Source organism: Phacochoerus africanus, chromosome 10 (assembly GCF_016906955.1).
Source record: "Phacochoerus africanus isolate WHEZ1 chromosome 10, ROS_Pafr_v1, whole genome shotgun sequence".
NCBI lineage: Eukaryota > Metazoa > Chordata > Mammalia > Artiodactyla > Suidae > Phacochoerus > Phacochoerus africanus.
The window spans coordinates 25,750,087-25,822,175 of record NC_062553.1 but is presented as its reverse complement, the minus strand read 5'-3'; positions in this window follow the sequence as shown (position 1 = coordinate 25,822,175).

Below are 72,089 nucleotides of genomic sequence, written 5' to 3'. Positions count from 1 at the left end.
GGCTGGGATTTGAATCCAAATTTGTGTAACTATGATATTTACTCTATCACACATATAGAAGATGTTCATATATTTGTTGATAAAGGAGTTAAGGAGAAAATTAACGAATGAATCATTTAAATGTTGTTTTACTAGGAACACAAAGAATATATGGCCCATACAGCTGAATAACTCATAATATATAGAGAAAGATAGAAAATAAATTTGTACTTGTAGTAAAATTATAGGAGATAGAACTGTAGATAGAACTATAAACAGAGTTTTAAGGGAAATCTGACCCAGATAGCTGAATGAGTTCATATATTATCTCATTTCCTTATTCTTCCCAATAATCTCAAAGACTAAAGCATACATCACTGTTCCTTAAGAATTGAAGCTGGTAAAAGTCTTTTATATATATATATAATTTTTTTAAAAGTTCAACCATAAATATAGCAAAATCACAATTCAAATTACTAAAAACGTCATTGTTTAGTTTTTCCCTATAATAGCCTGAATGAGTTATTTGATGAATAAATTCTGAGGCTTGGGTGATTGAAAATATTCTGTGTACTTAGTTCATTTTTCCTTGGTAACTTTCAACATAATCTGAGGAAAACTGGGTAAACTGCTTGCTCTCTGCCCTGGCAACTTGCATTCAGAGTCAATTAATGATGGAGTCCAGGCAGAAAAAATGAGAGCCTATTCCAAATAGATATGAAAGTACTTTGTAAACTCTCCAGTATGATTCTACAGTCATTCTGTATTTTTATTAGCCTAAAAATGAGAGACCAGAAACATGAACAACTCATGATATTGCAAAAGAAGGCAGAGTAGACTAAAATAGATTTGCTTCTCTTGTACAGTCTGACCAGCCCCAGTTACAATGATTCTTAAATCTCAGTTACCTATCACAATTTTAAGGACAAAACATGACAAAGATAGAGGATCTCTTTAGTCTTTTTAAGAGCTTTAATACAATGGACTATATAAATATTAAATAGTATTTACAGTAAAAATGGTATAAAACTATGTTCTTATTTACATAAACAATGAAATATTGATAATGCAGCCAATAAAATGATTTATCATGTCCTTAATTTACTTCAGCGAGTGAATGACAACCTTTTGCCCTTAGGATAACTCAAGTAGCAAATTGATGGTGTGCAATGCATTTCATGGATCAAGAGATAGTATGAGTCACATAAGCACTACTGTCAGAAAATCTTCCCTGGAGAGTTAATTTATATTCACTGGACGAATGTTCATATTCCTTTGAGTTGGCAAGTAAGCTCTCACATTTTTTTCCTCCAATATATTCCGCCACCATGAATTCTAGGTTAAAACTGATTTCTAACTATGTGCAGATGTTTATTAATGAAAAGGTATATTTAGAAAAAAAATGACAAGTTGTAGGCAATATGAAATTTAATAAAATTAAAATATTAACTTATAATTAGATGATATACCATTTTAAGTCAGCAATACAAGATTATTATATTAAAAAAGACTCTCAAAATGGATCTTTCTCTTAAAATGATTAATAATACAAATTCAGGTTGCTTTTGCAAGTTTGTAAATTACCTCTAAGAAATAAAACACATGTTTCTGAGGGGAAGAAACTAACTTTTAAAACTGCCTTTATGCTACAAGGGATATTTACTAAGTGGAATACTAATTTCAATGCTTGTACAAAAGCCTCGTGACATTAGCAATCACCTCTCATATTTACACAGAACTTTATAGTTGAGAAAGATCTTATATTACTTCCGTTAGTCTTAATTGAACTTTTAGGTACAGGTATATATTTAACATATATTTCAACATTAAAGTCTTCTTTTTTAAAGAAGAGAAAACCACTGGTCTGTTTGGGTTCATGTCACCTGAAAATTACCTCACTATTGGTTCCTGGTCTATTTTCAGAAGTCTCAGATGATACATTTATTTGATTTTCCAACACAAGAAAACTATAGGAAATAATAATAGTAATAATAATAAAAATCACTTTATTCCAGGTATAATGCTAAGAACTATACAGGAATTAGCATATTTCAAGCACATTAAAAATGCATGAGATAGAGCTAACAGCTATTATTTATCTGTTTAATGAATGAGGATTCTGAAACTAGAACACAAATAATTTGTTCAAAAAACTCATAGCTAATTAAAAAAAGCACCTGGAAACCCATTCTTTCTATCAGTAAATGATTAAATTATAATATTCTTATATATAAATAAAAATGAAAAAATGCAAAAGTAAAATAATAATCAAGATATCCTGAAACTATGCACTTAACTCCTTAAAGATATTTTCTTTCAAAATGTCTAATGAGCACATAGGATTTTCCTTATAGCAGCACTTTCATAATGCTCATAATACCAGATCATTCTTCTTAGTGGCCAGTTCTTTCGACTTCTGCATAGTCTAGGGTTTATTCCTTACCAAAGTTAAATGGTGTTAATGGATCTTTTGTGACAGTATTCTAATTTTAATGGTGCTAGTTTAAACCAAAGCTTTCTAAGCAAGTTAAACTGGGCTAAATTATTCATAAAGCTTTTCAAGAAAAAAAAAAACTGAATTTAAATGACTTCAAAGAAATAAATATTTTATGGAAGTTGGTGTCTCTTTGTTTTTATAGCATTTTATCAAAACATTGTTTAAAAGAGACTCTTAATCAATTAATGGTTTAGTTCACCAATAAGTAGACTGATTTTCTTCACTGTAAAGTAGGGCTGAGGAAGTAAAAGCATGAGGGACTGATGGGACATCTTGGTTATGTGAATGGCTATATATTATAAGGCCCAGGAATATATTTTTCAATAAATTATTGTTATGACAAAAATAACATCTATTATAAAGAGTTTAGAAACTTTAGAAAGTCAGAGTAAATTATCTAAATGTTACTCTTGATATACACATGGTAATCAATGCATAGTTGGTTCCCTCTAGTTTTTTTCCCTTATAATTTAAACAGCTAATAAAAAAATAAATGAGAATATGTCTTGTACATTTTTTCTTTTTAGGGCCGCCCCTGTGACATATGGAAGTTCCTAGGCTAGGGGTCAAATTGGAGCTGCAGCTGCCAGCCTATGCCACAGCCACAGCCTTGTCCGATAGCAGCCACATCTGCAACCAATACCACAGCTTGTGGTGATGCTGGATCCTTTAACCTGCAGAGCAAAGCCAGGGATTGAACTTGTATCCTCAGGGATACATGTCTGATTCGTAACCTGAGCCACAATGGGAACTCCTGTCTTGTCCTTTTTAATTGTGCACTGTTATACCAGTTTTTCCTACTTTACCAAATGTTTTTTTAAAAATGCATTAAGAGATTTCATGCTAGTGTGCTCTATAGGTAAATCATAATTTAGGTTTTTTTCTTTTTTTTCTCCTCACTGTTGGATATTGGATATTTGAGTTTTTTCAAACAACTTTAAAAACAAACTTTTTATTTTCTTATGATATAGTCCATTACCTACATTAAAAACTATGTATTTTTTAAATTTATTTTTTCCCCACTGTACAGCAAGGGGATCAAGTTATCCTTACATGTATACATTTTTTTCCCCCAGCCTTTGTATTTTTAAAGCCTCTCAATATATAGTGGATAATAGCGTTTCAAAAAGTACCTGTTTACAAAAAACACTTCAATCTATTAAGTAATATTACACAAAATACATAAAATATTTTAACCTCCAGCAACCTTCTGTGAGACAGGTACTTGTCCCCTTCAACCAAGTGAACTCCCACTTACAAAATCTAGAATCTCCATTAAATTGGTATTTTCTATCTAGATCTATATTTTACCCTGCTCCAAGCTGTACAAACTTGCACATATATGTTCTTCACAATTAAAACAAAGGAACACACTCTAATTAGCCTATTATGAAAGAAAAAAAAAACTGAGACTCCGAATTTAATTAACTTTTCCTTAGTCGCACAGTTAATGGTATAGGCAGATAGAACTGGATCTATGATTTGTCCTGATAGTTTGGCTGTTACAAACTGCATCTTCTGCCAACTAGGAATCTGAACATAAATGCAGGCACACATATAGGCACACGAATATTGAAAACATGGCCTGTATTGGTCTCATTTATTCTCGTTTTGAAAGTATATTTTCCCATTTTGTCACCATTCTGAGGTATCTCATCCAGTCTCAACTTATCAAGAATATCTAGATGGCTTCTCCTACCTAACATTTCTTGTAAACTTCAGACTGTTATATCTTTTTTTGTTTGTTTTTTTGTTTTTCTTTTTTTGCCTTTTCTAGGACCACCTCTGTGGCACATGGAGGTTCCCAGGCTAGGGGTCGAATCGGAATTGTAGCCACTGGCCTACGTCAGAGCCACGGCAACACGGGATCCGAGCCACATCTGCAACCTACACCACAGCTCACGGCAACGCCAGATCCTTAACCCACTGATCAAGGGCAGGGATCGAACCCGCAACTTCATGGTTCCTAGTCGGATTCGTTAACCACTGAGCCACGACGGAACCTGTTATATCTTCTTAATCAACCTATCTGCATGGATAGCTTATCACTGTAAACTTTTGTGTCCAAAACTGAGTCCCTGATCTTCTGTTCAGAAACTTCTACTCCATCTTCTTCATCTTAAGTAATAACTACTTAACATTCTAGTTGTTCAGGCCAAGAACTTTAGCCATCCTTCATACCTCCTTTCCCTTTCACATTGAATATCCAATTTATAACTTAGTTCTATTGGGCTTTATCTTCAAAATGTCAATAATCCAACCACTTCTTACTACATTCCCTCCTATCACCCCGGTCCAAGTCACTACTGGTTCTGACCCAGAAAATTCAAATAGCCCATGAGTGGTATTTCTGTAGTGACCTATCTTCAAGTATTCTCTGAAGCCCAAGTGATTCCTGTGAAATGGAATAAAAATTGTGTTGCACGAAATTTTACAGCTGATAAGGCTATGAATGGCAACAAATTCTGATTCTCTTAACCTGACTTCTCACTCATCCCCTTCGTCATGTGTTAAAGTGGACCTCTTTTCCATGTGAAGAGCATGAGACTTTAGCTAAAAGAGATCTTAGTGAAGACCTAAAATACCCTCTCCTTTATTCTCTAATTACCCTGGCTATATGTTCTTCATTGAACATATAAATCTGTAATTACCATGTTTATTTATCATTTGTTTATAATTTTTTCTTCATCTTGGACAGCCAATATTTTAACACCTACTCCACGTGTGTCTCAACCTTCCCTACCAATATAAGGAAAAGAGAGGGCAGTTTAGTCAGTAGGTTTTCATAACATCTGTACTCCTCGTCCACCTCTCCAATGCAGAAAATTCTTTCCCCATCCTGGAATCTAGGAACACATGAGTGCTAATTGAAGAAGTTGAGGAAATATGAATCTACAGATATGTACTTATCTTCAATGGCCATAAGTGCTAAAATACTATATTTAGGTATATTTAGTTTCAGCTGTATTTATTTATACAAAATATGAAATGATTTCCACCAACCATTTTACTGTGTTACCTCCTTTCTCAAGGGACTGTAGTAAGTCACCTTTATCATGCTATTTTATTATTAGGTAAAAAATATATATGCATATATGTTTCTAATGATGATTTGCTTAAGCTCAGTAAGTTAAATAAGACCTAACATGTTGTAGGTACTCATTAATTTCACTTATTAAAAAAATATTGAGGCATTCCCATCGTGGCGCAGTGGTTAATGAATCTGACAAGGAACCATGAGGTTGCAGGTTCGATCCCTGGCCTTTTTCAATGGGTTAAGGGTCCAGTGTTACCGTGAGCTGTGGTGTAGTTTGCAGATGTGGCTTGGATCCCGTGTTGCTGTGGCTCTGGTGTAGGCCGGTGGCTGCAGCTCCAATTGGACCCCTAGCCTGGGAACCTCCATGGGCCACAGGAGCAGCCCAAGAAATGGCAAAAAGACAAAAAAAAAAAAAAGAAAGAAAGAAAATTGAGTGAATGCTGCCCTATGTTTGGGGGATACAACAGTCAAGAAAACAGAAAAAAAAAAAGTCTGGCATCATGGACCATAAGTTCTGGTGGAAGGAGAAATAAATAATAAATAAATATATGACATATTAAATAATGAGAAATACTAAGGAGAAAATATATAGCAGGAATGAGCATAAGAGTGCAGGGGAGGGGCTCATTTGACAACTGAGTCATAAGCAAAGGCCTCCCTGAGAAAGTGATGTTTGAGTAAAGACCTGAAAAAGGAGAGTGAGCAAAGCTGAGAAAACAATTGTGGTGGGGAAGAGGGGAGGATTCCAGACACACCAAGTAGAGAAAGTGTGTGCAATCAATAGCCTTGGCTGTGGATAGGACTGTGTATCCTAGGATTAGCAGTGAGGCCCCTGAGGCTGGGGCAGACATAGCAAGAGGAAGGCAGGAGGAGATGTCATTTTCAAAACTTGGGCTTTTTCTCTAGCAATGATGGAAAAAACTTTAGAGGGATTTGAGTAGGGGGTGACATGACTTGTCAGGATCATATACATTTTAAATGACTGCATAAATAAAGCAAATCAATTAACTAGTTTTTCATAATAGATAAAGGGCCAATTAAAGATAATAAGCTAGTTCATAGTAAACCAGTATTAGAACCTAAATCTGGTTCTTATTTTTATCCTGGTATCAAATGGACTATTATTTTCTTTTTTGTCCCCTAATGCACACCATATACCCAAATTTCCAAGGGCAAACAAACTAAATTATATTTTGTTGCAGTGGAAATATAACATGCATTCAAAGCATGAACATTTACAGACATAGAGGTTTTATCTTTTGAAAAATCCCAATAACATCTTCTTCAAAATATTATTGTTCCAAATATTGCTATTTGCCCTTTAAAAATAGACTTATTTATGTAAGAAATATTTTAGAAGTATGTACAGTATAATAAAAAGAAAGTGTCATACAATTCAAAATAAGAAAAATCCCCTTGCTTAGGGCTGCCAGAAAACCCCAGTGCCATAGCAGGCTAGAAAACTAGCCTTTGGAGACCAGGAATTATTGACCTCTATTTCTGAGAAGGAGCATTTAATTGAACTCCTCTTACTAACTCCATTTCCTGGAACAAACAGAGGCCCTTGTCCTCAGCTCTAGATGAACATTATCAAAATGAAATGTTATTACTTAGGCACCTCTTGCAAGCATTTTGTTTGCCTTTATTGGCACTGTAGTTCATATTTAAATCTTTTCATCTGTCATTTTCATTTCTTGGACAGGTCAATCTAATGTGTTTGCTCTTACTCTACAAGCAACATAAAGCAAGTTTAGTAAGCAGTAAAACTATATTTGCCAAGGAAGACACTGGATAAGGTTGTTGAATTCTATTTGCATGCACTATGCCTACCAGGACATATGGCAGAGGAGATAAAAATAAATTCTTTTGTACCTTAATCATTAAATTCCACATGTTTGTCACTGAAAATGCAGGGGAAAATGTATTGGAAACACTTAGGTCACTGCAAATGGAAAGATTCCTAAAACTGTAATTCCACCTTTTTGAACAATAGCATCATGGATTTTAGCATCACTTTAAATGAATTTGTAAACTTGAGACTTTTTAGTCTTGTCTAGTTTCTTTCCTGATTATCAATTAAATGCTTGCTTTCCCAAAAAAGTCGTATATTGAAAACTCTTATCCCCATTGTGATGTTATTTGGAGATGAGGCCTTTGGGAGGTAAGTAGGTTAAGAGGGTAAAGATGTCCTGATGGAATTAGTGCTCTTAGAGACTAGGGATTTCTCCTTTCCTCCTTCTGCCATGTAAGAAGATAAAGAGAAGACAGCAGTCTATGAACCAGGAAATGGGTCCTCATCAGATATTAAATCCACTGGTGCCTTGACCTTGGACTTCCCAGCTTATAGAAAGAACTATGAGAAGTAGAAATTTGTTGTTTTTAGGTGACCAAGCCTATGGTATTTTGTTATAGTAGCAAAAACTAAATATGGCATCAAACTATCAACTTTTTGTTCATTTATTCATTCTTTCATTTAAAAATGTTTATTGAGAGTTCCCATTGTGGCTCAGTGGTAACGAACCTGACTAGTATCCATGAAGATGTGAGTTTGATCCCTGTTTAGTGGGTTAAGGATCCAGCATTGCCCAGACTGGTGGCTATGGATCCAATTTGACCTCTACCCTGGAAACTTCTTATGGCACAGGTGCTGCCCCCGCCCTCCCCCAAAAATACATATATATATATATTGAACATGATCATATAACCATTAGGATACTGAGTTGATCATATTATATATCTACTTTATTTTGTTAATGTGCATATTTTAAATCAAATTCACACATTGTCCTTTGGCTTTTTAAATCTTATTTTCATGCCTATATTCTATTTTATGAATGACCCTCCTAAATCTACAATGCCTTATTTCATTATTTTTATATAATTCTGGATTTGATTCGCTAATTTTAAAGGAATTTTGCATTTATTTTCCTAATGGTTTCAGATGGAACCTTCTATTTTATTTTTGACATCGAGTTCTTAAAAAGGTTTCATTATTTTCCTTGATCAGTTTTATGGGAATCATTTTAGTCTTTGGTTTTCTAATCTGTAAAGTGGAGAAAATAATCATTTCATAGGAATGGTATAATGCTGAAATATTATTTCACATGCTAAAACTTAGAACAGTTCTTAAACTTAGCAAGTTCTCAGTATAGGTTACCTGGTGACTTCTATTATTAATTCTTATTGTTATAATCTTGCTAGGACTTTGTTGTAAGCTAGACGCTTACAACAAAGAAGAACACACATTAAAAGAATGCAGAATATTGGTGCTAGTTGCAAATCAGCAGGAGAATGAGACCAATTCAAAAAGAAGCACCAGTGCCTCAGAAGGTTGTTCCTTAGAAACCTCTTCAGCAACTGTAGAAGTTTTCCATACTGAGCCCAATGAAGTAAGGTAGCAGAGTTTGCTGAGCCAAAGAAATAATCACTGCAGGCAGTTAGTGATGAAGAGTGTCTGTCTCGCCTCCGACTTTTTTCCTACTATCTAGTGGTAGAGAACAGAAGAGAGGAAAATGATTTGAGAACAGGTACTTCCTCCTACTCCCAATGATTCAACTTATTCAAAACTACCTTGATAGCTTGAAGTAGTGGGAGTGATAAGATTGTTTTTAAATATGATTTAGTCTTAAAAACCAAACAAAAATAGAGAATGGGATTTCTGTCCTTAATAAAATGTAAAGTTATAGAATCTGATTAAGACTTATGGTATAGGAAATTTGGGTTTTAATATATGTGCTAGCAAGTAGAGTTGACTAGGTAGCTAAACAGAGATGATAGATATAAACACACAAATAAATACACATATGTACAAACACATTTGGGGAGGCTAGGGCAATAGTGTGGGAAGGAGGGACACATGTATTAGTTAATGTTCATTGTTGTTACACATCTAAAATCGTAAGAAACATTATCTTCTTATAATTTCAAAATGAGTATTTCTACTTTCTAAGCAATGATTGATATTTCAGATCTCTTTTATATTATGGCTCCCCCATGTTCTAGGATACATTCTTGTTTTTTCTGGCCACCAAATATTGACTTTGCTCCTCCTCTGATATATATCAAAAACACACTCATATCATTGATGTCAACCCAAAGTCCAATGCAGTCATTGCCTTCATCTTAAAATCCCAAATTATCATGTGGTATGTGGTCCTTTCTTCTTCCAACTGTTTATATCCTATAATTTATTAATTCTCTCCATTCCATTTTTTTTCTCTTTGAAAATTGACCAATTCTGCCTGTTCACATGGATTTCTGATAAAATATGTCTAAAGTGAAAGGAAAAGCCAATGTGCATATCACACCAACTACTCCTCTTAGAGCTACAAGCTCGTGTACTGTTTTCCAAATTATGGCACGTAACAGTTTTAATAACTGTTCTAACACTGCATGTAATAGCTTTCCATCTCTTCAGACTCTAATATATTTCTTTGCTATCCTCTATTATGAAGCCAATGTTACACCTCTTTTAGGAGTTATTTTTAAAGCTCTTTCTTGACTATTTCTCTATTAGTTAAAGCAGTAAATCACAAACTATGTAACCTCTCACATCAGTAGGAATGTACTTTCTATCTCACATCATTACTCATAAAAAGATGAAGGATGTTTCTGGTCAGCGGTTGCTCTTTTCTGGGCAGTGATACAGGATCACTGGTTATCCTCCTTTTAAGGCTCTAACATTTTGTAGGTAAAATGGTTTCCAATGGAATGGCAAATGAGAGGAAACCATACCTGGGCAGTAACAGTGGGCAATGTTAAATGTGGAACCATTACTTCAACTCGCATGCCACTGGCCAGAACTCAGTAATGTGACCTCTCAACCACAGGGCCATGTTTAAAAACAAAGGAAGCTGAGAAATGTAGATTTGTTATTGGTGCAAGACAAAGACAAAAAGTGTTCAGTGAATCATTATCTTGTCTCTCACATACACTAAGTTAAGCTTTAAATATTTGAAATAAGTTTTGACCTAATGATGATATTATCTAGAATGTAATTTCTATAAAGGCAGAAATCATATTTCACTTATACATAGTTTTCATCCTAGAATTTTGCATATTCTATAAATTGTGATTTAAAAATAATTTATTTAATTAATGTGCATAATTGGATATACATATTTTAAAATGGTGATTAGTGAAGAACCTCAAGAAAAGTAGCTATTATTTGAAGCAACTGCTTGAGAGGAAAAGGTAGGGGAAGAAGGCTTTTTGATAAAGGGATCATCGGTTGTTGTGAATAGTGCTGCAATGAACACGTGCTAATGGAAAAAAATTTAAATTATATAAAAAAAAGGATCATAGGACTAGAGACATCATTAAGATTGTGCTCAATTATAAATCATTGACATGTAATTAGGAATTTACCTAGATGATGAGGGATGTTCATAAGTTCATGAGAAAGGGAGGAGAGGAATGAATATGAATCAATATTAAAGGAAACTGAAGTCAGTTTATTTACTTCCATGTAGAGTTCCATGTACACACCAACTATTCATATTTATGACATTTTTCAATACTTTCTTCCAATACCTTAACATCTTTGGAAGTTATGACAAGAAATTTAAAAAATGTCACCCCATCATAATGATTGTTTTGGATCTCAGTATGTAGTGTGTATTCAAAAAATACCTTTGGTTGAAAATTTTAAAAAAAAATCCTTAAAATGGAAAAAAATGGGGAGTTCCCGTTGTGGCGCAGTGGTTAACGAATCCGACTAGGAACCATGAGGTTGCGGGTTCGGTCCCTGCCCTTGCTCAGTGCGTTAACGATCCGGCGTTGCCGTGAGCTGTGGTGTAGGTTGCAGACGCGGCTCGGATCCCACGTTGCTGTGGCTCTGGCGTAGGCTGGTGGCTACAGCTCCGATTCAACCCCTAGCCTGGGAACCTCCATATGCAGCGGGAGCGGCCCAAGAAATAGCAACAACAACAACAACAACAAAGACAAAAAAAAAAAAATGGAAACAAATGTAAAGATTAAGTTCACATCAGCATAAAGGCTTAAAGAATAAGAAACCATTAGCAGTCATTAGTGCTATCATTTATTGTATTGTTAAAAAGGTATTTCTTTCTAAATATTAAAAAATTGCAAAAGCTGCACTATACAACATTAACTTCACATTTTTCTATACTCCAAAGTTAAGAAAATAAGTCTCATTGAAAAGCACAGTCACCTACATATAGTGCACCAGAAGCATCACAATGAACAAGGATACTGCAATGCACTGATTGAAAATGAATCCCCTTATTAATGGGAGAGGAAGCAGTAATTTCATCGCTATGGGAATTTTTATTACAGAGAGTCTAGTATTGCATTTTTGTCATATATGTTTTAGTGCATCTTGGCAGCAAACGCATTGTTTTATATAGCAAATTCTTTAGAAGACTTGACTTCAACTGAGGTGAAATGAAAAATGTACCTGAAGTTCACAGTGTCTGCCATGTAATTAGTTCCCTTGCTGCTAGCAGAGTAGGATATGAAATTATGGCTCTTCTACCATGCTGAATCAGCCTTTTCTAGTACAATCTTAGTATTATTACTACTAATCCTTTTCTCTTGCCTTGGCTGTTCACAGTCCCATGAGGCTTCTCAATCAAGAGTCTCTATAAAAGGCTGAGCAGCTCCATATGGCTGTGCAGTGGTGAATGTAGGAAGGGTTATTGGTCAGAATATTCAGGGAGAGAAGGACTAATAGACTCTGTGCCTTCAAAGGCTGTAATTTCAAGTGATAATTAAAAGAAACTACAAAAGCAAGTCTGTTTCCAGTGGTATAAGGTACTCTGTTTGAAATTTCCCCTAAAATAGTGGATAAATGCCATCCAGGTTTTGGGGAAAAGAAAACAAAACATCATAAATCATCTTGACTTTATTTGCATTTTAATATTAAGATCTTGCCAGCAACTAAAATCAAGTTCTTAATATAGATGCTTCAAAAATCAAAACCAAAAACATGTTCTAAGTGTTTTGGAAAAGTTTTATGGCAACATGGCCCAGTCAAAAGTTGATAGCTGTGAAATCTAACAGCCGTGGGTTTGAATTCTGAGACCTACTTGGTATGTGAACTGGAACAAAACAGGCGCTATTTATATTTTTACTTTTCTCGCCTGTAAAATAGAAGTGCAGTAAATAATTTACAGTATTTTAAACTATTAAAATAATATAATCTATATAAAACCTTCATACATACTACTAAATATGTTGTAGCTGTTCAACATATTACATCTATACTTTTAAAAATATTTTAAAATTTAAATGAGACTGGAAATTATTCAGTAAATCTTAGATTCCATCAAGAATTTTTTGAACTTTGTGGGTGTGGCTATTTCTACTCCTAAGAACATCTAATTTGGAGTCTTATTCTATAGGCACAGATCCCTGCATTGGATATCTGTATTTTGGTTCACAAATTTGAATTGAGGATCTTTTTGATATAAGCCCAATTCCTTGAACCCTAAGACAAAAATAAAAGTTTTGAGTTTGAAATCCTCTAATTCTGTTAATTGCAGGTTAGAAAGGAAGTTGTTTGAAGAGACTAAAAGATTTGCCTAAGAAAAGCAAAATGAGAAAAGTTGCGAAAATAGCTGTGACAAAAAGAGAAACAGAAGAAAGCAAAAAACTAAACAGTAAATATGTATTTGCAACATATCACAATAACCTAGAAACAGATCTGTATGCAATCTAATATTTCTGAGTTATAACTATCTTTATGATTTTTCTCTGTTTTGTTGTTGTTCTTCTGACCCAGGTCTTCCTTCTAAAAAGACAACTGTTGTTTTCACTCAGCCTATTTTTTTTTTTTGAGTGTATGATATTGTTCGCTAAACACCAAAGTATATTACTTTGCAAAAGATGGATACTGATTAAGTCCCAGATCTCATAAGTTAAAAATATCCGTTAGAGAAGTTTTACTATCAGTATGGTGATTCTACTTTATCTATTTATAGTGGTGTCTAATCATTTATTTTCTTAAATTTTATTTGATTTTAGTTGATTTATGATGTATTTCAGGTGTACAGCAAGGTGAATCATATACATGTACATATATCCAATTCTTTTCCCACATAGTTTATTACAGACCATTGAGTAGACCTCCCTATGCTTTTTTAAAAATTGGAGTATAGTTGATTTACAATATTGTATTAGTTTCAGGTATACAGCACAGTCATTCAGATGTACATACACACACACACATACACATATATATATATACTTTTTCAGATTCTTATCACTTGTAGGTTATTACAAAATATTGACTATAGTGGCTCAGTGGGTTAAGGATCTGGTGTTATCACTGCTGGGGTTCAGGTCACTACTGTGGTATAATGTCCAATCCCTGGCCCAGGAACTTTTGTATGCTGTGGGCACAGCCAATAAATAAATAAATAAAGCAAAATATCGAATCTAGTTTCCTGTGCTACACAGTAGGTCCTTGTTGTTTATCTATTTTATATATAGTAGTGTATAAATGTTAATTCCAAACACCAAACTTATCCCCCCCTTTCCCCTTTAGTAACCATAAGTTTTATATTCACCTAATGTTAGAGTTATCTGTTCAGTTTGTCTTAATTCATCACCTAGAATCTATGATACTCCATTTCTTCCAGTAATAAAATATTTGTAAAGATGCTAAACTGTTTTATAAGGCATTGCAATGGAAATTAAAAGAAATGCATGTAAATAAGCATATAAAAAAGTAGCAATAAGTGCCTTGTACATCTTGAGCCTTCAGTAGTGGTAGTTAATTGGAAATGTTACTAAACAAATGAGTCAAGTAATTTATTTATTTTTTATTTTTATTTTTTGGTCTTTTTAGGGCCACACCTGCAGCATATGGAGGTTCTCAGGCTAGAGGTCTAATCAGAGCTGTAACCACTGATCTACATCACAGCTCACAACAATGATGGATCCTTAACCAGCTGAGTGAGGCCAGGGATCAAAACTGCGTCCTTAGGGATACTAGGCAGATTTGTTTTACCTGAGCCACAACAGCAACTCTGAGTCAAGTGTTTTTAACTAGTGATTTATGCTCATCTTGAAATAAAGTTTAAAGTCAATTGTAGAGTTTAGCGCTCTTCCATCTGAAGTAGTAGTGGAAGAAGGTTTTCCTTAAGGATATTAAGGAAAGAAGAGGTAGAAGATAAGTTTACTTCAGGTTTGATAATTCATTTCCTGAAGCAGTCAGAAATAAAATAGCACAAGCTAATTTAATACACTCTCTGATCTATTTTCAGGCAAGAAGATTCAGGTCATAAGGGACTGAGGCAAAAGGAGAAAAAAAAAATTATTCAGACCAACTTGTCTTTCTGCCTGAGGGCCTGGGTTTGAGGAAACCAGCTGAGCATATGTTTTTCTATATATAACATTTTGGAAAAGGAATAGGAATGGGAAAAGTCAGGGATTATTGAATGGGAGTTTTACTGCAACTTGATAGTAGCCCAAGCATCAAATTAAACATGGTTTGGAAGTGACACACTGCCTATTCAGGAGTGGGGAAAAAAATCATCTGCTTCATGAGAAAATAAACTCTGGATTAAAATCATTTGTCATGAATACCATTCAGGCATTCAGTTACAAATAATGCTAACTTTTCAGAGGTTTCTTAAATTGGGGGGATAAACATTTCTATAATAAATTCGATAGTTCTTATTAACTTCACTTAAATAACAAATGATTTACTTTAAAAGCTCTCCTGAGTAAAATTGATAATTCTTTCTACTGAGGTAATATATCTTATACCTACTGCATGGAGTTATCAATATTTTCTTTTTATACTCCATAAAAATTGTGTTAATAGGCAGGATATTGGCATAAAACAGAAAGAAGCTTAATGATCAGATAAACTATTAGAGCAAATATAAAGGCAGAGCCTTTATGAATCTATTTCAAACCCTCAGTTAATTTTCTATGGTACCCACAATCATTCTGAAACATTATGAGTATGATAATATTTTGTTTTACTTTGAATTTTAAGGTTTTTTGTGACCGAAGAATTGCATCATATGTCCTTAAATCACTTACTTAAAAAGTGAAATAAATACAACAAATTATTTGTCAAATGGCAATTCGAGGTATATCTTTTCCATTGCATTCATTCAACATATAACTTTTGAAGGTCTACAATTTGCAAGTTTTGGTCTAGGACCACAATTCAATGTATGTTACGTCATTCTGTTTTTTACCTCTTAACCTACTTCCCAGCCTCCTTCTGTCTCTCCTTTCTTCATTTAACCTGTATTACCTTTCTCCCAGTTCTCTAATTCATGTATCAGCTATGTTTAACCTGCAGATAAATCCAATCACTAGATCCTAACTGTTTTTATTGTATTTTTTGACCCAGAATTTACATTTTATATTTTTTTTTAATTTTGTGTTTTTGAAAAAATTCCAATGTCTTGCTATTTTCCTTAATTAATTTTTCAAAGACTATAGCCTGATATTAGTATGTTGGGGCAGGAGAACAGGAGTCCAGTGCACGTTATGAAGTGCATCTCTCATGTGTAGGAACACACCATAATTTGATATTACAATAGAGCACTCTCCTCTACTTTGCATCAGTAAATGATGGTATGTGAAAAATAATGACCTCCACTTCACTGCCTGTATCACTATGCCCTCTCCTAATCATGGAGCAGACATGCGCCCAACTACATAGTCTTTGAGAGACATTTCCACACAAAAGCCAATAGGTCTCTGTGAATGATAGGGTCTCAAGAATTTCTAAATACATAGTCTTTGAGAGTAATTTCCACACAAAAGCCAATAGGTCTCTGTGAATGATAGGGTCTCAAGAATTTCTAAATACAGTTTACACAGAAAATTATTTCACCTCCTTTTCACAAGAGAAGATTTACTTGGAAAGATGACACATGAAAAGATGTTCAACATCACTCATTATTAGAGGAATGCAGATCAAAACCACTATAAGGTACCACCTTACACCAGCCAGAATGGCCGTCATCCAAAAGTCTACAAACAATAAATGCTGGAGAGGGTGTGGAGAAAAAGGAACCCTATTATACTGTGGTGGGATTGTAAATTGGTGCAACCACTGTGGAAAACACTATGGAGATTCCTCAGAAAATTAAACATAGAACTACCATTTGATCCAGCAATCCCACTCCTGGGCATCTATCCAGAGAAAACCATGACTCGAAAAGACACATATAATCCGATGTTCATTGCAGCACTATTTTCAACAGCCAAGACATGGAAACAACCTAAATGTCCACCAAAAGAGGAGTGGCTCAGGAAGATGTTGTACACATAGACAATGGACTATCACCCAGCCATTAAAATGAACGAAATACCAGCATCTTTAGCAACATGGATGGACCTAGAAATTAACATGTTAAATGATGTCAGCCATACAATGAGACACCAACATCAAATGCTTTCACTGACATGTGGAATCTGAAAAAAGGACAGACTGAACTTCTTTGCAGAACAGATGCTGACTCCCAGATGTTGAAAAACTTATGGTCTCCAGAGGAGACAGTTTGGGGGGTGGGGGGATGTGCTTGGGCTGTGGGATGGAAATCCTGTGAAATTGGATTGTGATGATCATTATACAACTAAAGATGTGATAAATTCATTTGAGTAATAAAAAAATTAAAAATTAAAAAAATACATTAAATTAACATTAACATTCTGGGCTTAATACATTTAAGCCCAGAATGTTAACCCTAGGAGAAAATATCTTTGAATCTGGGGAAGCAGTAATTGGCATGAAATAATTTGAAAAACAACTAGCTTTTGCATAGTGTCAGCTACATAGAGACTTATTCTTGTTCAGTGTACTGAGCTCATACCCTGATCCAAAATTTCATGTATGTCTTTCTCATCCTTGAGGTCCACCTCATTATTCCACCATCTCAGGAACCAGGAATTCAGATAGCAGAAGGCAGCTACTATTTTTGTTGTCATTCCCTGGATAAAGTCCTTATCTTCCTCTTGTATGACACTGAATATTTACAAGCCAGAAAAGAAAGCAATAAAGTCTGAGCTCAATTTCTTTTGGGACCAGAGTTGGATCCATTTCTTTTTATTTTTCAAGGCTCACTATCAATCATTTTAGGGGCATCTCTTGGGTTATGGCAACATGAAATTCAGAAATTTAAAAACAATAAACTTGTCTTCACTAAACACTGGTCATCACTTTTATGCTCTATGTCCAAACCTTCATGACCCTTGTAGACAGAAGTTCTGTTATACATACATTCAGTTTGGATATAGGAATTGTTGTCTTAGATAGAACATACGATACCAGTTTTCAGCCTTCAGAGATGCCACCACAGATTCCCTAATATTTCAGGGGCCTGCAGAAATCTAATCTTTTCCCTGGGCTTTCAGAAGCAACTGAAATTTATCCTCTGGTATTTTTGCCATTAATCACATTGCACGCCACCCCCACCACCACTACCTTACAAGCAACCAGCTGCATTGCTCTTGCTTTTCTCCACTGTAATTCCCTTCAAGAAATCTTAGTCCGTATAGCAACAGCGCTCTGAGGCAAGGAAACAGGAGTGTGAGAACAGGAAAAGCTACCTTTCACTCTGTATTTCTACAGAGTATCTGGATAGAAAACAGATCTGACCATTTTCTCGTTGTGTTGTGTTGCTACAAAGTTTTCTGTAGTTCACCTTAAGTCTTACCTCCACTCACCACTCTCATCACTAGTTAAGTTTTAAATGAACACCACTACCATTTATAGAATGCTTGCTATGTGCCCAACTTATAAGCATTTTTCATTATTTATTTCAACCTTGATAGCAATTTGTGATATAAATATGACCACTAATCCCATTATAAAGATATATGAATCAAAGACAAGAGGCGTTTAGTGGCTTATCTAACATGAAGTAAGTGATAGCACTGGAGACAAGCTATCCATTGCACAAGATTGTACTCTTCACCCTAAAATTTCATCAAGTCATTAATACAGATGTTAACCAAATTCTGAATCAAAGAACAAAACAAACCACATTTATTACTTTGAACCTTTGAATAAACCTACATATTCATTTTGTTTCTGAACCATGATTGAAACACCCAGTGAAATGGTTCAAGCCAGACAGAAACAAAATACTCCCTAAATTACAGAGCTAGAATAATGAGCATCAAATTAAACCAACCCTTTTAGCCTTTTTTTTTTTTCATGCCTAAGTCCTAAGAGAAAGATTATTCTCAGCTGTAGGAAAGTAGTTCTCTAGGAGCCTGTCAGTTCTAAGCTCAGAGCCCAGGAGAATCACGAAGGAAGGTTCTTTTCCCCTTGTTAGCACTGTTACCCTCTATAAGTTATAACCACAAACACAAGCTCATTAACCACCCCCCATGCCCCAGTTATTTGTGTTTCTTTAGATATAAGTACTTATTAAAAGTTTTAAGAACTTTGGACACCAACTCAGAAGGCTTTCATGTAAATAGTCTATTACTAAACTTCCTCAGCTGCATATTAAAACCTTTGCTCCAGAGGCACTATGGAACAGCAGTGGCAAATTTTGAGGTTTAATTAAAGAATACTTATCATAGCTGCATGGCATAGGGATGTTGGATGACAAAACCCTGGTGTTGTGAAATTAATTACATCACCATAGTGGACTCTGTGCATGTGGAAAACCTGAACCCAAAGAAACAACTCATTAATCTTCACAAGCTCTCCTAAGGTAAAGGAATTATTTTTTGTGTGTTCATAACAAGCCTTCAAGAGGTAAGCTCTGAGTGAATTTTCCTCATAACAATTATTTATGTTGCAGAAATAAATTAAATCTAAGAAATACTAACTCTTGACAAACGCAAACCATTTTGCTAGGCCTCCTTCTTTACATCCCTGAAAAATGCTCTCTCAAAAAAGACTTAGTTACATTTTTTAGATACTGTTTATTTGGCCTGTCAACCACCATGCACATACTAAGAGCATTATCTTTTTTAATAGGAAAATATTTCTAATTTTGATGCCACTATCCCTTATTTGTAGATGCAGAAACTGAAGCACATATTAGTTACACAACATAGAGTTATTCAGCTTAAAATCATAGAGTCAGGTTATGAATCCAAGCTCTATATTCGATAAATGCTATCAAGGAAAGTCAACAAGCAAACAAACCACCAATGTTTCCAGAAGAGAGAAGATACAGGGAAACTTGATAAAGTGATTAGTGATTAGATATTTAAAAGTTCTTGTGTTTCAGATGATTTGCTTGTGGCTGGAATCTGTTCATATTTTATTCTCTTGGAAATCTTCAATAATGTTTTAACATTAGATGGTAAACACAACAAAATCATATTGAAAAAGTTATACACTGAAAAATGTATAATTTAAATTTGATAACATTATGATTAATAACATTATCTCTGAGCAAGTAATAACTGAAGAGGTCAAAAGTGTGAGGCGGTATGTTTTGGCAACGTTATACTTTTTCATCTAAGTGGTGAGTTACAGGGGATTAAATACAATGAAATCTTCAGCATCACACAATACTGAAGACACGACTATTTGGTAGGGTTAGCATGGCCAATTTATACTCATTTTCACAGTTGATAGATATTCACCTGTCATCTTTTTTTGTGCTTAGCATTTCCTTTAGTTACAGTATATAGAGTAAAATACAGTATATAACTCACCAGTATTGGGCTCAGACCTTAGTATTTAGGAAAATGTTGATTATGTTAGCTCCTGGCTCAAAATGAGGATTGACAGGTATCAGTTTTGTCTGAAAATGTCCTCAGTAGTTGTCTGCAAGTGTATTCTAGTTGGTCAATGCTTATCCTTTACCTGGTATGAAAAGTTCATACTACTACCCTTGCCTTCAATTATAATAATTTGGAAAATTCTATGCATATGATGAAGGCTCTACATGATAGATCCTCTCTAGACCTCTAGCACCCTCTCTAGACCTCATAATATTAAAATACTTAACATATTGTTAGAAATTATGTGTCTACTTTTTTCCTCCCCATCATACTCTGAACTCTGAGGACAGATAAAATATCTTATCAGTGTTGTGTTCTAAGAGACATATACAGTGGTTTTCATAGCGTATGTGCCCCATAGGTGATATGAAGGAGTTTGATTGGAAATTAAACAACACGAAATTTAAGCCTGCCATAATGTCATCAATAGAGATAATGGTAACTCCAATTCTATATTTTTCTGAATACCAGAATGGCAGTTGGCCTCGTTTTTCTTCTGTAATGTGAGTATTATTTAAGAACATTACAAGCTTAAGGGAAGGTGCTCCTAGGGAAGGAGCAACATGATGATCAGTCTCCCACTTATATGGGACCCTTAAGATGCTCTAATAAGTCTCACACGGATACTGACTTCGACTCCATAGTACAATCACTCTCTTACCATTTGTTTCCATTTTCCTCTGGATACCAGCCTTTGATTATTTATATTTCCAATAAACATCCCATTTATGACTTTTCAAAACCCCATTCCATTTATCTATGAAATTTGCACATGAGAATATAGAATCCTTAAGGATAAAGGCCTTTGTCTGCCCATTTCATTGCTGTATAGCTGAGAGCTTGGGGGATATGTGGCATGTGTAAAATATTCAATGAATAATTTATTACAGGGTATTGGGCCCACAAGTTTTTCCTATTAAGATATTTCTGATATTTCCAAGAAAACAGTATCTTAATATCCAACAAAACAAATTTGAACTTAGTCATTCTAGCTAGGAATGCTGCCCAGACTTCCCATGGCTACCATTCACTTCCCTCCATTACCTTCTGTTATTTTGAGACTGACGCCACTTAACTTGACACTGCTCCACCTCTTTTTCCCCAATCATGAGCATAGACACCTCTCTCAAATCTCGTATCCTAGATACAGAGAACCTCAAGTTGTTAGAGGCCTTCAAAATTGCCTTTTCAACCTTTAAGTTTTAATGACATTTATTGAATTGTTTCTGCAGGTGTACCCAAGAAAGGAACTGCAGGCTTTGTAATAAGAACGATAGTCCTCTAAAATTGTTGATTCATCAAATATACTGTTCTTGTATCCATGGGCCCAATGTGTTTCACAAAAATACTAAGCCACAGAGAACGCAATAGTAATTAAATTTCGGTCAACTGGAGATTGTGTAGTAAGATGATACTTCTTAAGCTGGAGGATAACACACATTAATCACCCTGGAATTTTTTCTTTTGACCTCAAGGCACTTCAAAATGACATTTCAAAAAAGCAACAGAATTTGGGAAGCTGATGTAGCACTGCCCTCCTACACTTGGCACAGAGTGTAAAGGATGCATAGAAACTAGCACAGTTTAAAGTCCGGGCTAGAATGTAGCTAAAGAACGCAGGAAAAGAACTTATTCATTTTACTTTTCTCATGTCTAAAAGGCTGTTTATGAAGAAACATTATTTTTATGTAATAGAATTGTGGCCACAATCAGAAAAAGCTGAACATGTGAAGTTCAAAGTCAAGTTACAACTATCTATTCCCATAGGTCCCTCCAGAAATGTGTCTCTCCATAATAAGGTGGACTTCTCTAGCAAGGCCAGCATCTTTCCCACTGAGGCCATGCTGCAGTAACCAGCATCCCGAGGTTCACATTTGCTAAGCCCCTATACTTTATCAAAACCCATGTACTTTTTGAGGTCCATGTACCTGCCTCAGGTCTACACAACCCATATTAAAACAGACACTAGCCCATTAACAGAATTTTTGTAATTAATCCCAGGTTGACAAGGACAGATACCTGTGATTTTAGCTTTAGAGCCATATGCCAAAGCCTCAGAAGTTAAAAATAATCATATTGTATAACATACTAACCTGAAGAATACACAGATCAAAGAAAGACCCTCAGAAACTATGATCCCAATGGGACAACTAATATCCAGACTAAGTATCTTGGCCACACCAGAAGGAAGTCTCAACATTTCAATCTCTATTTTGTTCCCACAATTACTTATTAATATTCCCAACTAACGTGACAGATGTTAGGGCATAGTTGGCTTAATCACCGGCATGCCCTTTTCTCACCTAAGTTCCGAACCACTTGAGAGAGAGACAAAAGCTATGTTGACAAAGCTCCAAATATAACTTTTGTTTATCTACAGATCTTTATATATCCACAGACGTTTATTCCTAATACTTTTTTCTAGGAAACAGGGATAGTTACCTATCCAGTCTCAGGCTATGCTAGACAATGCTGAGAGATTGGAAAAAAAGAAAAGTGAGGCAAAAATCAATCTAGATTTAGAAATAGAAACAAAATATACAATTATCTAATTTTTCCCAAAGTAGAGCTCCGCATGTAAAGCAGGCTAGAGTAGGTTTGGTAACTGAGGGAATTCTTTGGCACAGTAGCCCTCAAAATTTTTGTCTCAGGACAAAATTTACACACTTAGGAAGTTCCCATCGTGGCTCAGTGGTAATGAAACTTAAATAGTATCTATGAAGACACAGGTTTGACCCCTGCCCTCACTCAGTGGGTTAAGGATCTGGTGGTGCCTTGAGCTGTGGTGTAGGCCACAAAGACAGCTCAGATCTGGGGTTGCTATGGTGTAGGGCACTGGCATATAGCTCTAATTCAATCCCTAGCCTGGGAACTTCCATATGTAGTGGATGCAGCCCTAAAAAAATAATAATAATAATTTACACACTTAAAACTTAAATTCTTACACATTTTATATGGACTACACATATTAATATTTACTGGTTTAAAATTAAATCTAAGGGAGTTCCCATCGTGGCACAGTGGTTAACGAATCCGACTAGGAACCATGAGGTTGCAGGTTTGATCCCTGGCCTTGCTCAGTGGGTTAAGGATCTGGCGTTGCCATGAGCTGTGGTGTAGGTTGCAGACGCGGCTCGAATCCCGTGTTGCTGTGGCTCTGGCATAGGCCGGTGGCTACAGTTCTGATTAGACCCCTAGCCTGGGAACCTCTATATGCCACAGGAGCGGCTCAAGAAAAGGCAAAAAGACAAAAAATAAATAAATTAAATTAAATCTAAGAACATTTAGAATTATGTGTTTGTTTAAAAATAACAAAAAAATATTGTGTTAATATTTTGGGGTTAATACTGTGTTAATTTGACTCCACATTCCAATCTCTCTCACCATTTGTTTCCATTTTCCTTTGGATACCAAAGGATTGTGTTAATATTTTTATACAAAACAACGATATCTTTCAAACAAAGAATTAGTGAGAGTAGTGACATTGTTTTATGTTTACGCAAATTTTTATCTGTTTCTATTGAAGACAACTGAATTCTCATAGGTGTTTCTGCATTCAATCTACATTATATTGTCTGAATTGAAGTACAGAGCAAAAATACATTTACATGTGTTTGTACTTGGGAAAGAGGATACTGTAACTGTTTTTTTAATTTTTATTTATTTATTTATTTTTTTAAGCTGTGCCTGTGGCATGAAGAAGTTTCAGGGGCCAAGGATTGAACTCAAGGCATGGGAGTGACCATGCCAAATCCTTAACTGCTAGGCTACCAGAGAACCCCCGTAACTGTTTTAAATAAAGATATTCTTCTTGATACTACAATAAATATCAATAAGTACTTTCAACACTATTCAAAATGTCAACATTCAAGCAGATTTAATTTATAATCTGGAATTCATATCAGTGAATTCTTCATATTTTTACATATTAAAATCTATTGGCCTATTATGCACTTAGAATGCATATTGTGTACATCATCATTTTGTAATATTATGTATCAGTCATCTTGAAAATATTTGTTCAATAAGTTATGCAGACCTTTCAAATGTTAGCACTCTTCATTATGTAATATCAAAATATCACTTTCATTAACACTGTCACTGACCTCCTAAGAAAAATCTTTACGTGTGGGAAGATGTCAAGTTCACATTGGTTGATACAAAGCTTTAATTTTATCATTGGCAACAAATCCTCAGTAGTTTACTGGAAGTGTAAGCTCATTTCATTAATTTTTGATATAATATCTGTCCCATATCCAAGTCTGAATAGTTTTTCAATAATTTTTTTCAAGAAAAAAATTCTATTCCATGAAAGAAGCAGCTAGTTCAGTTTACAACTCAAAAAAACTGCACAAGTAATTTTGGGGGGATAACCACCAGACTTAAGTTTGTGGCAAAAGTGCTGTTTGCATACTTCCCACTTCATTACCCAATATATATATATATATATATGTATATGTATATATATATATATATACACACACACATACTCAAGGGTTAAGAATTAATCAAAGTCACACTTCTCAATGATTCATTAACAACTTTCTTAAATGAAATTGGCATGTTATTTGTATGTGTCTGATGGTGAAGAACACAATGATGGCTAATACAGCTTGATGGTTATGCCTTGACTTAGGCTAAGATGTCAGTGCATTTACACACTTGCTTTTGTCCTGTCGGTATAAATTCAACATAGTATATTAACCAAAAAAAAAAAAAAAAAAGGCAGAGAGTTTCTTACTCTAGATATTAAAAGGGGTTTAATTTCAAGATATTCTAAAAGAGTCTCCAGGAGCTCCAGGGTGCCACAGACCACACTTTGAACCTCCTGCTACAGAATATGCATTGATGGTTGCTTTGTGAAGAGGATAGCCTGCTTCAAAGTAAAATAAAAATTTAAGACACAAGCTGTAAATGTGTTTTTAATCTCAATTTATCAAGGATCCAACAAATTTTAGAACAAAGAATGAGAATAAGTTACCTATCTTTTTTTAATTTTCATTTTTTTAATTACTTCCCTAAAACAATTCTTTTTCCTACTGTACACTATCTTGAGGTGGGTGAATGAAATTCTAGGCTAAATTTAGCAGGTAACTGGGGAGGGAAGCCTGGAGGATAAACTAGATGAATTTGAAAGTTCAAAGAAAAAAACTAATGCCCATAAAAATCTAAGCACCTCTCATATTACTGCTTGAAACAACCTACTCATTGTCTATGTGTATTACTACTTTATTTAGAATTATTTTCCTTTGTTTTATTTTATTTTCCACAATAATACAGAAAATCATTTGAGTTCAGTCATTTAAGTGGGATAGTGTTTTCCACTGATTACTCCTGGAATTTAGCACATACCACACACACTCGGGTATTTTAAGAATTTTAGAGGAACATGTTTTATAGGAGGGCTGCTGGGTTGATGGGTTTATCTCTTCCTTTCTGAATAATAGCCAAGTCCTATTTCAATACGTCATGGATAGTTTTTCATTTCACAGAATGGTCCTCCTTTATTTCTTATGTTTTTATATAAAATTTTATAGACATAATATATATATTTTTTATTTAAATTATCCATATGAATATATTTTATATACCCTCAAAAAAGGAGGAAAAACCTGAGCAGATAATTTAAAATAGAAGAAATGCAAATGTTATCACACATAAGATAATGTTCAACCTGACTAGAAATCAAGAAAAAATAATTAAATGAATGTTGTTTTCATTTATTTGACCAACACTTAAGCTATAAAATCTTTTGTTAAGGAAGAAGAGGAAAAACATGTGCTCTTATAAACAGATACAAGGAATATAAAATTTTACAACCTTTCTGGGGACAGTGTAATGAATTTTTTGATGCATATCAAAAACACTGATTAGTCCATTAAATAATTCCTCAAAAAATATGTATTGCTATGCTATGAATTTGTGTAATAAATGTACAAAACTATATTGTTACTGCACTACCAGATTTTAAAGTCCTATATAAAAATAATATGTACATGCATAACTATGTAATATAAATCATTATGAAGGATCCTCACATGTTATTTAATGTGATGAAGCCAAGGAGGGTAGGTTATCTCTTTACAGAGGGTTTCAAGGCAGGACTCAGAGATTCATTTGATGGGAAGGAACCAGCCATAGTGACAAGACTTGGGAAGCTATTCTAGACAGAAGACACTTGTGCAAAGTCTCCAGGGTACAAAAAAGCTTCTAGTTTTTGAGAAACTTAAAAAAAACATCAAAACAGTGGCTTTCAACTGCTTGTTGTAAGGGAGAAAAATGAAACATAATGAACTCGGAAATGTAGGCAAAAGCAAAAGTGTAGGCGAAGGTAAAGTGCTTGGGTTTTATCCTCAGTGCTGTGTGTAAGGGCTTTCTACTTGGCCTCTTCCTGATTCTAAGTTACAATTGTCTCCCTCTAGGAATGAAGACATTCTCTGGCTTTGCTAAGGATTCTTAAGCTGTTTTGCTATTCTCTGAAAGATGCAGTGCTTTCCAGATTCAGTCATATGACAAGAAGATCATGCGGGAATTTTCTGCTGTATTCCTGCACATATTGCAATTTCTCTGTTGATGAGACAGCAAGACTGCAGTGTACCAATAGCCATTTCCATCTATGATCCTTGCCTCACATCTCCATAGATGTATTTTCTTTCATGAATTCACGTAGAGAGAAAAACGGATGTGTACAGAGATGGCATGATTCCGAACAAATCAGAACAAGTTTGTCACATATTAGATTTGTGATTTTCTGCTCTGACAGTCATGAAGCTGCATCACTCAGAAGGACTTTAAAGAAAAACTGCCTTTCCCTTCAAAAAGTCTCCAACCACTGCACCTTTAGATCTGAGCAGTTCATGTCATGGCCACACCCAGGCAGCTTCCTGCCAATGATGGAGCACCACAGGCACTAGAGTGTGACCACTCCTGCCACATGCAGGGACTCTTCTCTCCACTTTCAGCAATCTGGGTGAGACTTTCTCAGAGCTGTGCTGCGGTCTGACACTTCTCCCCACATCATCTCCCTTGCTTCCTATTTTTCTTTCACAGGTGTCAGGCCTGACTCCAAAGGCTCTTCCTGCCTCCACCTGCTCACTCCTCTTTCACCTCATTTTCCCCAAGAAATCGTTTGGAAAGTACTTTTTGCTCAGTATCTATTTCTCAGAGGGCCTAGTCAAACCTGGCTAACTCCTTTGTATACACAATGAATACATACCCTAAGGCTAAAACCAGGAGTCAAAAAGCCTTTTTCCACTCCTTTTTTGGAGGTAGGCATCTTCACACAACTGTGTTTTCAAATTTGATCACATCACTCCTTTACTTGATATGAATATAATGTAAATGCTCTGGCTCTCATCGTATTGTCTTCCTAAAGGTATATACGAGTGTTTTAAGTGAAACTTGGGAGAGATTATATTAGCTCAACAGCTATCATTTTTATGATTAAATAATTCCATTCATTTCTGAAACAACTGGCATACCTTTCTGATTATGAAAGTACATTAAGAATATATATCATTCTTTTGCATTTCAGCAATTGTTTTTTTTTTTTTGCTGATATTGGTATGCCAAGTATTTCTTGATTTTTTGTATATTAAATAGTTTAGTCTTCAGTAAAAGCTAAATTATATAGTGTTAAAATATCAGAGTTTGTGATCTACTATAATGACCACTTTACCTTCTTCTAAATAAGCAGAATGCTAGGAAGCTTGAATAAACCATTGAACATGCTATGCAAAAAACATTATATAAACAAAATAACTTTTATTATTATTATTAGGGCTCTGTATGTACCATTCAGAGTAAGAATGTCCAAAGAGAAAGACACACAGAGTCCAATAGTAACAATTCAACAAATAATTACTGTTGCCAGCTGCATTTCTAGGAGATATAGGAGTGGTAAAGATAAGTAATCAAGCTTTAGTCAAAGCTGCTAAAAATATAACAGTGAATATGCATAAAATGAAAGATAGGATATAACAAAAGTAATCATTAAATTTAAAGAAATGCCTTTGAAGCCCAAATTCAAAGTCATTTCAGAATCCTGGGGGTTTCATGGAATACTATCAAGAATATAGTTTCAGTGGAGTAGAATAATTCACATTGTAAGAGATGAGGGAAAAAATGAATAAAGGGAAAATGAAGTGATAAAGCTCTGATTATTCTCCAATAAAGTAGTGGCAAAGTATAAAATGGAGTGCCAACTTATAAGGAGAAAGTGGTAAGTGTTTTGACCTTTAGATCCCAGGAATTTGCCCAATCTTTACCCTGACTTCATTTTATGGTATAGTTATAGTTCATAAAGATTAAGTGACTTTCCTAGGCCATATGGCCTGTTTAAGATTAGGCTGATAACAGAACTTCTGTCTCCCTTTTAATCTCAGTGTTTTTTCTATTATACCATGCCACAAGGGCCTGAACGAGCACCATGCTCACAAAGTTGTTATTTTCATCATAATTTTATGGCCTTGGAATAATAGAGAGTATTCTTGGTTCATCAGCTAAGCATCTAGAATCCAACTATAGATATTCCAAAATTAAACAATTTAGTTCCTTCTCATTCTGTGACATACAAGTTTAGCTTTTCCTTTAGCTTTTTCACAGTGAACCAGTCTAGCTTTTTATGTTTCCCTGTTGGACTTGTCACTTGTAGGTGATCCTCAGTATTTCTGCTAGAGGCTGGACATGAGAGAGGGACGCAAGTACCATGATTTCTGTAAATCTGAATAATAAAGAATATAAAGTTCCAGTGCTAAAAAAAAAAAAAAAAGTAGAGGAACCAGGATCAAGGACAATGAAATGACCAAGAGGTAATTTTTCATGTTCATCCAAGTGCTGATGCCTTTACCTTCCGTGAGCTCAGTGCAGTTACAATGAAAAGGGGATGCAATTTGGAGAGTGAATTTGACTACTAAAATCTTTGTGACAGACCCTAACTTTACCGAGGTATTTGTTTGATTCATACCACATGCGCAAGGTCATATAGCCACAAAATTTCCCAAGCTTCTGCCTTCTGTACTTATTGTCATTATTTAAGCTACTCCTGAGGCCACAAAGGTTCTTGTGTCCAGTTCCCAGAAAACATAAAACATTGGGTGAAAAATTTTTGAGTCATTTTTCTCTCTCGCCCTCTACAAACTGATGGGGAAGAGAAGAGGAAGAGAACTGGAAATATGGATATGAATATAAAATAATGTTTTACTAGTTTTTGGCCATGTATTCTAATATTGGTCAAAATGAGTCTTGTGAGTTTTATAGAAACAAATTGATAACTTGGTTAGCGGGTTATTTGTTTAAAGTACAATTTCATTTTATTTCAAGGAAAAAGACTTTTTGCTTATTTCCTTCATGTTAAGATTTGTGCCTACATTTTTGAAAGAATGCATTATATAAAGGAATATTTAACTGTACATTACTAAAAAGAATTAGATAGTTTTTGTTGGAGAAGTTCATTGTGAAATTTCCTAACTTAGAATTGTATTTCATCCTATTGGGCATGATTCTTTAAACATCAGATGCATCCTACAAACAAGGAGAGTCCTTGTAATTTCTCTTTTTCACCAAGAAGCAAGCACTTCAAAGATACGACCATTACTGGCAAAGGGCAGAGTATTCAATGATGCAATTACACATTGTTTTTTAACCTTAAAATATAATAAATACTTCTATCTACATTATTTGCAGATAGAGATCAACTCATTTAAATTTGAAGATGTGACTCCCATTCCAGTTACCACTCTGGTATTTGTCATAAGACACTAAATTCTTATATTTGTGTCATAAACATAATGAAATGGGGAAAATGGCATCTTTAGACATCTGTCAACCCATTAAGCCTCTCAAAATTTTAATATCAATATCTGAAAATAGTAATAATGATATAAACTGAAGAGGACTACTATTTTGGGTAATCTGATACTGTACAATTCCTTTATTTACCTATGAGTAATATCCAGTCATAGTGACAGAAATGGAGCTTGCTTTTGGCAACCATACTCCTACAGGAAGATACAGACTCTGATAGTGAATGGTAGTAAGCTTACTTCTGTCTGGCTCTATAAGTGACAAGACACAGTTTAACAGTTTAACATGACCTCTTGTAATGTATAATAATAATACATTTTCATGATGAGGGGGCAGAATTGGCTATTGGTAGAATCAGGTTATTTTGAATCTGTGACCTATATGATTTTCACTCAAGCATGTCAAAGGAAATAAAAATAAGTTGTGATAACAAATGGAAAGAAAATAGGAGTTCCCGTCGTGGCGCAGTGGTTAATGAATCCGACTAGGAACCATGAGGTTGCGGGTTCGGTCCCTGCCCTTGCTCAGTGGGTTAATGATCCGGCGTTGCATTGAGCTGTGGTGTAGGTTGCAGACGCGGCTCGGATCCCGAGTTGCTGTGGCTCTGGCGTAGGCCGGTGGCTACAGCTCCGATTCAACCCCTAGCCTGGGAACCTCCATATGCAGCGGGAGCGGCTCAAGAAATAGCAACAACAACAACAACAATAACAACAACAAAAGACCAAAAAAAAAAAAAAATGGAAAGAAAATAAATATTTCCCAAACCTAATTTTAATCATGAAAGACTCATGACCATAGAACAGAAGGTAGTAACTATAAGGCATAAGATGTAATTTATTAGAATATTTATATTTCTCATAAGTTAAATATTATAATTTTATAGTACGTATCACTCTAATAATGCTTCTTGTCTTAATCAGTCTTACCTAACCTGTTCTAGCTTTTTCTAATACTATTCGACTTATATTTTCATTCTTTCACTTTAACATATTTATTTTAGATATGTCACTTTTGTAAACTACATTTTACTATTATTAAGTATACAAAAATTTGGTTCTAGCTGATGAATTTCATTCAGTCAGTACACTTAATGCTATCACTGATATAGCAATGTTATCTACCATTTTTTTCTTTAAATGTTCTATTTGCCCCCCCATTCCATGTTTTTTCTTTATTTTTGATAGACTTAGAAATTTTTTGTTTTATTGAATTCATATATAAATACAGCAGACCTCACATAATTAACTTGATGTATTAATTCAAAACAAATCAAGATAAAAATATGGTCAAAAAGAGCATTATCAGCAGATCAAAGAACACTGTAATGCCTTTTGGTATTATCATCAGATCAAAGAACACTGTAATGCCTTTTGGTAATCTCTAACCTCCCTTCCTTCCTTCCTGTACAAAAATAACCTCTACCTTGACTTCTAAGACTATAAATTAGCTTTGCCTATGTTTAAAATTTATATAAATGGAATCATAGAGCAGGTATTCTTTTTTTTATCTGGTTACTTTTGCTAAATATTATGTTTGTGTGACACATTTGTATGTTTATGCATAACTGTAATTAGGTTAGTGTGTCAGGGTTTTATTGAATACAGTTATACTTAAATTTTTAATCTTTCTAAATTTATGGATTTTTGGATTGTTTATACTTTTTGACTAATATAAAAATTGAACATTAACAAGAATATTATGAACATTCTCACTCCCGGCTTTTGTTTCATTAACACCTGAACTTTCTAGGGTAGTGGTTCTTCACCAAAGGCAATTCTTATCTCCCCTGCCAGGGAACATTTGGCAATTTATGGTAACATTTATGTATATGATAACTGGAGATGGTAGTTACTACTGGCATACAGTGGGTAGAAGATAGGGATGTGGGGAAACATTCTATACTCCCAAGGCAGCCTCCCAAAACCAGTTCTACCCAGGATGTCAATCATGACATGGCTGGGAAATCTGCTTCAGAGTATACACTTAGGAAGCTTTGAGACCTAGCAGATGAAGTCCTCATATTTTATTCTTTTAGTTTATCCTGGAACAATTATACTTTGTGGTTTTATATCAAATTTGAATCAGTATTGACTTCCATTTAAAAATTACTGGATATTTAATTAGGATTGCATTAAATCCACAGATCAGTTTGTGATAAACTTACGTTAAAACTTATGTTAAAAATTGAGTTGTCCAATCTACATCTTAGATTTTTCCATTTACTTATTTTTAATAAATTCTCTTCATACATTTTAAAATTTTCTATGTAAAGGTTTTGTATATTCATGGTTAAATATATGCCTAAATATTTAATGTTTTTATGCTATTGTGAAGGTAACTACTTTAAGTTCCACCTTAATGTATTGCTTTTGCAGTCTATTCACCTTGCATGTAATACTTTTATAATTCATGTATTAATCCTAATTGTTTACTTAGCTGAAGGTCTTTTTGTACCATCTATGATATTCTTATATCACATGTGAAAATGACAGTTTTATGACTTCTTTCTCAATTTTCAGTTTTACTGGTCTCATTGTACCAGATGGGAAGTTCAATAAAATATTCAATAAATAGTTTTAAGAGTCATACTTTTTTATTCTTAAGTATGATAATGTTTTGTTGTATACTATTCAGTATTTTATCCTTTATTTCTCTATTACTCAATTTGAATATTTTCTTCTGACCTATAGATCAATTAACTAATTCTCTCAACTGTGTGTAGTCTGCAGTTACATCATCCTTTGAGCTCTTATTTCATGTTTTTATATATTATTTTTTACTATGGAATTTCTATTTTTTTCTTTTTTTGAATCCAGTCTTTCAAAGTTTTCATTCTTGCCAGTTAATATTTTTGAAGTCTCTGAGTCTAGTTGATTTAAAGTTCATGACTCACTGACGTTACCTGGATCCTCTGGGATTCTTTCTGCTGTCCATGGTTTCTCTTTGTGATCATGTGATTTTGTATCCTCTTATGCTTGGTTAGTTTTCCTACTGGGTGACTGTCACTAAACATAAAATTGTGGAGATAATTTGAGTTTCTATATGGTGTTATCTTTCTTCAAAGTTTAATTAAATTTACTTTTGCCAGCCTCTTTGCCTAAGGCAATAATCATTTTAATCAAGTAAAGAATTGAGTAATTGGAGTTGGAGGGTTAGTCCCTATGAAGACGGATCTGTTTCCAGTTCTCCCTTATTCCCAGCGTTTAGGCCTCCTGAGACCTATTTAAATTTTAAGTTGTTACCAAGGACTTCTCCCCTTAACTGGATTAGTACTTCAATTATTGTTCTCCCAGTCCTATCAGTAAGAAAATGTTCTGTTCCCATATATTCTAAACACTTATTAAATGGCAGCACTTCTTAGAGCATATGTTAACAATTACTGTCAGAGACTTCATAGGTACTTGCAGCTTACTCCTACCTAATTAGATAAATACTATGACTTTGACTGCAAGACTTTCTCTAGGCCTTAGTGAGGTGAGATCATGCTTACTTGTTCCCTGGAAAAGACTATCTCAATAATTGATAGGATTGAATCTGCCTTGACAGGCATCACAGACTTCAACTTTGAAAGGCTTAGGGAAGGCAGGATCTGACAAATGGAATGGGGTGGAAGTCAGCTTTTTAACATTTTAAATGTACATAGTTATGTAAATGCACATAGTTATGTGTTAAAAAGCAACATTTTCTCTATTGAGTTCTCAGTGTTCAGAATAGAAACCAGAGCAAATTAAAATTATGTAATGAAGCAAAGATGTTTTTCTCAGCCAGGAAATCATTTGCCTTGTTTTCTTCCCCCATGATGATTCACATCAGAAGAAAAGATGTAAAACTGCTAATATGAAATTAGCCAATTAGAAACAGAATGTTGGAACCCATCGCTTTATGTGTATTTCTTCCAGTTGCTTTCCTATTTTTTTTTTTTTTAAGATTTTGGCATAGAAAAGGCTGTCATTTTCCTCCATTTGAGTCACTCTTACAGTTCTTCTCGAAAAATAAAATATCCTATACCTTACCCTAAGAAAGAAGCTAGTGGTAAGGCCTTGTCTTTATTCAAGCGATATATATCTTTTACATATTTCCTATCTGCCCTCTTAGGCAAATTTGGTGGTTTTTTTTTTATTATTTTTACAATGATACATAGTCAAATTCTTTTATCCTTAATTATATATGGAATACATTATTTTATATATTAAAATTCCATATTTAAAAAATATCCATAGGCCTTTAAGGCCTCTACGCTTATACTGGTATCATCTTGATGGATATGCCCCTTTAGTATTATCCACGCTAGACATCAGTCACCATCCATGTGTAGAGCTGCTTCATTTTCTGTAACCTGAGATGTCCCTTTGTCCATAAATATTTATGATCTATTCCTACCAGGAGTTATCCTCATGTTTCGTGGTTGCAACAAGTTTTTTTCAGAAGATATTGCATCTAATTCAAATATGAGAAAACCCATCTTCAAACTAATGAAGGAGTGGGGTGGTACTTTTACAAAGGATATGGATATGGCAAATATTTCATATATGTCACCACCCATTATTTGAGCTATGGGTGTTGTAGTCATCTTTCTCCATTATGTCCTTCAAGAGTTTGAAGTATACTTTGCCTGGCGCAGTACACTTTACCTGACTCCAGTTGGAGTAGTCTCACATCTATATAACTGATGTCTCACATATGCCTTAAATTCAGTTCCACGTTGCTAACTGATTTCTATATTTGTCCATTTGGATGAGCAATTGCTACCTCAAGATCACATAACTTAAATCAAAGTCATCTTATTCCTCACCACTTCCAAACACAAATCCAATTTTAGCTCTTCTGTTTCCAGCAAGTCTTCCAATATTCACTTACAGGCAAAAGCCTGATTGGGCATTGCTGTGTGTAAGGACCAACTATTATCTAAAAGAGTGAATTATCTATGTCTCTCACAATGCAGCATACAATTTTACGCCATAGGGCCAATTTTTTCTCTGACAAGTCTAGGAAATAAAGGCATACAGTTCTTAAGTCTCTAGAGGATCTCTGGAATAGAGAATCTCAGATTTATCTTGTCACTGACACATGATCCTTGAAAATCCAATTATTTTTATTTTCAAAGAGTGCTTATGGTACACATGAAAATGCCCAGGGTCCTAAGGTGCAATCATAATTGACCCAGAACACTGGCAATTTTCATATGTGAGCAAGATCAGAAGCTTCCAGACAAAGATTCACCATGATCTTTATCCACCAGAGATCATAATGGTGTAGAAGAGTGATTACGTAGCTCTTCAGCTACTCTAAAACATTTAGTGGAATCCCTCTTCCTGTTGAGGTAGAATGTGGTGTTTGATAACTAGCGATCATTCACTGACTGATCAAGAGTTAACAGAATTTTTGGCGTCACATATTCAATAATTTTCTCTTTTCATTATGATCTTACTTTCTGTAGCCACATGGAAATTACTTAGTATGAGTTTGTACTCTTATGCTGATCTTTAATTTTTTTACATATATGAAATAATACTGAGTGAAAATTTACTACTCGCAAGGCTTCTGCCTCTCAGTGAATTCTCTTAACATATCTGATAGAATGTAAAACAAAAGGTAAAAGATTATTTATTGAGATGATTTGGAAGTCAATGATCAATTATTTTTTCTCTAGCAAATAGTGAAAAGATGTTATAAGGTAGGTTACAAACCTAGGTTTCTTTAAAGAATGTAAACCCAGTCATAAAAACATGAAACCAGAATCACTTTTTCTCTCCTAGCATTTAATACAGTGTGTTCTTCTGTCAAAAGAACACACTTGGAAGAAGAAATAGCTAAATTTATGTACTAAAGGGAATTTCACAGTTTATTTCTCTGCATTTCAAATATTTCAATTTCCTTTTTTCTTCTTTTTCCCCCCTCATTCCTGGTGATCACCATCAGTGAAAAGCGCCAATAATAATAGAAGCATTTGCACTGCTGCAAATTTTTAAGTGGAAACCCTTGCCAACAAACACCAGCTGTACTGTGATCTTTCACTGTCGACTCATTTCACTATTCAGCAGCTTCTTTCTCCCTTTCTATCCTAGCTTGGAAAGATGTAGTGAGAATTTCAGATCTCCATACATATTTTAGAGTGTTTTAAAAATCATTCGGTTGTCATGATAATGAAATTTTAGATAAGCAACAACAGAAAAGAGAAAAAAAAAGTCCTTATAGCATCAGTTTAATTACTTCCATATTCAAAGCACAAGCAGGGATCCTATTTGCATCAAATCTGTTAGAACAATGATCACGGCTGCCAAACAGTATTAAATGGTTGTGCACACTAACCAACTCCATAAGATGTCGCTGCAGAACAAGGACCTCAAAGCACAGATAAGTAGATCAAACAAATCTTAAAAAAAAAATTAATAAATTTTTTAAAATCAAGCTTTCTAAGAATTTTAATAAGGTATTGACTTTAAGACCCTTATTATAAGAACAACATAACTAATTTCCATCTACTGATGCTTTGTTTTTCACTTAATGTTTAGACATTTATTTGTAATGAACAAGACAAAACTTATGCTTGTTTATTATGAAAACAAAATATTTGTTAATTATTTGGAATTGTTTTTTATTGAGTCATATTTTTAAAGCAGGCTTGAAATCTTATGCCACTGTAAATCATCCAGAATCACTTTATATAAAAATTTCAAAAGAGGAGTTCCCGTCCTGGCACAGTGGAAACGAATCCGACTGGGAACCATGAGGTTGTGGGTTTGATCCCTGTCCTCGCTCAGTGGGTTAAGGATCCAGCGTTGCCATGAGCTGTGGTGTAGGTCGCAGATGTGGCTAGGATCCCACGTTGTTGTGGCTGTGGTGTAGGCCAGCAGCTACAGCTCCGATCTGACCCTTAGCCTGGGAATCTCCATATGCTGCAGTGCAGCCCTAAAAAGACAAAAGACAAAAGACAAAAAAAAAATTCAAAAGAAAGAGATGGCAAATAAACCATTAACATTTTTCAAATCCACTGTATCTGACCTACTGGACTGCAGTAGAGCAAAATAATAGTTGCATGCTGACCAAAAGGAATGTGGAAGCCACAGGGAGAACAAAACAATTTTTACTCCTGGGCTCAAAAGGTGTAAATTTCTGCCATTCTCTAAGACCTAGACCAGACGTCTGACTGAATCTTCTGAGCCTGTGAGTTGCTACTATACTTTGAGATTTGTTTTTGTCATTTCCTATTTTCTATCTTGTATCATGGTTATCTATATGCTTGGCTCTTGTACCTCAAGCTTCTTGAGAGTGGACATCCTCCCTTTGTCCTTCTTACATGATAAAGCCAAAAATGCCAAAGCAGCTAAATAAAAACTTCTGCATGCAGAAAATTTTACAGTTTAGAATGCTTATTATCTGTACTAATCCCTGTGTGGCTGGTAAGCCAGTTTTAGAATCATCCTCATTTTATCAGTTAGTCTGTTCCCCAGGTTACAGAGACATGACTCAAATTCAAATTAACTATAGACATCAGTTTTTCCATGAAGCCCTCTCACTGACACATAGAAAGCACTGAATAAATCACTAAGTCTTCTTGTGAATTCACAAACATCATGAGCAGTCCTTTCCTAAATATATGTCTCTTATTTTTTGACATTGTGCTTACTCTCTGCTGAGCTATACATTACTATTTTCACCATCCCATTTCAGGCTGCAACAAACTCACTTTAAGGAATTTCATAAAGAAGTTTTCACAGTTTCTCCTCTGTTGAACTCCACTCATTAGGATTCCTAATGTAAACCAAAGAAATACTGTCTGGTTAACTTAAGCAGAAAAGGAACTTACTGAAAGGACACCAGGAAAATCACAAGGTAGCAAAGAAGCTGGTCTAGGTGGGAACAGCTGCAGAATTGCCAGGCAGAACAATACTCTTCCCAGGACACTGAAATGACCCTGAAGCTTTTCACCACTTTTCCTTGCCTTCCCTAGGTTGTCTCTCTACCATTCCTCAGGAATCCTAAGCACTTCGGGTGTCCCAAATAATTGCTAAATAACCCCTGCCTTTTCAGTGGTCTCTAAAACTGTAATGCCTTCAGTGGGAACCTAAGTTTGGCTTTGCTTAGGTAATGTGAGGAAAATAATGTAAAAGTCAACTCTTAATTTTCCATAGACAATTAGGAGATAAGCCTGAGCTTCTGTCTCTGGGATATATGCTTCCCTAAGTTCCCTACTGAGAAGATGTACTAAGAAAAGGTCAAAAAAGGGGGGGGGGGCTTACTGGATATAAGAGAACAAGGATATGAAATAGGAATTTTTTGACAACTGTGTGGCCCTCAGGCTAAACCTACTACTGAGACATTTACCTGGTCAGAGGCTCTTGAACAACTAGGGATTCTGAATAAACTCTTAATTAAGAATCAGTTACAGATTTTAGCCTTCCATCACAGTATCTACTACGATGGAGAAATAAGTCAACATTGGAGTTAATAAAGGTTAGACAAGACCTATGTCTTACCTCTTAGGCTTTTTAGGGCCACATTAGATTTTCGCACCCTAGATTTGTGGACAAAGTTGCTACAGGTGTGATTGTGCTCTAGCTGATGGGAGGCAGTGTGAAAGGATATTATTGTCTTTAGGGAATATCTGAATAGGCATCAGATACATTGAAGAATGAGGCACAGACCCTTAACACTAAAGTAGACTGGGAATAAAAATTCAAAAAATACCTCCTTAGCTTTTCTTACATTTTATAGAACTTGAGCATTCAATATAAAAGCTTTTACATCCTTTATTTTTTTATTTTTTCACTTTTTTTATTACTCAAATGAATTTATCACATCTGTAGTTGTATAATGATCATAATAATCTGATTTCACAGGATTTCCATCCCACAACCCAAGCACATCTCCCCACCCCTCAAACTGTCTCCTCTGGAGACCCTAAGTTTTTCAACATCTGGGAGTCAGCATCTGTTCTGCAAAGAAGTTCAGTTTGTCCTTTTTTCAGATTCCACATGTCAGTGAAAGCATTTGATGTTGGTGTCTCATTGTATGGCTAACCTCACTTAGCATGATAGTTTCTAGGTCCATCCATGTTGCTAAAAATGCTGGTATTCCGTTCTTTTTGATGGCTGAGTAATATTCCATTGTGTATTATATAGTACTTAATCACATATTTCTTTGTAGATAATTCTTTACAAATGTTTAAGTGATTAGGAGACTTCTATTATGAAAATGCATTATACTCCTAAATGAAATATACAAATTAATTGCAATTTAGACCTAGTGAATTCTGAAGGTCAAAATTTTCCATAAACACATGGTGGGAACTATGGGAGAAAGCTTTACCATCACTGTCCAGAGCTCCAGATTAAGAAGTCCACTTTCTGCCTACTGGGATAAAACTGGCTGGCAGTTTTAACCAAGTTCACCTGTCCTTCCATGGAATGAACAAAGATGAGCTCAAGAAATAAAAATTACATCAAGTGATTTATTCAGTCTTCATTTTTCTCACTGGAAGAATATATGGACAAAAACACTTTGAAAATGCTTCATTTCTACAATTTATACGTATATATACATATATATATATGTATCGCTCTGGAGGGAGAAAAAAAATAATCATCTCCCCAGAAAGAACTGGTACTGCACAAATTATGAATTATACTTTTTTGTCTTTATTTAAAGGTTTTAAATTAATTATACAGATAGTCCTCCCCTGAGAGGATCATGTCCCTTCTTTTAAACAAAATGGAGGAAACAACAATGTTACACATTGTTCTTTAAATAATACTCACATTTTTTATAAACTTAAGTTTGAGTTCACCTTAAAATATTGTTCATGTTTTCAAAATCTTAGAAAGAAGAGAAATAATTGCCTCATGTTTCCTTATTCAGGATATCCACATTTACACATCTCTATTTCTATCTCATATGTCATTCTTGCCACAAAACAAGCCTTGTAAGTGTGCTTTCTTAATATTTCTTATTTCATTTGAAATGAAATGTCAGAGCAAAAACCGGTCTTCTAATTGCAAGGGAGAGGAGAAAAACTAGCAAATATACGAGTCAAAATTATTAGTGCATGAAGCACAGAGGTGATGCTGATCGGTTGACAGACCTCCAATTTCACACCGCTACAGTGCCTTCTTTGGTAAATTTAATGGAAGAAAAAAACCAACCAACCAGAAGCAATCTAACACAATCAAGCAAACGTCTGTTTAATAGATGCTGATTCCTTTGAAAATGCTAATCATAACGCCACGTGTTAAGTTTTTGCAGAGTCAGGAGTTAACATGATTGTGTTTCTGTGGGTCACCACATGTTGTCCTTGCCATCATCATTTCCTGCAGAAATAAAATGCCTGAGGGTTACCACAGGCTGATAGACATAGCATGCCAAATTACACGCTGTATCACACCATCTGCCAAACCACAAATTAGGATGCCGCAGCACTGCAGAAAAAAAAAAAAAGAAAAAGTCTTCTGATTTGAGTACTTTAGAAAGGACAGGTATTTTCTGATTCACTATCTGGAATTATTTTTATGGAACTGATGATAAAGTACACATGACAGGGTGTGGGTGCCAATAGGATCTTAATTAGGAGAAAAATCTAAAAGCCCAGCTCTGAAGAGTTTACTAAGTTTAACAGAAGAGAGTCTGGATTCAGCTTGTGGCATTTGTTCTATTCTCATTTTTAATTAGCATCAAGGAGTTTAATTAGAAGCATAGCATATGAGAATCACAGGGAATGCAACAGCTAGAAGGGACCAAAGACTGCTCTGGTACAGCTGTTTTATTTTTCCCAATGCGTCAGGGAAGATGGGGGGAAAAGATGACACTGTTAGGGCCTAGCAAATACAGAGCCCTGATGAAAGCATGCATGTTTGTAGGCCTGCTTGAAAGATGCACACACACACATAGAAAACATTTGTTACACACATAATTATTTTATTCAAGGATTGTCCTCTTCCTGAAGATTGTGTTACTATCAATACTAAGGAAGGAAATCATACAAATGACAAAGATCCTTATTAGCGGTGTCATATTTTCTATGTCTCCTTAGAAGCGCTCCATAAAATAGAATGCAACAAATCAGCCAATCCTCATCATTTAATCCATTTATCAGTAAATATATGTGAGCAACATCTATGCAACAGACACTTATAATACTGGGTAGGAAATAAAATGTGCAGGAGGAAGGAATTAGAATTTTCCCACCAGAGAAAGAATATTTAGATTTAAAGAATGTCCAGGTACCTGATCTCACATTCAACTTTAACTAATGCATCAATTAAACTCAGTTCCATATCATGAAGTCAAGCTCCTCCCAGCAACTATTGACATGACAGTAATAATAATATACTTGGATTCAGGAATCGGGAGTTCTGTATTCTAGTCCTACTTCTGCTAGAACATTAACTGAGGAAAAAGGGTCACATCTATTAATATGAGTTCGTTTGTCCAAAATTGAAATTTGTTGAATATTAAGTACCTTTATATCTCAAATGTTTGTTTTTATGAACTTGACGAGCTTATACCTAAATGAAACAAGGCAGCCAAAGTCATATAGTCTCTCTCTCTCTTTCAGGAGAGATTCCTTGACTTAACCAGCATTTTCAGGCTCAACTATCTTGCTTTAACTAGTTCCTCTACCCATATTTCCTACCCGTTACACTGTGAGTACATGCTGAATGTGTGCTCAGGAATTCTTTTTTGGGGTTTGATTTCAGATCTTAGAGTTTATTCTATTAAGTCAACTTCTGCCTAGGATGAGAAGGTACGTAATAGAATTGCTTTCATATGAATTTTTCAAATGGAAAATTAAGTGAATTTGCTAGATTATCTTTCAATCAGGTAGATAAGAAGCCAAATTTGAAAGTAAATCCTCATGTCTAATTTTTCTAACTTTTAAAGTAAGACCAAAAATGAAGCTGTCTTCTGTAATAAAATATGAGAAGTCAATTCAACAGAACTTATTGACAACCTGTCATGTACTTGGCACCTTACTCAACATTGTGGTAGAAACAATAGTTATTATGATCTATGTGATAGAGATAAGTGTTGCTATCTACATGCATTTGCTATATTCCAGGTACTGTTCTAAGTTAAATACATGTGTTAAATTATTTAATCCTTGAAATTTTAATGGGTCTATGATGATTTTAGATGTTTTTTAAGCAGCATGGAATCAGGAAGAAAAACCCAAACATATCAGATGATTTGGGAAGTTATGCTTAATTCATTTTGTTCTTACATAAGCCATTCTCTGGGAATGGGGTGGATGAGTTTTTGATGTATTCAGAGAAAAATATTGTATTAAAAATTAACATGTGGGAGTTCCCATCATGGCTCAGTGGTTAACGAATCCGACTGGGAACCATGAGGTTGTGGGTTTGATCCCTGGCCTCGCTCAGTGGGTTAAGGATACAGCGTTGCTGTGAGCTGTGGTGTGGGTCACAGACACGGCTCAGATTCCATGTGTCTGTGGCTCTGGTGTAGGCCGGCGGCTACAGCTCTGATTGGACCCCTAGTCTGGGAACCTCCATTTGCCATGAGTACAGCCCTAAAAAGCAAAAATTACTGTGTGCCATTTATGAATAAAGCCATAAGATGCATATATTTAGTGAGTTAGCTCAAATGTTCTATCACCAATAGTTTTTGAAGCTATTATGTTAATTTAATGCTATGTTTTTGGTTTATAGACAAATAATGGTATCAGAAGAAGAAAATCATCACACTGATGAAAAAAGTAAAAGTTGGAGGCATTCTTGTTTTTGAAGAAAGTATTATAAAAAGATTTTGTTAGATTTTAACAACAAAGACAGGGAATATTAAAAAAGGAACTAATTTTTGTTACTATTAGAAAAATTTTAGTTGAAAGAGTAAGAAAGATGTTCGGAAACATGAAAATAATTCTGGAAGAATAATACTGAATAAAAGATTATAGTAGAGACATAAAAAAATTGTTTTATGCTCAGGAATAATGCTTGAGTGATCTATTAAAAAAAAATACAACCTTAACAGTAACTACAAGCTAAGCTGCCTAAATTTAAAAATCTTATGGAATAAATCAGAGTTCCCATTGTGGCTCAGTGGTTAACGAACCTGACTAGCATCGATGAGGATGCAAGTTCAATACCTGGCCTCACTCAGTGGGTTAAGGATCTGGTGTTGCCTTGAGCTGTGATGTAGGTCGCAAATGTGACTTGGATCCTGCATTTCTGTGGCTAGGCTGGCAGCTACAGCTCCAATGGGACCCCTAGCCTGGGAACCTCCATGTGCTGCAAGTGTGGCCCCAAAAATACACACAAAAAAATCTTATGGAAAATAATTAGCTTTTATTAAATGCAGCATAATATTACTACAAGGGTTGCTTGAAAAATATCTGTCACATAAAGCACAAAAAAAGAAGGAAAAATATTTTTTCCATTAAAACCCAGTGTAGGGAGTTCCAGTCATGGCTCAGTGGTTAACGAATCTGACTAGGAACCATGAGGTGGCGGGTTCGATCGCTGGCCTTGCTCAGTGGGTTAAGGATCTGGCGTTGCCGAGAACTGTGGTGTAGGTCACAGATGTGGCTTGGATCCTGTGTTGCTGTGGCTCTGGCGTAGGCCAGTGGCTACAACTCCGATTAGACCCCTAGCCTGGGAATCTCTATATACCGCGGGAGCGGCCCCAGAAAAGGCGAAAAGACCAAAAAAAAAAAAAAAAAACCAATGTAATGACAATATAAACATAATATGAATAGAAAAAAAGGAAATAAAGATTAATGAGGAAACAAAATTATTTTTAAAATATTGCAGAATAAGCATAGTTTAATCTAGAAATGAAACATCTAAAATAATATTTAACAAAAAATTCAAAATAATTTAACACTGAAATTCATTCAATCCCTTCAAAATTATTATAAACACAGTAAAGATGTAAGTTATGCTAAACAAAAACATAGATAATTTAGTTTGTGAGAGCTATTGGTTGTCTATTTTTTCTGAGACTATAAAGAAATAGCTATGATGATTATTATGTTTCCCAGTAAAACACAAAATTAATTAAAACTTAATTATTGAGACCACATACATATTAGACAGCTCAGACAGCCATAACAAAATACCATAGACTGGGTAGCTTAAACAACAGAAATGTATCTCTCACAGTTCTGGAGACTGGGACGTCTAAGGTACTAGCAAATTCAATTTCTAGTGAGATCTCTCTTCCTGACTTAGAAATGGTGCCTTTTCTACCAGCTCCACGTGGTGCAGAGAAACAGCTCTGGTACCTTTTCCTCTTCTAAGGGAACCAGCCATACTGAAATAGGGCCCCCCATCCTTATGACCTCATTTAATTTTTATTACCTCCTCATGTGTCTTATCTCCAAATATAGTAACATTGGGGGGTATGGCTCAACATGAATTTGTAGGGGATAGAATTCAGTTCACAGCAATATACAAACTTGGGATTCTTTCAGATAAGTAGATATCATGTGTCTCCTGCCTCCTTCTCCATTTTCCCATTAAATTTTGTGATAAATGATAAAATAAGAAGTTAGTTAGTTTTTAATATAAAATTGAGCTATCTGAAGAAAAACTATTTAGGGAAAACCAAGTTTGCCAGTCAGTTTGATCTTTTCAATTTTAACTTATAAATCTTATAATATTTATTCTGAAATATAAAAAAATTAATTTTGCATAAAAGCTATTTTTTTCCATTTTATTCTAAGGAGAATGCTAAAACAGATGACTATGCTTCATGGTGAGTTGAAGTTATAATAAAACTTTCTGGTGGAGGGATCACATATGGAAACACTACTTTACAGTAATAAAAGATACTATAAAAGAAAATGACTTTGCCCCGTAAGTACACAACTAACCTTGTTTCATGAAGACAAAGAATGACACAATCAAACAATCTCAAATGCAACAGACAAAACTACTTCTGGAAAGGTTCCCTGGGATCATCTTAGCTAAGAGGAGTAATAGGTCCAGAACTCTGGAGGATGTACCTATTTGAATACACAGGAAATTTTAAATTGTTCACCAATTCCAACTAAATAATCAGCATTCTTCCCCTAGAATAATTCAAAGTTTCAAACATGTCCCAGTTTCTACTTTTGCCCAGTTAAAACCCATTGTCAAAATAGTAGTCAGAGTGATTGAAAATGGAAATCAGGCCACCTGCCTCTTTGCTCTGACCTTTCCAATAACCTTTCATAAAATTCAAACTATTTAACCTGACTTATAAAGCCCTCCGTGAAGTGGTGTCTGCCTACCTCCATGAGCTTTAAGTCCTGTTACACTGGTATCCATTTTGCTCTGAAGGCTACACCAGCCTTCTTAGTGTCCTTGAATTTCATCATACTCATTTGCAACAAACTTTTTCTCATTCAGGGATACTTACAATGGCCTTTTTTTTTTTTTTTATGGTCTTAGTTCTGCTTTCTGTCTTTAATTAATGACTCCCAAGCAGGTGATCTAGGCTTAAATATCATTTCCTAATCAACAAATCTAAAGTATCATTCACATACCTTTATGCCCTTTTTGCCATTTTAATTGCATAAATGTTAGTACTTGCTGAAGGATGATTATTTGTGTATTTATTATCTGTATTTGTCAGCTTTGCCATGGTAACAAACAATCCGAAGTCATGATGGCTTAACAACAAAGGTATACTTCTTTGTCATATTACACATATGCTACTGGAGACTGCAGCTATGCTCCAGGCTTAGACCCTATGCCAGTCTGTGACTAGATTTGTAGCTCTGTTTCACAAGTTATTTCCCTCTGGGCCTGAGGTTGATATCATACTACTCATGCAGATATGCAAATTATTGTAATAGGAGACACTTGTGATATCATTTAAAAGTTCTGCTTGAACATGGTGCCTGTGTTCACTTATAACCTATTTTTCAGAAGAAGTCAGATGTCACATGGACAAGACTAAAGTCAACAAAAGTGAATATTATATATTTCTTCCAATGGGAGACGTGGCCATGTGACATGGCAATAAGTGGTAACATACAATCTTCCTAAAAGGAAGAGAAGAATAAAATATGCAAACAATAATACAACCTACCACATAATGTTTTAGCCACTTAAATCAGGGCCTTTTTTTCTCTTGGTGATTGTTTTAATTCTAGAACCCAACTGTATCTGGCATACATGTTTAACCCATGTGGGGAATAAATGATGAGTGAATGCATGAATATACCTGTGTTTCCATCATCCTGCAGTCTATTAACCCATCATCTCGTTGTGAATCAGCTAAAGATCTATAATGGCTTCATGCTCTGCCTTGCTGAAAGAGACTCTTTACTCTCAAACGAAGGGTGAAAAGTATACAGAGTAAATTCTAGGCTGAGGAATTCAGCTCATCTTGCTATCACCTTATTGTGTGTTAAATGGCAAAGGTGGTAAGCAACCCATCACAAATAGATAGGCATTAAAAATTTACTATTTTTTTAATTAACTGGAAAATCAGGCCTATAGTTAGAGCCATGAATTTTCAAGCTCTTATGGGATGTCACAGACTGTGTTAAGTATTTTTTTTCCTATGTTGTCTTATATTGTCTTCATAAGAATTGTTTCAGATATATGATTCCCATTTGGGAGATAAGTAAATCAATGAGCCAGTTGTACAAAAGTGAAAATAATATGAAACGAAGCTGAGATTTGAACACAAATTAAAAGAGATTAAAAAAAAAAAAGATTAACTAAAAACTAGTCCATGTTCACTAATGTCACCTGCTTACCCATAAAGAAATAGTCTACAGAGTAAAAAGAAAATTATATATTTAACAGATGATGATTGTTTTTAATCAGAAAGAATAATGACTATATAACATCGACAAAAATTAAGACAATTTCTAACACTTCCTTGTTATAGCCAGCTGGACTTGCTTATGAATATGGGACCTGCTTATATAATTATACTTCAAAAACTCTACCCTGGGCCAACAAAAATCACCATCTACCAATCATCATCTATCTTTTGTCAGATCTAGTGGCTTTAGGAAAATCCGACTGTCTCTGAATTATATATATATATTTGACTAAATATAAAATTAAGAACAAAATAAGAAAAAAGGAACACAAAGAAAAGAAATTTTCCAATTTCATCTCAACATAATAAAAACAAGTAAGTCTGAAAGTTTTTTAATTGAGGCCTGGAAATAGGATGTTGTCTGGCTCAAAAAAAGATTTAAAATTTAAATTTTATAACAATAACTCCTTTTGATAAATTGAAAAATATGTTGTAAACAAGGTTATCAGCATTTTATTTTATACAGTTTTAAATAGAAGCACAACTTTTCTCATGATTTCTATGTGGCTTAACTCTACTAATACTAAACTCACTTCTCTGATTTGTCATTTCAACAACTTCTTTGTAATGTTAGAGTTCCTCTTTTCTCTATTGTGTTGAAATTTGTATTATTGAAGGCTAACGTTTTGCTGACTGCAAATGAGGATTTACTGAAAAGAAATCAGAGATGCGAGTTATTGCGCTTGTAATCAACAATGGGAGTGGGTCACTTTTGTTTGAACTATTAGGAATCCTAGTAAAAGAAAATAGTCTATGATTCTGTTAATGGAGAGAGAAATCTACAGTGCAGGTCAGTGTCTGGCAGAGTAACTACCTTCACATTTAACAAGTAAAAATTACATGATGATTTTCTGCTCATCTCAGTATTTGAGAATTTTATTTTTCAATTTTTTCCAACTACCGTTTGTTCACGGGTGTTTAAAATCAAATTGGCACAAAATTCCTCCCCTAAAAGGTCAGCTTTGGTCTTTTAAAAACAATTTGAGTTGTTTCTAAATTGACATATATATGAACAAATATGAAGAAAGGAAAAAGAAACAAATATTTTTATGTCCCTATTACAGGCTGGGTGTTTTTGTGTATCATTTACTCTTCAAAAATTTTTTTCATGGGTAGGTATTTTTAACTTCTTTTTTTTTTTGAAGAAGAGAAAAATAAAGCTTAGAGAAGTAATGTTATGGGAATACAACAGCACTAGCCTAATCATGTCTCAACATTTCCTGTTGATGAGCATTTTGATAACCTTATGAGAAATGAGTTGGTACTGTTTTTAGCCCTTGCTCCAAATCATCTTTGTCATGATAACAGAGCTTACTGCAAGGTGTTCATAGAAAGAAAAATTCTGTCTTTTTAATGTTTCAAGGAAAATAATTGTTCTAATATCTCCAGATTATGATGAAAATACATTAGTTCCCTTTTATCAAAGAAACACAGCTCAAAAGTATAACAAAAATACATGGATAAAGACAACAATTGTGGTCTCAGAGCATTCAAACCAATTGGAAATATTTTAGACAAATTTTTGACAAAATATAATAGCAGTAACATAAATGTCCCTTAGCTTTTCAGAGCATTTCTAATTTTAATATATGATAAAGGAAGCAAGTAAAGTAAACTAGGAATAGAAAGGTGAGTGGTACACTTTAATCATTGCAAAAGTTATGAAGTTATAGTGATGAGCTACTCTAAAGCTTGGAGTAGAAGATATTGAGCAAGATTTTGAGGTCATATCATTTCAGTACAGCATGCAAAAAACAGAATGGCAACTTCTTTTAATGACAAAATGCTGGCACTTAAAAGGTGCTGTGTATGGAAATAAGGAAGAGAACTTTCAGAATGCTTACCCCTTACATAAAGGAGAATCTTTTCACTCATGAGATCAAAGTGGAATATCCTTTTCCTCTGTCCCCAGAAGTTGAGTAGGTGGGAAAGGTACAAATCATTCTCTCAGTTTCCCTAAACCTTACAAATAACAGGTGTTATCTTGAATGTGCAATTAAACCTTGGCTTTTGGGTTTTGGGCACAAGGTTATTCCTATCATATTAACATTACACTTTGGAATTTGAGTTTAGCTGGCCTCATCAGAATAGTATATCTTAACATGATAGATTCTAACATGCCCTTCTTTAACTCTAGAACTGTTTTTAGACTTTGAAAGACAAACATTAAAAAATATGTAAACTTATTTTCCACCACTGAGTTCATTTGCCTTTCTTCAATTATATACAATTTCATTTCCACTGAAGGTCACTTAAAATGGCACTCTCATTCCTTCATTCATTCATTCAGCTCTTGTGGTCTATGATAGGAGGTGACTATATAAATAATAAGGTTGTATGTTATAAGTGCAGATGAGAGATAAGCCATGTGCTCCTTGAGAGTACTGAGAGAAGAATCTTTGACAAAGTGAGAGATTAGGAAAAGCATCAGCAAGAAAGTGGCTTGATACAAGAGAAGTATGATATAAAATGGCAATGACAAAAATAAAAGGCTAACACATACAAGTGAGAGTATTGCAAAGCACAGGCTCGTAGAAAACTGAGGAAAATGTGCATATCAACCATGTTCTGAGCTTTGACTAAAATAAGGAAATAGAAGGAGACATGTAAGAATTGCAGACTGTGGAGAGCCTAAATCCCTAACAGTATATCTTTGACCTTAGTTTTTATCATGTAGGATTTAAAGAAGGAAAACCATATTTTTTTCTGGATTTTTGTGAGATCTTTGAGTCCAGAAATTGATTGGCTAATTCTTTCATTTAGCAGCAACAACAAAAAAATCTTATGTTCTTATGTGAGCCAAGTATTGAGAGAAATACATACACACAAAAAGATACAATTCCTGACATCAAGAAACTCACAAGGGAAAAGATATAAACAACCACAATGACTACTAAATGTTTACTAGAAAGAATACATAGGAACTTAGACACATAATACAACTGTGACGGTAACATAGTCCAGTGGACTCCAATTTAAGTAATAAGAACCTATGCTCAGGCTATTGCAAAGAAAACAAAATGAGATGTTTAAGTGAAAAGTTCTATGAGAAATCAATTAGTAGATCCTAGCAAAGGATAGCATGTTAAAAGTGATTCTACAATTTTCAACCTAGGTGAATATACTAGATTTATATAAAAACACATTTTGGTTTTGAAAATTTGACAAATTCATCTTATATTATTTCATAAATGGGTATAAAATGGTTAAAATTGGAGATTTATATCTAGAAACAAAAAAGACAGCTCAGGAAAATAGTTTTTAATCTGCCTGTGTAAAACTGGTAGTTGAGAGAAGTAGAGAAGAATTAATAACCAAGAAATAAACTGAAGAAAGTTAATGAAAGATGACTGAGAATAGACCAAAGATTATATTCAGAAGGCAACAACAAAAAATAAGATGTAGCAAAGCAGAGAAAAAGGAATAGTCAAATGACAATATTAACTTTCAGTCAAACTAAAATTTCAAAAAGAAAAGGTTTTAGGTAGAACTGGGTCATTTATATTTGACTAGTATCCCCAAAAGAATCTGCAGTGCAGGTCAGTGTCTGGTAGAGTAACTACCTTTACTATGGATATATCTAAATTATATAATTATAATTTTATATATAAAATTTAGATATATATGGATGTATCTAAAAAGTTATATATGAAGTTTTTATTTCTAGAGTTTCTATATGAAATACAGCAAAGACTTAATGATTCCTTCACCATTTTCTTAACACTGGAGACTTGTTTTTTGCCTTTGTTTCACCTACCTAACATTATCATCTTTCCCCCATCTCTTCTGCTCTCTCTCCATTCCCTTCCTCCTCCTTCGCATGGGAAACAAGAACATCAACAAGAATTAAAATATATTAATACTGCTTTGCAGATGTGCTCGATTTTTAAAGACTAGCCTGAAAGTCCATACTGGTCCTCTGTAATTTTGCCTAAATATGTTCAATCTTTTATTCTAACATCTTAATGTCTCCCTATCAAGGTATTGGTTGCCATAAGCTATCCTTTGAAGTCCTCAAATTTATTTTTACTCATCCAATTTCACTTGCCCTAGTGTCTTAATCACTTAGTACCTTATTGATGTTACATTGATTAGATAGCGAAATACTAGTGATATTTAACTGCTCCTATATTTTAACTGGGTATTTTAAAAGATAATTGAGTCATATATACCTAAGATATATATCCATTTATTCATTTATTTATTCATTAATTCAAAAAAGTACTAATTTAGTGCCTACTGTGTGCCAGAATTTGTATTGTATTTAATGGAAACCAACCTCAAATTTTTCTCCTTTATTAATGGAAACTTCAAGGGTGAACACCAGTTAGAGCATAAAAGCAAATAGCTACTTTTTTCTCCTCCTAACATCAGCTTTCCCAAAATTGACTAAAATGTCATATTCCAATCACCTGAACTGTAACTTGTATGGTGCCCATTATCAACATCTGCTGTTACCTGCTGGTCCAAGTAGTATTCATAGGATTATGTTATGTGTACTGCTGGGCCAGGATATTTTCATTTATTATGTATCTCAGGTGGTTGAGACTATATATACGCGAGGTAATTTGGTAGCTCTCTGTCTGACTTTGGCAGTTCCTGCTGTCACTTATGACTCAGATTGCCAAGATCTTACTCTCTGTGGGACATAAAATGAAGTACAATTGACCCTTGAACATGTGGGTTTGAACTATATGAGTCCACTTATATGTGATTTTTTTCAAATAGATACATATTACACCATCTAAAGTGGTCAAATCCACAGACACAGAACAGCAGATATGGAAGGCTAACTGTAAAGTTATATGCAAATGTTATACTTAGTGGAGTCCCTAACCCCAGCAGTATTCAAAGGTCTAATGTATATTTAGATAAAATTATTGCTTCCATGGTACACTCTTATTATGATCTTTATTTTTCTACCTTTAGTTTTGGATTCATCTTTGACAATAGTCCAACAACAGGCCCAGACAAGAATAAAATGCTTAATGACAACTAACTATAACCTAGACCAATATTTCTGACAATATGTTCTTACACCTATAAAATTTATGTACACAGAGAGATTGAGCAAACATATTTTTATTCAACATTTTCTCCAGAAAATGCCCAGTATTTCTCTACTAAGCATAGACTGACTCTGTTCTTAAGTTGATAGGGATTTGTAGTAGCTTTGGCCAGTAACCTCTTTGTCTTATCTGTCTTAGGTTAAGTGCCAATTTGAAAGAAGTGTCGTAAGAAAACATTTTACTGGAAAATGTAGGATGACACATTATAACCTACTGAAATAAGCACAAAAATAATTCCCTAAATTTGTTAATTGTAAAGAAAATATTGTGACACATAAATTATCTCCAATGCTTATATGGTTATATGTACATGGAACAAAGAATTGGGATATTTGGAAAGTAACTTGTTAGTTTCACTTTTTATAGGAAGCTAATTCAAATGTCATTTTTATTATTTATTTTTAAGGGCCACACCTGTGGCATATGGAGGTTCCCAGGCTAGGTGTCCAACCGGAGCTGTAGCCGCCAGCCTATGCCACAGCCATAGCAATGCAGATCCAAGCCACGTCTGGGACATACACCACAGCTCACAGCAATGCCAGATCCTTAACACACTGAATGAGACCAGGATGTATAGTCATGGATGCTAGTCAGATTCGTTTCCACTGAGCCATGACCAGAACTTCCAAATGTCATTTTTAAAATAAACTTTGGAGGGAGTTCCTGTCTTGGTGCAGTGGTTAACGAATCCAACTAGGAACTATGAGGTTGCGGGTTCGATCCCTGTCCTTGGTCAGTGGGTTAAGGATCTGGCATTGCCATGAGCTGTGGTGTAGGTTGCAGATGTAACTTGGATTCCGCGTTGCTGTGGCTCTGGCATAGGCCAGTGGCTACGGCTCCGATTAGACCCCTAGCCTGGGAATCTCCTTATGCTGCAGGAACAGCCCTAGAAAAGGCAATAAATAAATAAATAAATAAATAAATAAATAAATAAAATAAAATGAACTTTGAGGGAGTTCCCTTCATGGCTCAGTGGTTAATGAACACTGCTAGGATCCACTGACAATGAGGGTTTGATCCCTGGCCTGGCTCAATGGGTTAAGGATCTGGCATTGCAGAGAGCTGTGGTGTGGGTCACAGACGTGGCTCAGATCCCTAGCCATATGCTGCAGGTGAGACCCTAGAAAGCAAAAAAATGAAATAAAATAAAAAATTTTTTAAATTAAAAAAAATAAAATGAACTTTGAAACATTATTCAGCTCATCTGCAAAAATAATGTTAACTAGCCAGTTACATCTATACCATATCTTATATTATTGCGCTTTATTTTCTCCATATGAAAGTAAAACAAACAAAAAAACTACTAAAATTTTTTAACAAGAGAACTGTTGATATTTAAAGTTCTAAGTAGAATAATTACTGGCCGAGTCCATGTGGATATTTCACTTTATTTATCTGTTTATTTTTATGTGGTTTAAGATCACTGTATTTTTCAGATCATTTTGCTTCAAATTATCACCTAAGCCACTAAATTTCTTATAAAAGTTATTTTGAGAGCAATATACCTCTTAATTACATAGTTAAAGTATAACTTAATATCTACTCATAATGGGTATTCAGATGAAAGAGATGCATAAATTATTAATTGCTTTAATTAGGAACATGTTAATACAAGACAGTACAAAAATTTAAAAAATCTGAATTCTTTAGTTAATATTTGAACCAAAATCCCCAATGAAAGTCAATGATATAAAATTTGTTTCTAATAGAACTTATTACATATATGTAATATTAAATAGATAATTATTTCATACACCCTCATCCAACTGGGTAGTAATTTGTGATATCAACCTTAACACCATGGGCATCAGAATGCTAATATAAATGGATATCCAGACAAATTGATGGTAAATTCAACATGTTTCTATAGTAGGGTTAGCAAAACAACAACAACAACAAAAACAAAAAAAAACACTAAGTTCTAAGTTCTACCCGTTTTGATTGGACATAATGAAGCTGAAATAATACAAGGTAAAATGACTCTTTACTTCACCTCACTGTGCCTCAGATAACTGTATTGTCAAGTAGGCATAATAACCATACTATCGAAAACATAAAATTTTTGAAATTTTGCCCTACTTGCACGCTAAATCATTATTCTGTCATAGTTTCATGGAGATTTCTGGGTCAGAGCTGAAGGATGATTCATTACTCACGGCAACAATAGTAAATAGATTATCAACATTATTATTCTGGTTCTCTAAGTCCCAATCCCGTATACCTGTGAAAAGATGGATTTATGACACTTGTATACAATGAGTTGTACTATAGGAGAGGATCCCTGACTTTAGGTAACCTGAATCCTTTATAATGGGCTATAAGCATGTCTGTCTCTTTTGCTCTGAAGGGAGGCATTATCTTGATTATACAGGATGGTAACCATCACTATCTCTTGCTCTGGAAGATGACACTATCACAATTTTCCAAAACTGTTATGCATAAATATCCTTGAAAGATAATTGAAGACCAAGGAGATAGGTAGAAACATGAGAGGCTCATGGAAAATTTCTGATATGCTCACCTCATAGATTTTCTATGAGGATTGAGTCTGTGTGTGCACGTGTGTGTTTCACTTTAATTTTCATATATATTAAGCATACAATAGTATTATTACAATTATTGTCCAGTTAATTTCATAAATATTATGAATTTCTCTGTAGTGCAAGATAATCAATAGGTATTAAAAACATCAAAAATTCATTTAGGAATTACAAACTCAAGTTCTATAATAATCCATAAAAAATTAATTTAGAACCAATTAGGATGACTAGTTTTGAGTACATATTTAAAGTGTAATGACATGGTTTCTGGTAGGCTGCACAGACTATATTTGATTTGAAGCTTTACCTGAGGAAAATATACGATTTGAGATCCAAAAATGAGAAGAACTAGGCAAGTGACTAAGGGAATGAGGATATCCCATGTGCAGAGATTAGAAGTTTCTAAATGTGAAAAGAACATGGGAGCCTTGAGAAATAAAAGCAGTCAGATGTAGCTTAAGTATAGGAGCCTGGAAAAGAGAGGTAGACTATGAGGCTAAAGAACTGGATTAGCCCAGTTTAGACAAGGCTTTTTTAATCAAACTAGTGTTGGTATTGATTCATGGGCACTGTGATGGTATAAGTAAGAGGAGGTACAATTTTGGTCCATGTCAATCAATCAAGACTTCAACTTGGCCACCTGTATTCACTCAGTCACTATTCTCAATTCTTCACATAAAACTGACTGTATAATAAACTCTGGCTTCTTCTCTCCTTGGTAGATTAAACTAAATGAAGTAATTCTGCTCTTTGTGAATAATTCTAACACAGTTTTCAGATAAATGCAAACCCGAGAAAATTGGAGAGAAGAAAAAATTGTCAAGTACTGATTATTTACTATGACTACGTATGAATTTTGTCATTAAAAATGGAAGCTGTAATGTTTTCTACTTGGAAATTGTGAATTATTTGCAAAAAAAAAAAAAAAGTGAAGTCTCTATTCTGGTGAAGTAAAAACATGAGGAAAATGAGTTTTAACAACTAAGCTTCCCTTTTAAAACTTCAATTGAGAAGTTAAAGAACCATATAAATTGCTAGCAGCCTAGCCAAGCAGGGTCATTATTAGAGTTAGGGCTTTGATACATTTGCTGACTAGAGTAACTGCTGAAAAGGCTGAGTTTTAAATTTGTCCCAAAATCTCTAGAGTTCAAGGGAATTTTATTATGTAAATTTAGGTGCACAGAGACTTAGACACCCCCCCCACCCCTGCCACCCATTATCCAAAATTTAATACCTTAGAGTAACAGTTGGCAGGGAGTATAGGAGAGGAATACATAATTTAAGTAAATAAGTAGATCTAGCATGACTTGAATGTAGAGAATGAGAGAATTAAATGAAATTCCTTCTCAGGAAAAATTTGGGAATTTTTATGTGTTATGTAGATTTTTAAAAACAGAGAAATTAGATTACCATAATCTTATTTCACAGAAACACAATTTTTAAAAAACTATTCATGCTATAAGTATATCATAACTAGCCAACTATTTTCAGTAGATTTCTGCCACCATAACCAAAACTGTTATGCAGATTACAAAACGAAAGAGTTAAGTAGAAAATCATGATAAAATTGTTAGAGAAAAATCGAGGACATGTTGTTGAGACCAAATTTCCCCAAGTAAAGAATTTTATAGCACCGTTACTTTTAGATAAATATCTGTGTCTACCAACAAGAGAAATTATTCAGTGTAACTTGTTCAATAACTTAAGGGGGGAAAGCAACTAGCTAGCGCTAAGATAACCAATGTGGTAATTAAAAAATCTTTCCAGATTTCACCCATGTTTAAGATCTAATACACATATCAATGTATGTTCTCAAAGGTTCTCTGTAGAATGGCAAGAAACTTTATAATGTGTAGGTACAATTCGATAAATGATATCCTGTGGTTTGTATGTTTAAAGTTTCAGGTTGTTTTTTTTTTTCTTGGTTTATTTGTTTGTCTTTTTTAGGGCCGCACTGTGGCATATGGAGGTTCCCAGCCTAGGGGTTGAATCAGAGCTATAGCCACCAGCCTACGCCACAGCCACAGCAACGCATGATCCAAGCCAGCTCTGAGACCTAAACCACAGCTCATGGCAATGCTGGAGCCTTAACCCACTAAGTTAGGCCAGGGATTGAACCTACGTCCTCATGGATACTAGTCAGATTTGTTTCTGCTGAGCCACGATGGGAACTCCAAAATTTCAGGTTTTGAATTAGTATCTCTGATACTTCTTCACCACAGTGAAGCATGAGTAATGTTTTTCATCCAGAAAATGAGAAAGTTATTTCCCTTTCAATTAGAGTGCTACAGTGCAGTTCTCAGAAGCATGAATATATGCACCATGCCCTCCGGTATATTTGTGGAGAGAAAATTACCAGAATGGACCAGAGAGAAATCCTGGTTTGTTTTGCATGCTCATTCAAGTTACATAATTTCTCATAAGCTTCTCCTAACATCTTGAACTACCAGAGAGTTCTCTAACCTAGCTGTGATGTTTAGTTTTGATGTTTTTATTTGTATTCTCCCACATTTTATGTTGATAGGACTAATAGGAGCTTAGAACTTGTAGAACATAGAAAAAGAAAATATCCTCAGAATTTATGTACACCATAGTGACCATAGTTAATAAGACTTTATTGGATATTTGAAAGTTGCTGAGAGTATATCTTAGAAATTCTCACCTCAAAACCAAAATGAAACAAATAAGTTACTATGCAAGGTGAGAATATGTTAACTACACTTTTGTGGTAATCATTTTACTATATATACACATATATAAAATAATTATGTTGCACACCTTAAATTTTCACAAGGTCATAGGTTAATTATATCTCAATAAATCTGGAAGGACAAAGAAAAACAGAAACAATATAGCAGCATGCAGAATGTTAACCAACACAATCAGCAGGCATTTTTTTCTTATTCTCTTCCACAGGGTTTAATTAGCAGAGAATTAGATGTCAAAATCTACATTTATAGTGAGATATGTTTTGTAGAAAAGAAAACACCCGTTATCAGTTAAAAAAAAGTGAAGTATGAAAAAATTAGCTGATAATATAGGAAGCATTCAATCTAAATATTTTTAAATAGCAATTTTTTGTGTTAGGACATTGACATTTATGAGTTCCCACATGGCTCAGTAGGTTAAGGATTTGTCCGGGATCTTCTGTATGCTGCAGGTGCAGCAAAATAATATATATATATAGATATACACATAAATATGCATATATATGTGCATGTATTCACATATGCATACATATCTGTATTTTTATGTGTGATCTATACATTTTGTTATGTGAGCTACTGCTCTATGTAAATTACACACAGGATGGTACGATTCTCTTTGTAAACAAGTAAGCCTGATGGGTATAATCACCACAAACAGTAAGTCTCTTTAAATCTGTTACTAACAGCATTTTAGTATATTTTACTAGTAGGTATATAAAGATCCCTTTGAATTTTTAAAATCCACCACAGCCACTTTCCTTACAAGTGTTAGTATTGCAATACTCTGATGTAAAGTAATTCTCCAAATTATTTTAATACTGTATAGTTTCCCTTCTTACTACTGAGAGAATGCACCCAGGCAATGGAGTTGAAAGATGAGTAATTGCTTTTTACTCCTAGAACTATGGCCAATAAATGCTTTCCTAAAGCATCCCATTCTGGACAATACCTCTAGGTCTGGGTGAAATAAATCCACTAGCATGCACTCCTCCTAAGTTAGATACCTACATTAAACAAAGTAACCCACAACTTGCCACTGCACTGGGATACTCTCCTTAATCATCTCCTTTCACTAGAGATCATAACATTCCTCAGGACCGATTAACCTTCCAAAAGTATGTATTTAAGTGACAGGAGTAATGGGCAGACAGGGTTTTCACTTCCCTTTAAACAATAAAATAGTCTGTGCAAAATGTACCAGCAAAATGTTACTCCGATCTCACTTTTTTCACGGTTTAAGTTTACTTTTTAATGGATTTATGGTTTTCTTTCTTACGTAGACATGGTACCAGTAGCAATGATTGGTGCAGGTATGTGGGACTGTATTTGAAATGAAATAGTTATTAATTCAGTGCTTTCAACATTGCCTATAGATCAAAAGCAACCTGTGTTTGCAATAGTAATCACTATTCCCAATATCTGGCTTTGTGTGACTGTCTCTTCTGTTTGGGTTCTCACCAGCTCTTTGGTTAAAAGCTTCCTTGTTTGGATTATTCTGCCATAGACAGATATACTTTCATCATGTTTCCTCATCTACAGGCATCCAATTTTTACTCAGGAGTGAAGTCTGATAAGAAGTCATTCCAGTCTCTCTGTAAAATTCCATTTCAGATCACAACTAAGAAGAAAGAACCCAGGAATCAGACAGGTGCCAGTTCTCTAGATGGAAGCAGACAAGAATATGAAGAGCAAATTACTATCCAGAAAACTCTGGATATATTTTTACTGCCAGATGTTTAACAGACTTTGGGGAAGTTATGTATATCAACTTGCCATATTTTTCTCATCTGTAAAATGGGCATAATCATCAGAGCCTGTCTTAATTCAATAATAACATTATAAAGAGAAAATTACATAATGAAAAGTTACAGATAAAAACTGTAATATATCTAGCAAGAACCTAGATGGTAGAAGACTAAGACTTGAGAACTAAAATGAGAAGAGTTTTGGATTATGGTGGGACACAATTCTCTGTGGGCCTGTTGTGGTTTTGCACCTCTTTGAGCAAAGACATTGATTCCATTTGTATGGGAGAAACTTTTTCAAGGATTACACATAGCTAACTCCTCCCAAAAATTAGAGGAGTACTTTTCTATGGAGTAAATAACAAGTTTATTTCTAGTATAGTAAAGATGTATCCCTCTGGGAAAGTAAGGCAGGCTTTCTGCTCTTTATGAAATACTCAGCTTCCCTAAGCTCCAGGCTCCTCTACTATAACACGATGCACTTAAAAACCAAGTGTTATCTGGCCCTCTTCAGGTCACCATGTGGAAACCGGAAGTCAGGGAATAAGCAAAAATCCTGATGTTCTGGCTACTGCTAGTGCTATGACTAACAAACTCTGCCATTTCTCTAACCCAGGAGTCTCCACACTTCTGCCAGCATTCATGAGGCTGACTTAATAGCTGGTAAGCAGATTCAGCCTCCAAACATACAGTTTTTTACAAGCTGACCATGAGGCTTAAACTCAACTTCAGTACTTGTGCTCAGGCTTAGAGCTGCTGAGGTAAACTGATCAGGTCTCTGATCTTCTATATTATGACATCAAGGAGTTGGCATAATCCTCTCTAAATTGTATCAAGTGCTAAAGACCACAGTCAAAAATGGAATTATTGGCAAATAGGGGAGGAGATAAGAAGAGATGGAGTTGTATTTATTGAACTTTATTTTTAATGGAATGGTTGTAATATTTTTTCGCAGATAAGTGACCTATGGAAATGGATTAATTAAATGATTAGATACATTTTTAAATATTATAATGCTATCATTAGAGCTAAAGATTTCCAATTTACTGTCTCATATAGTTTATGATAAAAGCAAATTTCAGACTTAATTCTATCAGAATAGCACTGATTCACAAGGTGACAGAAAGAATCAAAAAAATTCTATTATAAATTTTTTTTCATTTTCAAAGGATATTTTTGCTGGATTTACTTATTTTTAATCATTATTGCCCCAATACAACTTTTTTCTACTGAACAGCATGGTGACCCAGTTACACATACATGTTCACATTATATTTGCACACATTATCATGCTCCATCATAAGAGACTAGACATAATTCCAAGTGCTAAATAGCAGGATATCATTACTAATCCATTCCAAAGGCAATAGTTTTTATCTATTAACCCTAAGCTCCCCAACCACCCCACTCCCTCCCCCTCCCCCTTGGCAACCACAAGTCTATTCTCCAAGTCCATGATTTTCTTTTCTGTGGAAAGGTTCATTTGTGCTGTATATTAGATTCCAGTTATAAGTGATATCATATGGTATGTGTCTTTATCTTTCTGACTTACTTCACTCAGGATGACAGTCTCTCGTCCCACCTATGTTGCTATAAATGGTATTATTTTGTTCTCTTTTATGGCTGAGTAGTATTCCATTGTGTATATATACCACATCTTCTGAATCCAATCATCTGTCAATGGACATTTGGGTTATTTCCAGCTCTTGGCTATTGTGAATAGAGCTGCAATGAACATGAGGGTGCATGTGTCTTTTTTAAGGAAAATTTTGTCTGTGTATATGCCCAAGAATGGCATTGCTGGGTCATATGGTAGTTCTATGTATAGATTTCTAAGGTACCTCCATACTGTTCTCCATAGTGGTTGTAACAGCATACATTCCCACCAACAGTGTAGGAGGAGTCCCTTTTCTCCACACCCTCTCCAGCATTTGGACTTATTAATGATGGCCATTCTGACTGGTGTGAAGTGGTATCTTCTGGTAGTTTTGATTTGTATTTCTCTAATAATCAGGGATATTGAGCATTTTTTCATGTGCTTATGGGCCATCTGTATATCTTCCTTGGAAAAATGTCTATTCAGGTCTTTTGTCCATTTTTCAATTGGGTTGTTGGCTTCTTCGCTGTTGAGTTGTGTAAGTTGCTTGTATATTCTAGACATTAATCCCCTGTCAGTTGCATCATTTGAAACTATTTTCTCCCATTCTGTAAGTTATCTTATTGTTTTCTTTTTGGTTTCCTTTGCTGTGCAAAAGCTCGTCAGTTTGATTAGGTCCCATTGGTTTATTTCTGTTGCTTTGGGAGACTGACCTGAGAAAATATTCATAAGCTTGATGTCAGAATATGTTTTGCCTATGTTCTCTTCCAGGAGTTTGATGGTGTCTTGTCTTATATTTAAGTCTTTCAGTCATTTTATTTTCGTGAATGGTGTGAGAGTGTGTTCTAATTTCATTGAGTTGCAAGCAGCTGTCTAGGTTTCCTAGCAATATCTTCTGAATAGACTGTCTTTTTCCCATTTTATGGTCTTACCTCCCTTGTCAAAGATTAATTGACCATAGTTGTCAGGGTTTATTTCTGGGTTCTCTATTCTGTTCCATTGGTCTATAGGTCTGTTTTGGTACCTGTACCACACTGTCTTGATGACTGTGGCTTTGTAATATTGCCTGAAGTCTGGGAGAGTTATGCCTCCAGCTTGGCTTTTGTTCCTCAGAATTGCTTTGGCAATCCTGAGTCATTTGTGGTTCCATATAAATGTTTGGATTGTTTGTTCTAGTTCTGTGAAAAATGTCATGGGTAATTTGATAGGGATTGCATTGAATCTGTAAATTGCTTTGGGTAGTGTGACCATTTTTACAATATTAATTTTCCAACCCAGGAACATGGGATATCTTTCCATTTCTTTGAATCCTCTTTAATTTCCTTGATTAGTGTTTTATAGTTCTTGGCATATAAGTCCTTTACCTGCTTGGTCAGGTGTATTCCCTGGTATTTGACTTTGTAGGGTGCAATTTTAAAAGGTATTATATTTTTGTATTCCTTTTCTAGTATTTCATTGTCAGTATATAGAAATGCAACTGATTTCTGAATGTTAATCTTATATCCTGCCACTTTGCTGAATTTGTTGATTAGTTCAAGTAATTTTGGGGTTGAGTCCTTAGAGTTTTCTATGTACAGTATCATGTCATCTGCATACAGTGACTGTTTTATCTCTTCTCTTCCTATTTGGATGCATTTCTTCTGTCTGATTGCTGTGGCTAGGAATTCCAGTACTATGTTGAATAACACTGGTGAGAGTGGACATCCTTGTCTTGTTCCATATTTTAGTGGGAAGGCTTTCAGGTTTTCTCCATTAAGTATTATATCTGCTGTGGGTTTGTAATAAATGGCTTTTATTATGTTAAGTTATGTTCCTCTATACCCACTTTGGTAAGAGTTTTTATAATGAATGGATGTTGGACTTTGTCAAATGCTTTTTCTGCATCTATTGAGATGATCATGTGGTGTTTGACTTTTCTTTTGTTAATGTGGTATATGACGTTGATTGATTTGTGTATGTTGAGCCATCCTTGTGCACCTGGGATGAATCCCACCTGGTCGTGGTGTATGATCTTTTCTATATGTTGTTGGATTTAGATGGCTAGAGTTTTGTTGAGCATTTTTGTGTCTATATTCATCAAAGATATCTGCCAATAGTTTTACTTTTGGTGGTTTCTTTGTCTGGTTTTGGAATTAGGGGGATGGTGGCATCATAGAATGTCTTGGGGGGTGTTTCTTCTTCTTCAACCTTTTGGAAAAGTTTAAGGAGGATGTGTATAAGTTCCACTTTGTATGTTTGGTAGAATTCACCTGTGAAGCCATCTGGTCCTGGACTTTTATTTGTAGGGAGTGATTTTATGACGTATTCAATTTCATTTCTACTGATCAGTCTGTTCCATTGATCTATTTCTTCTTGATTTAGTTTTGGCAGGCTGTAAGTCTCTAGAAAGTTGTCCATTTCTTCCAGGTTGTCAAATTTGTTGGCATACAATTGTTCATAGTATTCTCATCGTTTTTCATATTTCTGAAGTATCCATTGTGATTTCTCCTTTTTTGTTTCTGATTTTGTTTATTTGGGTTTTTTCTCTCCTCTTCTTGGTGAGTCTAGCCAGAGGTTTGTCAATTTTGCTTACCTTTTCAAAGAACCAGCTCTTGGTTTTATTAATTTCTTCAATTGTTTTTTTAATCTTTATTTTATTGGTTTCTTCTTTGATCTTTATGATTTCCTTCCTTCTACTGACTTTGGGTTTTGTTTGTTCTTTTTCTAATTCATTTAGGTGGTGGGTTAACTTGTCAATATGAGATTTTTCTTTTTGGAGGAAGGCCTGTATTGCTATGAATTTCCCTCTGAGCACTGCTTTTGCAGCATCCTATAGATTTTGAGTGGATGTGTCTTCATTATCATTTGTTCAAGGTATTTTTTAATTTCCTTCTTGATTTCCTCTGACTCATTGGTTTTTAGTAGCATGTTGTTTAGTCTCCATATAGTAAGTTTTTACTTACTTCTTTTCCTGTGGCTGATTTCTAGTTTCATGCCATTGTGGTCAGAGAAGATACTTGAAATAACTTCTATGCTCTTAATTAAATTTGTTGAGGTTAGCTTTGTGCCCCAGGATGTAATCAATTCTTGAGAAGGTTCCATGTGAGAAGAATGTATATTCCAATTTTTCTGAATGTAGTGTCTTAAAAATGTCGATTAAGTCTAACTTTTCTATTGTGTCCTTTAGGATCTCTGTTGCCTTATTGTCTAGAGGATCTGTCCATTGTTGTGAGTGGGGTGTTAAAGTCTCCTACTGTGATTGTATTCCCATTGATTTCTTTTATGTCTGTTTGTATTTGTTGTAGGTATCTGGGTGCTCCTATTTTAGGGGCATATATATTGACAATTGTAATATCCTCTTCTTGAATGGATCCTTTGACCATTAAATAATGTCCTACTTTGTCCTTCTTAATGGCCTTAATTTTTTGTCTGATATGAGTTTTGCAACTCCTGCTTTCCTGTCTTGTCCATTGGCATTGAAATATCTTTTCCCATCACCTCACTTCAATCTATATGTGTCCTTTGCTCTAAAGTGAATTTCTTGTAGGCAGCAGATAGAAGGTTTTTGCTTTTTTATCCAATCTGCCACTCTGTCTTTTGAATGGAGCATTTAGTCCATTGACATTTAAGGTGATTATTGATAGATATGCGTTTATTGCTATTTTGAACCTTGTTTTCAGGTTGATCCTTTGTTTCTCTTTTCCTCTTTCTTTTTTGGGTTGGATGGTTTCCACTTATTTTATGCTTGAGTACTTTCCTTTTTAGTTTTTGTAAATGTAATGTTTTCTTTTGTTTTGTGGTTGCCCTGTTTTTAAGTATGTTAAGCCCTTCCTATATCTGCTTGCTTTTGACTGATAGTTATATAGGCTCAGACACATCAATTAAAAAAAATGTATATTTTCTTACTTTCCTTCCCCATACTGTATGATTTTTATGTCTTTTTTTTTTAAAAAAACATTTTCATGTTTAGATCTGTATGCTGGCTTAGTTAAGTGATTGCTTTCCAATTGTGGTTTCCTCCATCCTAACTCTTTTCTCTTTTCTCTCTTTAATTTAGAGAAGCCCTTTCAGTATTTCTTTTAGAATGGGTTTCATATTGCTGTACTCAGCTTTTCTTTGTTGGAGAAATTATTTCCCCTTCTAATTTAAATGATATTCTTGCTGGATAAAGTATTCTAGGTTGAAATTTTTTTCCTTTCGGCACTTTAAATATATCTTGCCACTCACTCTGGCCTGTAGTGTTTCTGTAGAGAAATCAGCTGATAGCCTTACAGGGGTTCCCTTATAATTAATGCTGTGCTGTTCTCTTGCTGCCTGTAGAATCCTCTAACTTTTGCCATTTTTATTATAATATGTCTTGGTGTGGGCCTGTTTGGGTTCAGCTTGTTTGGGGCCCTCTGTACTTCCTGTATCTTGGCCAAAGATTTGAATAACTTCATCAAAAATGGAGTTGAGTGTAGGCAAAATGGGTGAAGGTGGTCAAAAGTACAAACTTCCGGGTACAATACAAATAAGGGTTGAGGATATAATATACAGCATAATGACTGTAGTTAACAATACTACATTGTATATTTGAACGTTGCTAAGAGTAGATCTTAAAAATCCTTATCGCTAGAAAAAAATAATAGGCGTTCCCGTCACACCTCAGCAGTTAGCAAACCTGACTAGCATTCATGAGGATGTGGGTTTGATCCCTGACCTTGCTCAATGGGTTAAGGATCCAGTGTTGCCGTGAGCTGTGGTGTAGGTCGCAGACGTGGCCTGGATCCTGAGTTGCTGTGGCTCTGATATAGGCCAGTGGCTACAGCTCCAATTGGACCCCTAGCCTGGGAACCTCCATATGCCACAGGAATGGCCCTAAAAGACAAAAAGACCAAAAAAGGACAGAAAAGAAAACAAATTGTAACTATGTTTGGTGATGAATATTATTGTGTTAACCATTTTGCAATATATGCATATATACAGTCACCAGGTTGTATACTTAAAGCTAATACAATGTTATATGTCAATTATATATCAATTTATTTATGATTTATTTTTACAGGCACCTGAGACATATTGAAGTTCCCATTAGGGTTGAATTGCAGCTGCAGTTGCCACCTATACCACAGCCATAGCAACACCAGATCCAAGATGTATCTGCAACCCACACATCAGCCTGTGGCAACACTCGATCCTTAACCCACTGAGTGAGGCCAAGGATTGAATCTGCATTCTCACAAAGACATCAGGTCCATAACCCATTGAACTCCATGTATCAATTTTTATGAAGAAAAACTTTCACACCACAACCAAGTGGCATTCATCCCAAGTTTATAAGCATGTTTCAACATAAGCAAATCAATGTCATACAACATTAACAAAAGAAAAGTCAAAAAAACCGTATGATCATCTCAGTATATGCAGAAAAAGCATTTGACAAAATCCAACATACATTCATGATAAAAACTCTTATCAAAGTGAGTATAAAGGAGCATCTCAACATAATAAAAGTTATTTATGACAAACCCACAGCCAACATAATACTCAAAAGCTGAAAGTCTTCCTACTAAAATCTGAAACAAAGACAGGGATGCCCACTCTCACCACTTTTATTCCAAGTAGTACTGGAAGTCCTAGCCACAGGAGTCAAACAAACAAAAGAAATAAAATTATCCAAATTGGAAGAAAAGAGATAAAACTATCACTCTATGCAGATAATTTGATACTATATATAGAAATTCCTAAGGATTCCACACAAAAGCTACATGGACTGATCAATGAATTCAGCAAAATAGCAGGATACAAAATTAACATTCAGAAATTGGTTGTATTTCTGTATATTAAAAATAAAATATTAGAAAAGGAATATAAAATATCTTTTTAAATTGCAACCCCCAAAATTAAATAGCTAGGAATAAACCTGGCCAAGAGAGATGAAAGACTCATATCCTAAGAACTATAATACATTAATCAAGGAAATTAAAGAGGATTCAAATAAATGGAATGTTACTCCATGCTCATCGATTGCAAGAATTTATATAGTTAAAATGACCATACTACCCAAATCAATCTACAGATTTAATGTGATCCCTATGAAATTACCCATGACATTTTTCATAGAACTAGAACAAATAAAAATCAAAAAATTTATAGGGAACCATCTAAGACCCAGAATTACCAAAGCAATCCTGAGGAAAAATGCAAAACAGGGGGCATAACTCTCCCAGACTTCAGACAATATTCCAGAGCTACAGTAATCAAGACAGCGTAGTAATGGTTCAAAAACAGACTTATAGAACAATGAAAAAGAATGGAGAGCCCAGAAATAAGCCTAGTCACCTATGGTCAATTAATATGCAACAAAGTAGGCAAGAATATAAAAAGGGAAAAATTCTCTTCAGCAAGTGGTATTGGAAAAACTAGACAGCTGCATGTATATCAGTGAATCTGGAACACACCCTCACAACATGTCAACATGCATAGAAATAAACTCAAAATAACTAACACATGACACCATAAAACTCGTAGAAGATAACAGGAAAAACATTGTCTGATATATATCATATAAATGTTTTCTTAGGTCAGTTTCCCAAGGCAATAGAAATAAAAACAAAAATAAACAAATGGGACCTAATCGATCTTTGAAATATTTTTCACAGCAAAGGAAACCATTTAAAAAAAAAAAAAGAAAAAGAAAAAAGGACAAGCTACAGAATTGGAGAAAATAATTGCAAATGAAGTAACTGACAAGGGCTTAATCTCTAAAATATACAAACAAATCATTCAATTCAACAACAAATAAACAAATAACCCAATCAAAAAATGGCCAGAAGTCCTAAATAAACATTTCTCCAAGGAAGACATAAGACACAGGCTCATGAAAAAATGCTCAGCATCCCTGATTATTAGAGAAATGCAAATCAAAACTACAATGAGACACCACCTCACACTGGTCAAAATGGCTATCATTAATAAGTCTACAAATAACAAATGCTAGAGAGGGTGTGGAGAAAAGGGAACCCTCCTATGCTGTTGGTGGGAATATAAATTGTTACAACCACTATGGAAAATAGAATGGCAGTTCTCCAGAAAACTAAACATATAACTAGTACATGATCCAGCAATCCCAATCCTGGGCATATATCCAGCCAAAACTCCAGTTCGAAAAGATACATGAACTCCTTATGTTCATAGCACCACTATTCATATTAGCCAAGAAATGAAAACAGCACATGAATGGATTAAGAAGTTGTACATAAACACAGAAACAGACTCAAGGACATAGAGAACACACTTCAGTTGCCAAGGGGCAGAGGGGAGCGAGTGCAAGGTACTGGAGTTTGGAGTTAGTAGATGCAAACAATTACATTTAGAATATATGGGTAATGAGGTCATACTGTATAGCATGGGAAACTGTGTCCAATCTCTTGGGACAGAACATGATGGGGGATATTCGAAAAAGAATGTGTGTGTGTGTGTGTGTATATATATGTGTGTGTATATATATATATGGGTCATTATTCTTTACAACCAAAATTTACACATTTTAAATATATAATAATATATATATATATATATGGGTCATTTTCCTGCACAGCCAAAATTTACACATTTTAAATCAACTATACTTTAATCTTTTTTTAAAAAAGACAGAAACATTTTAGAAATAAAAATAAACCCTATTGTTGTCAATTCCAAGAAAAGGCATTTGACATCATTACTCATTAGAAATGCCAATTAAAGTCACATTAAGTTCTACCACATATCCAATATGGTGACCAAAATTTAAGGCTTAACAAGTGTTTGAGAAGATGCAGAACAACTGAAAACCTCATATAGTGCTGCCAAGAATGCAAATGGTACGTTTTACAAAATACTTTGGCAGTTTCTTAAAAGTTGTATCTATACCTGACATATGACTCTGCCGCTCTACTACTAGGTATATACCCAGGAGCCATAAAAATGTATGTCCATAGAAATATTTTTGCATGAATGTTTTTGTGGCTTTATTAATAATAACCTCAAAGTGGAAAAACCCACATTATCAACAGATAAAAGAATAAACACATTTTGGTGTATTTATACAGTGGAATACCATTCACTAATAAACAGGAATGAACTACCAACACATGCAACAAAAATTCACATGGGTGAATTTTTAGCTAATTATACAGAGCGAAAATGACTCAAAAATAAATGCTACATTCAATGAGGCTATTTTTATGAAAGTCTACAAAATTCAAATTAAGTTTCAGTGATAGAAGAAGATTAATTACTCCTTGAGGACCAGGAAGTCTGAGGGGAAGTGAGGATACTAGAAGAGGTTGGAGGAAGTAAAATCACAAAGTGGCAATAGGACATTTTTGCCAGTGATGTATATGCTCATTACCATAATTACATACTTTAAATTGTATACTTTATCTATACACACACACACATAAATTTAAAGTGTATACTTTAACATTATATATTTAATGTTATATATGTTGTGCATGTTATATGTCATACAAGGGTAAAATATGTCCAAAGTTATTTACATAAGTTAATGTCTCCAATGTTATCTAGAGATCAAAAAAGCTGTAGCATTTTTAGCATTTTAAGAGTAATCACTGTAGTATGCTCTTCAGATGAGAAGCCTTCAAATGGTCACTAAGCAGCTCTTGGATAAATATTCTCTTAGACAAACAAACCACCATCTCTATATTACAGATTAAATTATAAAACAACAAAATCGCTCATGACCTAATTTATCCTAGTCTTGTTTTTCATCTGAATAAAAAAGTAATGACATCATTTAAACTCCGAAGATCAAAAGAGATAATGTATATAAAGCAAAAATCATGAGCACAGAGTAAGTATTCAACACTTATTTAATATAGACTAATGTGTTTTACTGGGGAAAGGGAAATTAGCTCATGAAATATTCACTTTCTGACTTTGCCAGTTCTAGGAGTTTCAAGTAGTTGTTCAAGGATTGCTTCTGTGGCTTCAGTGTGGGCTATTAATAATCAGGAGAGGTATTAAAGTCCCCCCCCCGCTTCCCCTTTTCTGTGACTTGAGAGAGAAATGCTCCTATTATATTATTTTCAAAAGGATATAATAGAGGCCATTTATTTTTATAGCCCAGTGGTTTTCAGCCTGACTGCGTATTAGAATCAAACGGAGAATTTTTTGAATGCCTATAACTGGGCCTCATCCCAGACTAGAATTACTGAGAATGTGGCCCAGGGATCAGAACTAAAAAAAAAAAAAAACACTTGAGAATTTCTAACATCTAGCCAAGACCAAGAATCATCAAGTAACACTTTATTATGAATGTCATTACTTCACAGAATTATTACGCCAGACACTTCCATGAAATTAGAAATTTATTTTTTCTAGTGATGGATATTTTTATTACATATGTGTGTGTGTGTGTGTGTGTGTATATATATATATGAAGTAAAAACCTAGTCTAATTAAAAAGTGAGCCTATTTTTATAACTTTTTGAATCATTATTTTTTTCCTACCTATAAACCATAGTTCTCCTGACATGTTCTTCTTTCACTTATTTTTTGCCACACCCTTGGTATATGGAAGTTCCTGGGGCAGGATCAAACCTGTGCCACTGCATTGACCCAAGACACTACAGTGACAATGCTGGATTCTTAACCCACTGTGCCACAAGGGAACTACTTCTTTCACTTTTGACTCTGTAAGTTACCTATGTACTATAAGGAGTTAACAAACATAACATATTGAATCACTTTTTGACTGTGTGCTTTAAACCATTTATTAAATTTATTAAACTGTGATTACTGTGAGTACATCAAACCCAAACTAAAATTAAATCAAGAGGTAACAGATGCTAGCCATTCCACTTAATTGTCTAACAGCATATGCAGAAAGACACAATCTCCAAGGCAACTGAGACATAAAACCATGCAAAGATTTGAGTTTGTTGACTAAAGTCAACATCTTGAATCACACAGTGAAGAAGGAAAAAAAAAAGGAAGTTATTTCAAAGAATAAGTTAGTGTAGGTTAGCATAAGGTATAGTTATCATGGTCTGTAGAAATTAGCATTGGTGTGCTAAAGCTTAAAGTCCAGATTATGCTATTGATAAATGGATTCAACTTTACCTAGAACAGCAAAACTGCATAAATATATGAATATTTATACTTCATTTTACATATTGGAGACATACTGCCATTCACTTTGAGATTTTACATAAAGTTGTGGTCTATAGACATTGTCCATTGTTCATTAGGCGTGAAGATATTGTTCAGAGTGACCTTAGTTTAACCATTCCTACTCTCAGGTTAATGACTATTTTCAATGATTAAGAGTACTATTAATTTCCCCTATAAAAGAATCAAAAGCAAGAAAATTACTATTTTTTACATTTCCTTTGCTTAATCAACAAAGCATTAAAAAAAGATACATTGTCCAGCTCATTTGCATAATGGAGACTTGCAAAGCAAAGAGTATACTGAGAAACTATGATGACTTCTGAGAGGAAGAATGCTATACTCAGATCTAATCTCTCAGGATTCCTAGTTGAGAGAGCATTAAAATTTCACCAGCTGAGTAGTATTCCATTGTGCATATATACCACATCTTCCTAATCTAATCATCTCTCAATGGACATTTGGGTTGTTTCCATGTCTTGGCTATTGTGACTAGTGCTGCAATGAACATGCAGGTGCATGTGTCTTTAAGGAGAGTTTTGTCCAGATATATGCCCCACAGTGGGGTTGCTGGTGGAATGGATTACCAATGAGATCCTGCTGTGTAGCACTGGGAACTATGTTTAGTCACTTATCTTGGAGCATTATAATGTGAGAAAAAAGAATGTATACACATAATGTGTAACTGGGTCACCATGCTGTACATTGGGAAAAAAAAAAAAACTGTACTAGGGAACTAACAATAAAAAATAAATAATAAATAAAAAAATTCACTGGCAATTTGTGTAAAAGATCCTTAATTTTATCATTGCCTGGATATCTGATTCATCTCTTTTTATACCATAGTGTGATACACCTTGACAGACCCTGTTATCAGTTTCTGCTGGGTAAAAAAAAAAAAAGAAGAAAAAAAAAACTCAAAACCCTCGTTCCTGGAAGTTAACTACCACTTACTGAGCTCTTCTTGATTCATAAAATTTGGTCTTGATTCAGTTAGGTAATTCTCTGCTGGCCTAAGCTGGCTTCATTCATTTATCTGTGGTCAGCTTCTAGATAGCACAACAGACCTGTTTTAGGAAGTTAACTGAATGACAGCTGGATAAGACAGGCCACTGAGCCACATGCCCTCTCTCATTCAGCATCTAATCTGGTCTCATTCACATGACCAGTTGTTCTGAAAGAAGCTAATACAGATCCTCTTCAAATTGATGCATGCTTTAATTCCCACTGGCTAAGACCAGTCACATGGCCATCATCAATTCAAGGGGTAAAGAAAGGAAAATTCCATCTTTTTATGTAAGAGGAAAATTATGATTATTTTTAGAATCTATCCTATTCTTCCTGGGTAAATTTTATTCACTCCATCCAAAAACTCAATATTCTCATCCAGGCTTGGAATCTAGGATCAAAGGATGTTCATCAAGTCCTGATACAGCTTCCCTTCATCCAGGAAAACCTATTTGCTTCCCACTTTGAGTAGATTTAACATATTTCCACCCCTACTTCTATGCTTTT